We start from the raw sequence: 71,930 nt of genomic DNA, 5'->3' as shown, positions 1-71,930 counted from the left end.
CGCACGTATTGCCTCATTGGAAACCCCTCCAACACCAGACCATCAGTCTTTTGTTCTTTCTGTTTGTTGCAATCTCTCACAGCTACACAGGGGTGGCCACGTGGTTAACACTGCTGCCTCACAGCAGCAGGGACCCAGGTTCAGTTCCTGTCCTCGGGTCACTGTCTGTGTGGAGTCTGCGCGTTCTCCCCGTGTCTGCGTGGGTTTGCTCCGGTTTCCTCCCACACTCCAAAGATGTGCGCGTTAGGTCGATTGGCCACGCTAAATTGCCCCTGAGTGTCAGGGGGATGAGCAGGGTAAATGCATGGGATTATGGGGATAGGGCCTGAGTGGGATGGTGATCGGTACAGATCTGATGGGCCAAATGGCGTCCTCCTGCATTGTATGGATTCTATTCTATGAATTAGTCTTGGTTTTTCAATGCAGGGCTAAACTGGGTTCAAGGCAGTTCACAAGCATACATTTTGTTATTTACACGGCAAATGTTGGCTTTATCTGTACTGACTTATAAATCTCACTTTCCAGTCTGTTCTGAGTCACTTAATCAAACTAAGTATCCAGCCTAAACTCTGTCCACTCATGGGTCAATTCCAAAATCAATCTTGTGTAAACACAGATTTGCCTGTTATCAGACACAATCTTACAGTCAGCTTAATTTAAAACCCCCTCATCCATTATTTTACGTTTTCTGTAGATTAGTGCAGCTATGAAGTTTTTCTCTTCAAACACATTCTTAATCTTATTCCGATTCCTCTATCTGTCTTTGCACTTCCGCCACTTTCTCCTTCCCACTCGCTTTTCTTAGTTTTTCCATCGCTCATGAGTATCATTCTCCCTCTGATACTGTTTTTCCTTTTGCCCACAATCCCAGCCCACTCTGCTGCTGGCCTCTCCAGTGGGAATAGGCCCCATCCACAAATTTTGAGGGAATCCCGTTCGGGCACAGTGCAGAGTGCGGGAGACTCATTCTGAAAATCCTGCTAAAAAAACACCAGCGGGAGGTATATCCATCTTCAAGTGAACTTGGCACTTTTTTGAGGAGAATCCTGGCTCTTATCTGTGACACAAATCTTCTCAGAGTTCAGCTGTCCTTCAGTATTGTATTAAACTGGCAAATTGGGTCTTGTGCTCAGTTGTGCTACAATGGGCGTTGAACCCAGAGACTTCAGAATCAGAAAAGAGGATCAGGGTGTTTGGGCAGGTTGGCATGAACGTCAGGATGTCAACTGGCTTGAGGTAGGCCTCAGGCCCCCATCCTGGGAGGAAATCCCACCTTGGAGAGCTGCCAGCCACTCGCATAACCAGCAGCTCTCTGCTCTCAGCAGTGCCTATGAAGGCTGAGGGTGGTGATGGAGCCAGATTGGAAGGTCAGTGCACCGTTTTGTTGGGGCAAGGCCGATAGGCCCTGGTTGGGGTGGGTGCGAGGAGGGAGTGGGGGAGTTGAAGGGAGTTTTGAGCAGGGTAGAGTGGCAAGAGGTGAGGGCCAGCATGGAGGGGTGGGGGTGGGGGGGGGGGGGGCGCGGGGGATGCACGTGTGGGAAGACACAATGGGGGTCTGTAAAGGAGCCACCCCTCCACTCTTGACCGATCACCAGCCCAAGCAGCGAAACACAGCAGGGCTGGGAGAATTTTGATTTGATTTATTATTGTCACTTGTATTAGATTACAGTGAAAAGTAATGTTTCCTGCACGCTATACAGACAAAGCATACCGTTCATAGAGAAGTGAAGGAGGGGTTCAGAATGCAGTGGTACAGTCGTAGCTAAGGTGTAGAGAAAGATCAACTTAATGCAAGGTAGGTGCCTTCAAAAGTCTAATGGCAGCGGGGAAGAAGATGTTGTTGAGTCGGTTGGCACATGACCCCAGACTTTTGTATCTTTTCCCCGAGGAAGAGAAGATGTCTGGAGTAGGTGGGGTCCTTAATTATGCTGGTTGCTTTTCTGAGGCAGCTGGAAGTGTAGACCAAGTCGATGGATGGAGACTGGTTTGCGTGATGGACTGGTCTATGTTCACAACCCTTTGTACTTTTGAAGGCCTTGAGGTGACTATTATTTGGCTGCAAATAAGGGCCTCAATTGGTCCACAGGTGGGCAGACTTCTCCCTCGCCACTGGTTGAATTGAGACCAGGGCAGCGGTGTGTCAGGTGGGTAGACTGTAGAAACAGTGTTCATGGCACCCACAGTGCCTCACACATACATGCATCTGTGCGCCATCCTGGCTGTGAGAGGCCTTAAGATCCATCCTAGGAGCTGCCCTGCCGCAGCTGCAGCCCATAGCCATCGCATACACGGTTGGCCCGTTTGACGAGTAGTTGTGAGGGAACATACAGGATAATCTCGGATCAGTCCAAGCTTGGTATCGTTCTCTGGCTGGATTTTTACAACACAATGTCAAATACACTGAAAGTACTCTGACTGTTTGGCTATTGTATCTGCAGTACAATACACAATTACTAATATCAATGGAATAAAGAATTGAGCTCCAATCGTTTCTGTCATTGAGTCGCACAGCACAGAAAGAGGCAATTTAGCCAATTAAAGCAGTGCTGGCTCCGTAGAAGAATTATTCCCTCCTCCGCTCAATCCCCAGAGCTTTATATATTTCTTGAATTATTTATCCAACTCCTTCATGAATGTTTCTCTTGAATCTGCTTCCATCCAGACACTGATCTCCAGATTCTAACAACTGGCCGTGTGAAAGAATTCTCCTTTCTCTCTCCTCTGGCTGTTTTTGATGATTGGCCGCGGAGCTCCGGATGAGTTTAACGCAAACAAGTCAACTCACCGGGCAGAACTTTCCGGTCGCGCTCGCCCCCGAGGCCGGAAAATCCTGCCTGAGGTCAGTGGACCTTTGCAAGGCCCGTGTCCCAGCCGCTACAATTTCCCTGCCAGGTGGAGTGGGAAAATCCTGCCCATTGAAGCTCATTAGCAGTGTGCGAAGGTAACTTTAATCTAAATTCAACCGGGTGCGTTGGCACAACTGAGCTGATCCCTGGCTACTGCAAATGCCCACATTGGTCCACCTTCCAGCAACACTCACCAGATAGCAAGAACTAATGAAAATCTTAATTTGATTTTCCCATCTGCAGCCCATGAGACCGTGAAATATAGGAACAGAATTAGGCCATTCAGCCCATTGCGTCTGCTCCACCATTCAATTATGGCTGATACGATTCTCATTCCTATTCTCTCGCCTTCTCCCTGTAATCCCTGATCCCCTTATTGATCAAGAACCCATCTATCTCTGTCTTGAAGACACTCGATGACATGACCTCCCCAGCCCTCTGTGGCAATGAGTTCTACAGATGCACCGCCCTCTGGCTGAAGAGATTCCTCCTCATCTCTGTTTTAAAGGAGCGTCCCTGTTTTAAAGGAGCAGGTGTGAGGTTATCCGCTTTGGCAGGAATAATAGTAGGAGGGATCACTATTTAAAGGGCGAAAAGCTGCAGCATGCTTCGGTGCAGAGGGACCTGGGGGTCCTTGTGCATGAGTCGCAAAAACCCAGCCTGCAGGTGCAGCAGGTGATCAAGAAGGCGAATGGGATGCTGGCCTTTATAGCGAGGGGGACAGAATATAAAAGCAGGGAGGTCTTGCTGCAACTGTACAGGGTACTGGTGAGCCTGCAGCTGGAGTAGTGTGTGCAGTTTTGGTCGCCGCACTTGCGCAAGGATATTTTGGCCTTGGAGGGAGTGCAGAGGAAGTTCACTAGGCTGATACCGGAGCTGAGGGGGTTGGACTATGAAAACAGGCTGAATAGACTGGGTTTGTACTCGTTGGAATTTAGAAGGATGAGGGGGGATCTTATAGAGACGTATAAGATAATGAAAGGGATGGATAGGGTAGAGGTAGAGAGATTCTTCCTGCTCAGAAAGGATAGCAGGACTCGAGGGTACAGCCTCAAGATAAGGGGGGGGGGCAGTTTAGAACAGAGTTGAGGAGGAACTTCTTCACTCAAAGGGTGGTGAATCTCTGGAATTCTCTGCCCGTTGAAGTGGTGGAGGCTGCCTCGCTAAATATATTTAAGACACGGGTAGATAAGTTTTTGGTGGGCAAGGGGATTAAGGGTTATGGGGAGAAAGCAGGAAAGTGGAACTGAGCCACTTCAGATCAGCCGTGATCTTATTGAATGGCGGGGCAGGCTCGAAGGGCTAGATGGCCTACTCCTGCTACTATTTCTTATGTTCTTATGTCCCCTCACTCTGAGGTAGTGCCCTCGAGTTCCAGTGTCTCCCGCTAATGGGAACATCCTCTCCATGTCCACTCTATCCAGGCCTCTCAGTATTCTGTAAGTTTCGATTAGACCCCCCAGCCCCCTATCCTTCTATACTCCATCAAGAATCGACCTCTACCTCTTCTCGTATGGCAAATCCTCCATTCCTGGGATTATCCTTGTCCGTGAGCATGAAGGATAATTCCCAGTGGCAGCTGGAGCAATGTAATGAAATCAGCTAACTCATCATCAAGTCACCATTAACTGTGGGAAGATGCTCATTCTCATGACCCATTACCACTCTGGTGCCGTTCTACATTGTACCATCTGGGCAGTTGTTGATTAGTTTGCTCTGACTGGCAGCCTGGTCACGTTGCTCAAACATATTGTGCCATTCAGAGGAAGGACTCGGACAGGCATCTGCTGCTTTCCACAAGGATCCCCTCTGATCCTTACAACACGGTCAGGTGGAACTTTGGGAGAAGAGTGAGGGACGTGGGCTGAAGAGAACGGCAATCAAATTATTGAAATTAATGGGACACTCGACCATTCAGAACGGGTCAGGATGAGTCATTTCTTTTCGATTATATTTGCGAGCTGGATGTTCAGCCAATTCGGGGCGTTTTCAATCGGATTTTAGACAATGCCACAATTCTCCTAAGTACAGTATCTCGCACCACTGGCTTCATTTGAACCTTTCTTTGAACCTCGCTGTTCAATAGAATATTATTGGCAACCTACTTCTCCTCATTTGCAGCATTCAAGTTCCCATCACTCATTTTGGTTAGACAACAAGCTCCGAAATGATTCCCTTTGCCGTATTTCATTCAAACCAGACAAAGGGAGCCAGGGAAACGATAATAGGATGAAACACTTTGAAAGATCAAACTTGTTCCTGTCTTGTTAGTTATTCCCATTCGCCCCAGCATCACCGCTACATCCAGTGGATGTCATTTGTCTTGCGGGCTGCACCAATTAATGTGACCAAAACAAAAAAAAAGATTTTGATATTTTGTTAAAGTAATTAAAGTCATTAGTGCTCATTTAGTCACTGCGTATAGCTGACAGGAATCTGGGAAAGAATGACGGGGCTTCATCTGAGAAAATCTTTTAAGAGTGCACTGAGAGAGGCTTTCCTTAATTCTGGCCACTTCACACCTCCCACACCCTCAGGCTTTGCTGGAGACATCACAACAAAGACACGTTGAGCTGTAACACTTACTGAACGTCAATGTTAGGAAATGGCAGTGACACAGACATCACGCTGATGGTTTATTTGAACTCTGACCCGATCCACAGGTAATCATCATAGAAATGTGAGTTACAATCGTCCACCAAACCATAGATCTTCACAGAATCCCTGCAGTGCAGAAAGAGGCCATTCGGCCCATCGAGTCTGCACCAACCACAATCCCACCCAGGCTCCATCCCCATATCCCCACATATTTACCCGCTAATCTCCCTAACCTACATATCCCGGGACACTAAGGGGCAACTTAACACAGCCAATTAGCCTAACCCGCACATCTTTGGACTGTGGGAGGAAACCGGAGCACCCGGAGGAAACCCACGCAGACACGAGGAGAATGTGCAAACTCCACACAGACAGTGACCCGAGCCGGGAATCGAACCCAGGTCCCTGGAGCTGTGAAGCAGCAGTGTTAATCACTGTGCGACCATGCTGCCTATGTGCTAACATAATGTGTCGAATGATCAACCAAGATTGGCATTTAATGCCAACTTTACTGGTTTATACAATGCGATGAAACAGGATGAGTGAATTGCTGTTTGACTGGTATTAACCGAAAGGATGGAAAGCCAAGGATGTAAGGAGAGGGTTTGGAGAGGGTTAACTTGGGAATAGCTGCTTTGCCTTCATAAAGCGAGAGCCAGGGCACTGATGGCTAGCTTGTAAACTTGCACGCCCACATTGTACACAGAATTTGACGCTATGGATGGGATTTTCCCACTGCACTTGTCCCAAGACCAGAAATTCCTGCCCAAAGTCAATGGTTCTTTGCATGGTTCCCCAAATTTTCCATGCGTGGCTGGCGGAATGGGAAAATTACACCATTTGAATCAGATTTCACCTTTAGGCAATCAGTTTGTCTACTTAAAATTGGCCAATACCAATTTTAAGCGGGCTGATTGCAGGAGGGGTTTGACAGACAGTATCGGCAAGTTCACTTGCTGTAAGTTTCACCGGTCCTTTCAAAGCTCTGTCCATTCTATTCGGCAATTTCTAAATTAGTCAAACCAATCATAGGCAGGAACAGCCTAGAGGGACCCATTCCTGGGATGTTTAAAGGAATTATGAACTGCTTCCAGGTAAATCTTCCTATTTCACTGTGTGTTTCCTCCAGGTGTTCTGTTTTCCTCCCAAAGTCCGAAAGACGTGCTGGCCATGCTAAATTCTCCCTCAGTGTACCCGAACAGGCGCAGGAGTGTAGCAATTAATTTGGAAGGCGAACATGCTGCTTTTGAGCTTTCCTGGGAGTGTTGGTCGCTGGAACTAGCAATTATCACAGTGAGAATGATTTCTCGAGTCAGCAATGGCGTTTTATACAGGAGTTCTTGGGTGGCCCAGTGGTTAGCACTACTGCCTCACAGCACCAGGGTCCCAGGTTCGATTCCTGGCTTGGATCGCTGTCTGTGTGCAGTCTGCACCTTCTCCCTGCATCTGTGTGGGTTTCCTCCGGGTGCTCCGGTTTCCTCCCACAGTCTGAAAGACGTGCTGGTTAGGTGCACTGGCCATGCTAAATTCTCCCTCGGTGTACCCGAACAGGTGCCGTAGTGTGATGACGGGGGCATTTTCACACTAACTTCACTGCAGTGTTAATGTAAACCTACTTGTGACTAATAGATGAATAAATAAATGTCTGCTGCTTGGTCACATGGGGTTTGGTATTTGGTATTCATTCTGGCTGGCTGGAAGAGAATGTGTATGGGGAATCGCAGGGGTGGGTGTAGGGATGGATGTTGGCTGGAGTTCAGGGAGCTGCAGCTGCACAGAGAGAAGAGACAGCCCTCGGCAGCCTTACTCCGCTGTGTACGTGCGTGCTGGTGCCTGTCAAGGTCAGTGTGACCCTGGACACTTATACCCCAGAGTTATTCCAGGCTGCAGCAGGTAGCATCTGCAACATCAACCAATCAGCTGATCATTTCATTTCCCCGAATTCAGAGCAGGAGTAGGCCACTCGAGCCTGCTCCATCATTAAATAAAATCGTGGCTGATTTGATTGTAACCTCAACCCACACACATTCTCTTCTAGCCAGCCACAATGAATGAGCAAATACCTAACCCCATGTGACCAAACAGCAGGCATTTATATATTTATTAATCACAGGCTTACATTAGCTCTGCGATGGATGACACGGTGGTTAGCACTTCTGCCTCACAGCACCAGGAACCCCAGAGTATAAGTGTCCAGGGTTCAATTCCAGCCTTGGATCATTGTCTCCCTGTGGATTTCCTCTGGTTTCCTCCTGTCGTCCAAAGATGTGCGGGTTAGGTTAATTGGCCATGCCAAATTGCTCCTTAATGTCAGGGGATTAACAGGGTAAATGTGTAGGGAATAGGGCCTGGATGGGATTGTGGTCAGTGCAGAATTGATGGACCAAATGGCCTCCTTCTGCACTGGTGACTCTACGATTCCAGCCAACCCCCAAAAACCTTTCACCCCCTTGTGAATCAAAAATCTATCCAGCTTCACTTTCAAAATATTCAAAGGCTCTGCTTCCACTGCCTTTTGAGGAAATGAGTTGCAGAGACTCATAACCCCCCCAGGAGAAAACATTCTCCTTATCTTACCTTATCAAGTGACCCCCTTATTTTTAAAAAGGGACCCCTTGTTCCAGACTCTCCATCAGGAATAATCCATTCCATATCCACCTTGTCAATACCCGTTTGGATCTTAAAGGTTTTGGTGAAGCCACCTCCTCTAGATTCTGGTGGACACCAAACCTAACCTCTTCAACCTTTCCTCATAAGACAACCCACCCATTCCTTGAATTAGTCTAGTAAATCTTCCAACTGCTACTAACACAGTAAGATCTTTCGTTAAATAACGTGACCAATACTGTACAGAGTAATCCAGATGTGGTCACACCTGTACAACTGAAGCATAACCTTCCTACTTTTCTGATGAGTTCTGCTCATAACAAATGCCACAAAGAAAAAAGACGAGAGTTCTATTTTTTCCAGCGTTAAGGGCTTTCCTCTGGTGCGGGGGTATCTTCCCATTTCACTGTGGGTTTTCTCCGGGTGCTCCGGTTTCCTCCCACATTCAGAAAGACGTGTTGGTTAGGTGCATTGGCCATGCTAAATTCTCCCTCAGTGTACCCAAACAGGCACCGAACTGTGGCGACGAGGGGATTTTCACAGTAACTTCATTGCTGTGCCAATGTAAACCTACTTGTGACACTAATAAATAAACTTAAAAATGATGTGGCACAAATTCCCACAACGTCCCCTACAAGAAATTCTCCCTGCCCCTTCGGGACTTAGTCCTGGAACAAAAAATTCCACCTATTGAATTTGCTTCCACTGCCCTTTCAAGGTAACGTATTTCAGAACATAACAACAGGCATGGAAGAAAAAATTTTCTTCATCTCGCTGTGGATCTTTTTCCAAGTTATCTTAAATTTGTGTCAGGGCAATTTTGCCCTGATTTCTCTATTTAAACCTTCTAATTTGGAAGATCTCTATTACACCCTCCCTTAACCTTTCCTGCTATAAGTAGAACAATCTCAGGATTGCATTCTCTGCTGTTTCTTCCTAGTCCTATGACAGTGCTGGTATAACGCCAAAAGACCTAGAAGCAGAATTAAGCCACTTGGCCCATCGAGTCTACTCCGTTATTCAATCATGGCTGATATTTTTCTCTTCCCCATTCTTCTGTCTTTTCCTCATAACCCCTGACCCCATTATTAATCAAGATCCGATCTGTCTTTGTCTTGAGGACACTCAATGACCTGGCCTCCACAGCCTTCTGTGGCGAAGAGTTCCACCACTCTCGCCCTGAAGAAATTCCTCTTCATCTCTGTTTTAAAGGATCATCCCTTTAGCCTGAGGTTGTGCCCTCTGGTTCTAGTTTTTCCTACTAGTGGAAACATGCTCCTCACATCCACTCTATCCAGGCCTTGTGGGATCCTGTAAGTTTCAATAAGATTCCCCTCATTCTTCTAAACTCCAACGAGTACAGACCCAGGTCTGCCTTGTCCTATGAGGAACGGTCGAGGACACAGAGTCCTCGACCGTTCCTCACACGACAAGGTAAAATCATGAGGAGTCAAACCAAAGGACTGAATGGTGGGACAGGCCCCAGGGGCCAAACGGCCTACTCCTGTTCCCATTTCTCCTGGCCATCCATCGAGAAGCTGAGTGAAATGCCAACTGTTGCTTGCTGAGTGAGATTGACAAGATCCGTGCCTACGGAATGGTTCCGTGTCACCTCTTATTGAACAAAATCAATAGAGGGTTTATGAATCTACAGATCTCCTCGCTTGAAAAGTGATTCACGAATTAGCCAACCCAATAACAAATGCATAGACAGAGCCATTGTTTTGCATGGGAAGCCATTCACAAAGAATTTCCTGGTGGTTCGTCAGGAGAAAATAAAGCTACAAAAGAAACAGCAAAGCCCTCAATTCTAAGAAACGTGAGCGAGCTTCCTATTTATTCGATGGTGTTGTCCAGTTGGACTTGAACCACAATGAGGAAAAGCGGGGATAGTTTACCTTTTTGTGCCAACATTGAGTCAATGGTACATTTCTCTCCCCTGAGTCTGACTGATGGCACTCCCCACACCAGTATTTGAGATTATAATTCGATAACACTGAGTGTTTAGCATTGGTAACGTTAAGTGGGATATAATTGTGCCCTCAGGTGGGGACTCGCCCCCTTCAGTAAGCGCACCCTGCTCCCACCACTTCCCTCAGCAATGATGCCCCCGCCTGCCTAGACTTACAAACTTACCTTCACCGCGGTGTCTACTGCATCGCCACTATCTCGAACTGGCTGCAGTCTCGGAAGCGGCCATTGTATGCAATTGGCTGGCAGTTCTTGGATGGGGGCGCCTTAAGGGAGCAGTGCCCACTCGCAGCTGGCAGCGAACCGCCTGATGGGCGTTGAAGTGCCACGGGGCTTGTGGAAATGGCCACAGTGGGGTTGTACCTGACTTTCTGATAGTGGATCGGGTCACCACTGCAGATTGGATCCATTGCCTTTTCAGAAGAAATGTCAAATCAAGAGCGTCCGTGACTCCTCTAAGATTCCAACTACTCTCTCAAGGGGACAGGAAAGATTCAATCACTCTTTCTTTATTCATTTTACAGGGGTGTGAGCGTCAACGGCTGGGCCAGTATTTGTCGCCCAATCTATAGCTCTCTCAATTTCAGAGGGGACTGAAGACTCAAGCTGTGCGTCTGGACTCACAAGTAGGCCAGACTGGGTAAGGACGGCAGATTTCCTTCCCTAAAAGACATTAGTGAACCAGATGAGTTTTTCCGACAACTGACAATGATTGCGTAATCATCATCAGGCCTTTAATTCTAGATTTTTATTGAATTCGAATTTCACCATCTGCCTTGGTGGGATTCGAACCTGGGTTCCCGGAGCATTACCCTGGGTCTCTGGATTACTAATCCAGTGACAATACCAGTACGCCACCCTCTACATGAAAACATACATTGCTACACATATTCAGAAAACAACAGCTCAATCGAGTTTGAATTGTAGGATGTTTATTAGATAGAATTTCTGTGCTCCGATCTCTTGCTGTAAATGATGTATCCCGTTTATTCACTCGGATGGGTTCTTACGACAATCGACAATGGTTTCATGCAGACTTTTAATTCCAGATTTTTATTGGACTCAAATTACACCATCTGCTGAGGCAGGATTTGAACCCGGGCCCCTGGATCTTGTCCTGGGTCTCTGGATTACGGTTCCAGTGACAATACCAGTGCTGTCCACACAATGTTCCTGCGTGCAAATTGACTGTCATGTTTGCTTAGCAGAGGCTATCCTTCAGAAATAATTAATGAGCTGCTGAGTGCTTTAATTGTGTTCTAGCAATAATATTCCTTTCCCCTCTCTCTCTCTCTCTAGTTTATGTACCATTTCAAGCAGTGCAGAGTTGTGAGCTAATTAATTTGGCCTTGGGAATTCCATTTTCCCAGACTTCTGTGTGGTTTTTGTATTTTTTTGTTACATGTGGTTTATTTTCTCTTGTCTATTTTCAAATATAGTCGGATCTCTGTCAACCACTGGCAAATAGCTTCCCTCCAGTTTTGTGCTCAAGATCTGTGGGCTAGAATTTCCAAGGAGTGGCAATCAAATTTAAATTGACAATCCGCTGCTTTTTACTTCCTTAGTCTGAAGTTGCACCTTTTTTGCCCGACTGCCTGACTCTGGCCTAGTACAGTGTGCTCCCTCCAAGGACTCTTCAATGCAGTGCAATAGCACTGGGGCAAGCGAAAGGCTCATCTTCTTTTCATAGAATCATAGAATCCCTACAGTGCAGAAGGAGGCCATTCAGCCCATCAAGTCTGCACCAACCACAATCCCACCCAGGCCATATGCCATGCATTTACCCTAACAAGTCTCCCCTGACACTAAGGGCATGGCCAATCCACCTATTAGTGGACATTTTAATGAACCGCACATCTTGGAACTGTGGGAGGAAACTGGAGCACCTGGAGGAAACCCACGCAGACACGGGGAGAATGTGCAAACTCCACACAGACCCGAGGCCAGAATTGAATCCAGGTCTCTGGCGCCGTGAGGCAGCAGTGCTAACCACTGTGCCACCCTAATGGCATCAGTTGCCGTAAAACAAGAACATTTAAAGGCTCTAGACGCTTGCAAGAAGCCAGGGAGTATGTAAGTGTGCAAGATAGGTGGGTAGGGTGGGTGCATGGTTGAGCGTGGGGGCTTTTTTATTCATTCATGATACATAGGCATCGCTGGTTGGCCAGCTTTTATTGCCCTTGGATTCCGGTGGATCTAGAGTCCCATGTAGGTCAGACTAGGTAAGGACAGCAGATTTCCTTCCCTGAAGGATATTAGTGAACCAGATGGGTTTTTCTGACAATTGACAATGGTTTCATGGTCATCATTGATTCTTAATTCCAGATATTTTTTATTGAAGTCAAATTCCACGATCTGCCGTGGCAGGATTTGAACCCGGGACCCCAGAACATTAGCTGAGGTTCTGGATTAATAGTCTGGTGAGAACACCACTCGGCCATTGCCTCCCCATGGGTGACTGGGCTTGGTCAGGGGTTGGGGAGGATGGATCAGGAGGTGAGGACAATGGGTTGGGGATTGGGATTGGGGGAGGCCATTTTATGATCGCATTATCCATAAGGTGTGGGGTGTAGTAGTGATGATGAAGGGGTAGTTAGGGGTATAAGAGAGTAGTTGGTGATGTGAAGGGGTAATTGGGCAGCTAGATATCAAGTGGTTAGTCGGGGTAGTGGAGTGGTCAGGGAAGTTGGGGTAGTTGGGTGCTTAGGATGGTGTTCGGGATAGATGGGAGGGTGGGGGCTCGTCAGGGAAGTGGAGAGTGATTGGGGATGCCGAGAGTGGGATGTCATTCGGGGGCAGGATAATCAGGGTGTGGAGGGGAAATAGTTGAGGATCTCACTGGGAGGTATAGGTGGTGTATTCAGGTGGGGGAGGGGGCCATAGGGTGTCATGTAATTCAGTACGAAAGTTACCCAAGAGTTAAGTGGTTTTAATCCTTCTAACCTTCCCTAGGTAACTATTCTGCTCAGGGAATCGGAACCAAACCAAAGTCTGTGGTATAAATGAAAGTATTGGATGATCCCATGGGCAGGGAAGTTGTCCATTGACAGTTTGGACTTCCCGAGTATTTCCCATGCAGTCCCTGAGCGGGGACCTCGGAGGGATGGGGGGGTCTCCTCGTACATGTTCAGGAATATCTCCTGGGTAAGGTCCACCACCGCTACCTCCAGAGATCAGAGGTTGTGGGGCTGGTATTTAATGAAAGGACAACTTGTTGGTTGAACCAGTAGACTAGAACTCCCCACCACAGTCCAAATTAATACATCAACCTCAGTTACTGCTGAGTCAGTTCGAAAAGAAGGAACAAGGGGGAGGGGGGATAAATCTGGAAATCTTTTCTCCCAAAAGGATGTGGATCAACTGACATTTCCAAGACTAAGATGGGTTGACTTTTATTCTACTGAGCTATTGAGGGAGAAGGCATATCGGATGCTTATCTTTGTTGGTTAGGGGAATTGAGTACAAGAGGCAGGAGCTTTATAAAACCGTGGCTAGGCCGCACTTAGGAGATTTGCATTGAATTTGTATCACCACATTATGGGAAGGATGTGGAGGCTTTGGAGTGGGTGCAGAAGAGGTTTACCAGGATGCTGCCTGGATTAGAGAGTACGAGCTATAAGAAGAGGTTGGACAAACGAGGGTTGTTTTCGGAGACTGAGAGGAGACCTGATAGAAATCTACAAAATTATGAGAGACATCAATAGGGTTGAGAGTCAGAATCTTTTTCCCAGGGTTGGAATGTCTTACAACGAGAGGGAGAAAGTTCAAAGGAGTGTGAGAAGCAATTCTTTTACACAGAGAATGGTAGGTGTCTAGAACACGCTGGCGGGGTGATGTAATGGGGCATTTAAGGGGTTTTTAGATGAGCCCATGAATATGCAAGGAATAGAAGGATGTTGATCAAGGGCAGGCAGAAAGGATGAGTTTAATTTGGCATCGTGTTTGGCACAATATTGGAAGGCTTGTTCCTGCACTGTACTGTTCTATATTTCATGGGGCGTGGGTGTCGCTGGCAAGGCAAGCATTTGTTACCCATTCCTAGTTGTCTTCAAACTGAGCGGCATTTAAGAGTCAACCATATTGCTGTGGGTCTGGAGTCACATTTAGGTCAGACTGGATAAAGATGTCAGATTTCCTTCCTTAAAGGACATTAGTGAACCAGATGGATTTTTCCGACAATCGACAATGGTTTCATTGTCATCATTAGACCTTTAATTCTAGATTTTTATTGAATTCAAATTTCACCATCTGCCATGGTGGGATTCAAACCCAGCACCCCAGAGCATTACGCTAGGCCTCTGGATTACTAGTCCAGTGACAATACCACTACACCATCCCCGTCAAGTTTGAATAGTAGGGTGTTTATCTATAGGAGTTCCCTAAACCCCTGTTGTCAGTGATGTGTCCCATTCCTTCACTCAGATTACAGCTAGAGATTGGAATCCACCCCCACCACGGAAATGCCAATGGGTAAACTTTCACTTCATGCACTAATGTAAACGGGGTGACAGCAAGTCAATAGCCATGTTACAGCTCTCCATTTAGATTTCCACTGAAGTCCCATTGTACAATACTCTTGTCAATTCACTCACACCAATTCTACACTATCTCACAAAATCTAAATCCACCCCTCCCAGAGCATGTGTGTGTTTTGTTATTTAATGTTACCGGAAAATTATTAACGAATGGGTTTAAATATAGTGCCTGTCACATCCTCCAGACATCTCAGACCACATCACAGCCAGTGAACCTTTTTCAATTGCAGCGTGTGTCGTATTGTAAGGCAATGTAGCAGCCAATATGATCTATATTCAAATCCCCATCAGCACACTCATTGTCTCGCACACAGCTTGGAGAACAATGACCGGTTAATCTGTTTTTCATAGCATTAATCGGGAAATAAATGTTGGCTGAATAATGGGAAAATTTCCCCATGCTCGATATAATGCTGTGCTATATAATGTTGTATAGTGCTGCGCTCTGAAGTTCTGCATTACATAGTCATGCTGCATTACGTAGTCATGCGCTCTGTAGTCATGCGCTACATAGCACTGTATTAAGTAGTGCTGCATTTCGTAGCGCTGCGCTACATTGTGCTAGCACTATATCGCACAGCACTATATCGCAGACCTTTATATTGCATGAGAATACATTGGTATTGTTGCCATGGTCCTGATGAGTGCAGGGTGAAAAATTTTGACAGCCTATCTTTTTTCAGGAGTGCTCATATGCTTTATCCATATATTCAAACACCAAATTCTCCATTCACACCAGGATGATTGTCCAGTCCCAACCAAGTTGTACCCCTCCTCCCCCATGGGTTTCCCGCTGGGTTGGGGTGACATCAATGGGAATTCCTATTGATATTGGTGGAACCAAAGAATCCCACTGCTATCAAACAATGAGCCACCTCCCACTGGCATGAAACAGGCAGTGGGGGCAGCTGGAGAATCTCAGCCCACACTTTCTTTGAACCTCATTGACCTGTAGGGTGGAAGTCTACTTGTTAGCCTGCACTGCAACATGATGAACATATCCAAAGGAAACTTTTCAGGTACCCTGTCGATATCATTCAACAGCATTACTTTTCTAGCCATTTTACTGACTTTACACTAAATATAGCCTCAGTTCAGGCAATTGTCAAGTAAGCTTAGCATCTAAAAAATGATCAGAATGATCTGAAACCCAAAATGCAATCGACCCCACGAGTTTTGGATGAAGGACACTCAACATTTTGTTTATTTGTTAATGTCACAAGTACGCTTACATTAACATTACAATGAAGTTACCGTGAAAATCCAACATAAAGACCTGCATTTTATTTAGGCTTCTGCTGGTCCAGTTTATAAATATATCATTCCCTTTTTGGGTAAGACCAGAGGGAATTATTTTAGCTCACAATCTGTCTGGCCTCCCAGCAACGTGTGGGACAAGAGGCTTCCTGAGGAAAAGGAAGGAAGGAAAATAGATAAAAACTTAAACTTTCTATTGTCCACTAGATAAAGGGTATGACACATCAGCAATATCGTATTAAATGATCAAACAATTCGAGCCTCTTAGTCTCGGCCCTTTTGTACGGTCTTATCTATTCATTGTTGTATAAAAAATAGTACCGTAGTGAGTAACATAACAGGTCATGTCGAACAGAACACCGGGAACATTCCTGCACAAAAAGGCTAAGTTGTGAATAAACTCCAGAAGCTGTAACCCAGCCGCATTCTCTCTCTCGATTCAGACATGATACAGTAGTCCTGGGACATTTACTTCAATTGTTGTGCAATGAATGCGTGTGATGGATTGAGGCTTAAACCTACATTGTTCAGAGATACGGTGTTGCAGAATTCCCACAGAGGTACTTTACAAAGGGAGACGCAGAGTTTTCCCTGGGGATGAACATCTAATATGGGAGGTACAGTAGTAAAACCTCTTCACAGAATAGCAAGAATGGAAATCCTCCCAGCTCGCTCATTATCAGATGACAAGTGAGACTGTGTAAACCCGACCTGATTTGCTTTACACAAGCGGAGGCCCCTCAATTATGCAGCACAGAAAGATGAGTTGAAAACAATTATCAGGGAAGCCAGTGAGTGTTTTATTGCCAGCCTTTGATATTCAAAAATTGCAACATAATCCTGGAAACTGTACTTCTATCTATGTCAAACACCAACGTGCTGTAAAAGTGCAACTCCAGTACCGGGAACAGTACCAAGCAACGCAAAGGATTATAAGCGAATGGTCAAATCAACATCAGAACAAAAGAAAAATGAAACAGTCACTTAGAAATTGATCTTTTCGTAGGACAGATCTTACAAAGTGCGTTTCACTGTGGGGGTTTTGTGTCGATTGAAGATTTAGGTCAATTTCACTGCAGCATTTTGTGAAAGTTAATGGGGTGGGGGGGGCGGGAAATCGATGCTTGTATTTAAAAGACAATAGTAAGTGGAATTACAGAACAGGCCATTGTGTGATGGTCAGATAAAGAAAGGAATTACCTCAATGACGCTTGTTTTAAATGGAAAAGTGAAATTCTTTCAAAGCATTGTAGCAAAACAAATCCTTTCATCTTACAATAAAGCAGTGAGGCAAGATTTAAACCTCCAGTCTCCGAACTGCTCTCTCTCTCTGCTTTGATCGCAAACCTTTTCCATTCAATTAGTGCGCAAAGTGGAGATTTCTTTCCTTTTCTGTTCATTCCGCGATAGCAGCTAAAGAGCTCGGTTTAAGTGGTCACCCACCTCATTGTTGTTTCTGGGGCATAGCTGGCGCAGTCACGTCAATCTGAATAATAGTTACGGTGCTTCAGAAAGAAATGTTTCAAGATAAATGAGTACAATCAATGCTACATAATACGGATGGTTATTGGCTAATATCGAAAGAAGTTATTGTCGCAATTTCGCCAACCCACTGAGGAGACTGAAGAAGTCCATGGCCGTGATTCTCCCATCCTGCTGTGCTAATTATTTTTGGGAAAATTCCCCCCCCACATCCCTCACAAGTGTTGTATTCGTGGGGAAACTGGAGTAATTCATGTTGTTTTTTTCAGTGGGAGTTCACACTTGAATCTCCCATTCTGTGCACTGCAGAGGCCACCAGCAAGAATGTCATTAGATTTTGGGGGAAGGGCCCATTCCCACTCCAGAGGCTGAAACCAGAGGGATTCTGCACATGCACACTGGCCCCCCCAACTCTCAGCCTCCTGTTTGTTGGCCAACTCGATCGCTGGACAGCCCCGCAACCTCCACAACGCTGCCCCCCCCCAACCCCACCCCCTACAGCCCATTCATGGCCATTCCCCGGCCAACCTCAACCTCACCCCCATCCCGGACCGCCCATATCTCCGGCTGACTCCCCCGCAATACCAACCTCCACCCTCCCGCAAAGCAGACCCTTCCAGCCCCTATCACTGGCGTCCCTCCTGCCCCCATCGATTCCACTGGCAGAGTGGCAGTGGGACGCCCACCCCCTAGGCCCTGCGCACAGGCCCCACCCGCTTGGTACTGCCCAATGGACCGTTCCAAGGTAGGGTGGGGCCACCAGTTCCCCAAAAGTGGGGGGGGGGTTACTCGAAACCCCACTGGATTGAAATAGTCTAGCAAGGTGGGAGTGGCTAGTAGGCCCGGGAATTCAATCCTAGACCCACTAATCTCATTTAAATTGTAGGGAAATTCAGCGCTGGAGGCGTAAGCACGAACAGTCACGCTAACCCAGCGAATCAGCTGACGTGACAATATCTCGGCTCATCATGCTAAAAAATTGGCTCAACGAGGTGGGAATTGTGGCTTTTAAGTTACCTGGCATTCCACCAATTGAAATTCTCCATTAGCATGAATTTCTGTGTTATACAAATTCTTACTCCACCAACTGGAAACAATTAAGGTATTATCCAGAACCCTTACCACTATACTGCATTATTTTATATCTCAATTTATGTTTTAATGTACTGTTAAAGCATAGAAGTAAGGGCAATGTTGTTTTTAACTTCCTGAGTACTTGCATCGTTATGTATTTAAGAACATGAGAAATAGGAGCAGGAGTAGGCCATCTAGCCCCTTGGGCCTGCCCCGCCATTCAATAAGCTGACCTGAAAGTCATTCAGTTCCACTTACCCACCTGCTCCCGATAACCCTTAATTCCCTTATCGATCAGAAATCTATCTACCCGTGACAAACATATTCAACGAGGTAGCCTCCACCGCTTCAATAGGCAGAGAGTTCCAGAGATTCACCACCCTCTGAGAGAAGTTCCTCCTCAACTCAATTCTAAACTGGCTCCCCCTTCTTTACGAAAGGGTGAAGGTTGCTTTAAGAGCTGATCACATGATTTGATGGTGATTTCATTAGGGTGCGTGTTTATGCTGCCATTTTACTTTCAGCTTTGTATTCTGATGCAATGCAGAGAGCAGCTCTTCATTAAAACCAGTTGTGTGTTAGATTGAATCTACATGTGCAAACCAAGTCTTTTCTTTTTCTGTTAAAACACACACCCCCTAACATGGTGAGAACATTCCATTCGTGCCACAAGTATTGTACTGCAATTTCATCAGTAAATGTAACTCTCTGTTAACTGTCATTTTTGATTATTTGGCACCATCCATTCTCCATCCGTGCCAGATACTAAAGAGTTTACTGTCAAAAGTGGGTTTTTCTGTTGCATTGATATTGTCATTCAACATAAAAAAAGCAGCGTGAGGCAGCAGCGCTAACCACTGTGCCACCATGCTGACCACTAACAGCAATGTGGTAATGGCTGAATAGTCTTTTTAAGTGATGTTGGTTGAATGATTAAATATTGACCAGGGTATTGGAGATGAAATGGCGCAATACGACCACCTATATCCACTGTTTATCATTTCATCCAAAAGGTGGCATCTCGGACAGTGCAGCACTCCCTCAGTACTGCACGGGGTACTGGTTCTGATGCTGCGTTCCAGTTTCAAATGAAACCCAAACCCACATTCTTCCAACTTAAAGGTGAAAGTGCTCCCAACGGAGCCTCGGATGAAGAGAGTTTGGCCCATTTATGTCACCTAGCTGGTCTCAAGTTAATCCTTAGCTCCAAGTACCATACTTAATTCTACTGTACTTAAACATTAAAGTTGTGCACACGGATCTGACCCTGTCTCTTAGTTAGTTTTGAGTCCCTATCAGTAGCAATTTGCCATCAGCCAGCACCCCCGCACACCGAGTCTTCCACACAAGGTTATGAGTGTCGACATGTTGCTCTGAGCAGGAGCTAAAGGAGATCCAGCCCCTTAAATGGCTCAGTCCTCATTGGATGAGTGCCGTTCCTGCTGCCTGCTCGGAGTTAAAACCCACCCTGGGGCTTGATAAAATTATTCTTTCTCTTCAACAATGCTAGTTGTCTATCAGTCACAACCATATGATCCCCACAACAAACTCTGAAGACTTCCTATATTGTATTTTCAAATGAATGCAGGATGACAAAGGTGTGAGAGGGACACTGCTATCGTATCATTGAAGTATTGCGTTGACAACATAAACTGCGCCTGAACTCGGATTAAATTACAACTTTCAACTCATTTTCTCTCAGCTTATTCAAACTTGTAGACTACATGTGTTCCCATTCTATTTTTAGCTATCCCTCAGCTTCACTGTCCGTGTGTTATTGCAAAGATGCCATTTGCAAATTATTTTAAACACCTCATGACATACTGCAAAAAATGAGTCAACTGCATGATATTTTAACAGGATCCTCAATATATTAGAACAAAGAACAAACAAAATTACAGCACAGGAACAGGCCCTTTGGCCCTCCAAGCCTGCATCGACTTAACTAAAAACCTTCCAGGGACCATATCCCTCTATTCCCATCCTATTCATGTACTTATCAAGACGCCCCTGAAAAGTCACTACCATATCCACTTCCACTACCTCGTCCTGCAACGAGTTCCAGGCACCCACTCCTCTCTATGTAATAAAATCTGCCTCATACATCTCCTTAAAATCTTGCTCCCCGCACCTTAAACTTATGCCCCCTAGTAATTGACTCTTCCACCGTGGGAAAAAGCTTCTGACTATTCACTCTGTCCATGCCTCTCATGATCTTGTAGACTTCTATCAGGTCACCCCTCAACCTCCGTCGCTCCAGTGAGAACAAACCAAGTTTCTCCAACCTCTCCTGATAGCTAATGCCCTCCATACCAGGCAACATCCTGGTGAATCTTTTCTGTACTCTCTCCATAGCCTCCATATCTTTCTGCTAGTGTGGCAACCAGAATTGAATACTATATTCCAAGTGCGGCCTAACTAAATTTCTATAAAGCTGTAACGTGACTTGCCAATTTTTAAACTCAATACCCTGGCCAATGAAGGCAAGCATGCCGTATGTCTTCTTGACTACCTTCTCCACCTGCGTTGCCACTTTCAGTGACCTGTGTACCTGTACACCCAGATCCCTTTGCCTACTGATATTCTGAAGGGTTCTGCCATTTACTGTATATTTCCTTTCTGCATTAGATCTTCCAAAGTGCATTACTTCACATTTGTCTGGATTAAACTCCATCTGCCATCTCTCCGCCCAAGTCTCCAACTGATATATCTGCTGTATCCTCCGATGGTCCTCATCGCTATCCACAAATCCACCAACCTTATTGTCGCTCACAAACTTACTAATCAATCCAGTTACATTTTCCTCCAAATCATTTATATATATTACAAACAGCAAAGGTCCCTGCACTGATTCCTGAGAAACACCACTTGTCACAGCTCTCCATTCAGAAACGCACCCTTGCACTGCTACCCTCTGTCTTATTTGACTGCACCAGTTTTGTATCCACCTTGCCAGCTCACCTCTGATCCCGTGCAATTTCACCTTCTGCACCAGTCTGTCATGAGGGACCTTGTCAAAGTCCTAACTGAAACCCATATTGACAACATCCGCAGCACTACTCTCATCAATCATCTTCATCACTTCCTCTCAAAACTCAATCAAGTTCGTGAGACATGACCTCCCCTTCACAAAACCATATTGGCTCTTACTAATACGATCACTTATTTCCAAGGGGGAATAAAGCCTGTCTCGAAGAATCCTCTCCAATAATTTCCCTACCACTGATGTAAGGCTCACCGGCCTGTAATTACCTGGATTATTCTTGCTACCCTTCTTAAACAAAGGAACAACATTGGCTCTTCCAATCCTCTGGGACCTCCCCTGTAGCCAGTGAGGATACAAGGATTTCTCTCAAGACCCCAGCAATTTCCTCCCTTGACTCTTTCAGTATTCTGGGGTATATCCCATCAGGCTCTGGGGATTTGTTTACCTTAATGTTTCTCAAGAATCCCAATATCTCCTTCTTTTTGATCTCAACACGACTCAAATTATCTACACACCCTTCTCCAGACTCATGATCCACTAAAACATTCTCTTTGGTGAATACTGATGCAAAGTATTCATTTAATACCTCATACATATCAGACCTCACACATTTAATTATTCCAAAAGCAGTAAAGTACAATGTCAAGTACTTTTGTTTATCTGTGTGGTTAATAGGGAGTGCAGAGGTACGAGACTCCTACCACCACTCTGCCTCATTTACCTTCCATCCACCAACCTCGGGACAGAAAGAAAGTTTAAACTTTAGTCACAAGTAGGCTTACATTAACACTGTAATGAAGTTGCTTTGAAAATCCCCTAGTCGCCACATTCCAGTGCCTGTTTGGGTTCACTAAGGGAGAATTTATCATGGCCAATCCACCTAACCAGCATGCCTTTCAGACTGTGGAAGGAAACTGGATCACCCGGAGGAAATCCATGCAGTTTCTTCCCACAGTCTGAAAGACGTGCCGGATAGGTGGATTGGCCATGATAAATTCTCCCTCAGTGAACCCGAACAGGTGCCGGAGTGTGGTGACTAGGGGATTTTCACAGCAACTTCATTACACTGTTCATGTAAGCTTGCTTGTGGCACTAAGAAATAAACTTTAAACTTAACACGTTGCCCTCTAGCTTGAGACCAAAAGCGTTAGTGAATTAGCTCTTTTTATCCGTTGGTGAAATGTGGGCATTGCTGGCTGGACCAGCATTTGTTGCCCTCCCATAATTACCCTGAGTGGCTTGCCATGCTATTTCAGAGGGCTTTTAAGAGTCAACCACATTGCTGTGGGTCTGGAGCCACAGGTAGGCCAGACCAGGTAAGGATGGCAGAGTTCCTTCCCTAAAGGATACTCGTGGAACAGGTGGGTTTTACGACAGTCGACAATACTTTTTTTTAATTAGTGTCACAAGTAGGCTAACATTAACACTGCAATGAAGTTACTGTGAAAATCCCCTAGTCGGCACACTCTGGCACCTGTTTGGTTACATTGAGGGAGAATTTAGGCATGGCCAATGCACCTAACCAGCAGGTTTTTCTGTGTTTCTCCTGTTTTATGTATCAGTGACAATTTGTTGCTTATAATGTTATTTTTGTTCATCAACAAATCTTGATTGGGTGAGCGCATTATATTGGAAATGTTCTCACGTCTGTGCTTAACGTGAAGTCAAAATGACTAAACCCGTGGAAACCACGGCTATATGATCTTATCAGCATTTGCCACCTCTAGTGACGTCTGTTGTTCTGTGAATATCTGGTGTGTTTAAATAAAATAAAAAAAACACTAATTAATCATAACTAGACAAGTATTGACTTTGCACGTCACAAATCAATGTCTGGACACTTAGAGGTTAAAGTACCGAGTGCAGTGACTGCGGGCTAATCAAAGGGTGATAGCTCTATGTAAATAAGGGCAATAGGGGATCCTCAATACCAGCTCATTCCTCAGACACGCCAATTTTCCACTGCATTCACTTCACTTGAATCATCCCTTCAAAGTCCATTCGTAGCCAAGCGTTACAGAGAGCAGACATTCTTCAACTGTGTTTGGCTAAGCGGAATTTTTCCTGAATCAAATTGGAAGAGTTTTGTGCCTCTTCCGATGACTCAGTTGGAGAATGAACAAAATACAAGCAGACTTGCTGCTCTCTAATTTTCTCAGAGCCTCCCAAAGCAGATCATAGAATCCCTACTCGGCTATCAGTCTCTGCTCAGCGATTCTGCGCTGTCGTGTGTCGTGAAGGCCACCTTGGAGAACGCTTACCCGAGGATCAGAGGCCGAACGCCCATGACCGCTGAAGTGTTCCCCAACAGGAATTCATCCGTTGCCGTAGCGTCTGCACGGTCTCCCCAATGTACCATGCCTCGGGACGTCCTTTTCTGCAGCGTATCAGGTAGATAACATTGGCCGAGTTGCAAGAGTATGTACCGTGTACCTGGTGGATGGTGTTCTCACGTGAGATGATGGCATCCGTGTCAATGATCCGGCATGCCTTACAGAGGTTGTTGTGGCAGGGTTATGTGGTGTCACGGTCACTAATCTTCTGAAGGCTCTGTTGCTGCGGACAATGGTCTGTTTGAGGATGTGCGGTTGTTTGAAGGCAAGAAGTGGGGGTGTGGGGATGGCCCTGGCGAGATGTTCGTCTTCATCACTGATGTTGAAGGCTCCAAAGAAGATGTCGTAGCTTCTCCGCTCCAGGGAAGTACCGGACGTCAAAGGGTACTCTGTCCGCTGTGTCCTGTGTTTGTCTTCTGAAGTGGTTGGGGCGGTTTTTCGGTGTGGCGTATCGGAACATCATGACACACGACAACGCAACGACGCTGAGTAGAGACAGATCGCCAAGTTTGGCACACGTGAGGATGGCCTCAACCGGGATCTTAGGTTCATGTCACACCATCTGTAACCCCTATGACTTGCCTGGGCTTGCAACATCTCACTAACTGTCCTGTCTGGAGACAATTCACATCTCTTTAACTTGTGCTTAACCCTCTCTCCACCTTCATTGTCTGTACATTTAAGATTTGATTACCTGTAAAGACTCACATTCCAACCATTATTTTGCAAATTGAGTTTGTGTCTTTATATGCCCTGTTTGTGAACAGATCTCCCACTTACCTGATGAAAGGGCAGCGCCCTGAAAGCTTGTGGCTTTTGCTACCAAATAAACCTGTTGGACTTTGACCTAGTGTTGTGAGACTTCTTACTGTATTTACCCCAGTCCAACGCCGGCATCTCCACATCAAGGGTATCTTACCCCAGGCCTTCTCCCTCGTCCTATCCCCACAAGCCCATACATTTAACATGGCTCATCCCCTGAACCTTCACATCTTGGGACACTAAGGGAGACTTCAGCGTGGCCACTCCACCTAAATTGCATATCTTGGGACACCAAGGGGCAATCTAGCATGGCCAATCCACCTAACCAGCACGTAGGAGGAAACAGGAGCATCTGGAGAAAACCCATGCAGACTCGGGGACAACATGCAAGCTCCATTCAGTCACCTGAGGCTGGAATTGAGCCCAAGTCCCAGGCGCTATGAGGCAGCAGTGCTAACCATAGTACCACTGTACTGCCCCAGTGGAATAGAATCCCTGCAGTACAGAAGGAGGCCATTTGGCCCATCGAGTCTGTACCAAACAAAATCTCACCCTGGCCCTATTCCCGTAACCCTAATTTACGCTGCTAATCCTGCTGACATTATGGTCAATTTAGCTTGGCCAATCAATCCAATCTGCATATCTTTGGACTATGGGAGGAAATCCACGCAGACAAGGGGAAAATGTGCAAACTCCACATAGACAGTGACCCAAGGCTGGAATCTGACCCAGGACCTGCAGTGCTAACCACTGTGACACCCATTGAGTCGGTACGGACTCTCTGATAGAGTGTCTTACCCCAAGCCCTCTCCCCTGCCCCTTCTCTGTAATCCCATACATTTAGCATGGCCAATCCACCTAACCTGCACATCTTTGGATTGTGCGACTTTACAGCCAATGAAGCATCTCGGAAAATATGGCAACCATCTTGTAAACACCAAAGCCCCATGAACACCAAAGTAGCAATGAGAGCAGAGGATTTATTTTTAGTTGTTGACTTTGGGACAACTTTTGACCAGGACACTGGGGGAAACTCCCCTGTTCCTCTTCAATATAGCGCATGGATGCCTTTGCATTTATTTTACAAGATTGATGGGATATCACTTTAACATCTCTCTGACAAATGACGTCTCCAACCATGCGGCACTCCCTCCGTACAGCACTGGAGTGTCAGTGTAAATTTTGTACTCAATGGAATGAGAATGGATATGGGGAAGATTGTGGTAATATCACTGCATTAGCAATCCAGTGACCTACGTTAATGCCCTGGGGACATGGGTTTAAATCCCACCTTGGCAGCTGGTGGGATTTAAATTCATTAAATCTGGAATGTAAAACCAGTCTCAGTAATGGTGAGCATGAAACCATTGCTGTTGTTGAAACCCTTCTGGTTGACTAATGTCCTTGAGGGAAGGAAATCTGCTGTCCTTACCCGGTCTGGCCTACATGTGACTCCAGACCAACAGCAATGTGGTTGATGCTTAATTACCCTCTGAAATGAGCCAGCAAATCACTCAGTTCAAGGGCAGTGAGGGAGGGGCAACAAATGTTGGCTTTTGTAGCCATGCCCCTAGCCCAGCAAAGATTTTAAGAGTTATGTTCTGACTCAGAGAGCGACGCCAAGCATATAAGAGATTCCGACCTACAAGAGTCATCAGCCAATGACCCACTTACAATAAAAGTAGACTTTTTAATTGAAATAGAAAACTCCTTGCAAAAGATCAAATCCAGGGCAAAATCCATTCTATTGATTATATCTCCCGAGAGTATTTCTACAAATGTCATGCTGTGCAGGGCTGATCGTGGCTCTCTTAAGATCTTGTCAGGAGTAAATTACTGCCAACCTCACTTGTAAGGATAATTGTCATTGGTCATGCAGGTTACGACATGCATCCCACTGAAAAAACTCTTTAATTACCTACCTTTCATATAATGAACTGAACTTGTCTGGGCTTAAGTAATAAATGCTTGCAATTTGCAGACACTATCATCGCCCATTCCTCACGGCTAATATCTGGAAAAATTCTCTGCGCTGGCAAGCTGTCTGAAATAAGGGCTAACAGCATATTTTGTGAAAATAATTTTGGTCGAAAATAGATTACAACTGATGGATTCAGATTTCGTGAATAGGCCTTTTTGTGCATGACATAATCTCAATCCATTATCTTCACTTCAAGGACAAGCTTGTAAGCTTGTCACGAAGGCGCCAAACATTGACTATCGCACCTGGAGTAGCTGGCTGGTGAAAGCGGGAAATAGCAACGCCTTCTGTGGGCTGGCTTGCATCCCCATCATGGCCAGTGGCTACAGCAGCTTGGCAACAGGCACAAAGGCTCAAATCAATAACAGCGTCACTTGGCAGAGGCACGCGTGCCGCTTGTTGCAGAAACTGCCTATAAAGGACTGGCCTGTACAGCCAACAGCAAATAGAGGCACGCCACCTAAATGGATTGCCAGCCATATGTGGAAGGCGATGGCCTAGTGGTAATCTCGCTAGACTATTAATCCAGAAACTCAGTTAATGTTCTGGGGACCCGCGTTCGAATCTTGCCATGATGGAATTTGAATTCAATAAAAAATATCTGGAATTAAGAATCCACTGATGACCATGAAGTTACTGTCGATTGTCTGAAAAACCTATCTGGTTCACTAATGTCCTTTAGGGAAGGAAATCTGTCCGGCCTACCTGCAACTCCAGACCTAAAGGAACGTGGTTGACTCTCAACTGCCCTCAGCAACGAGGGATAGGCAATAAATGCTGGCCAACCAGCAGTGCCCACGTCCCAACAATTAATAAAAAAAACCTCATAGATGAAAGGATGCCAATTGTTTCCTCTGTTACACTAGTGGGGCAGCACAGTGGTTAGCTCTGCTGTCCCACAGCGCCAGGGACCTGGGTTCAATCGTGGCCTTGGGTCACTGTCTCTGCAGAGTTTGCACATACTCTCCGTGTGTGCATGGATTTCCTCGGGATGCTCCAGCTTCCACAGTCCAAAAGATGTACTTTGGCCACGCTAAATTCTCTCTCAGGGGTCGAGTGTGGCAATAGGGGATTTTTCACAGTAACTTCAGTGCAGTGTCAATGTAAGCCAGCTTGTGACACTAATAAATAAAATCTTTGATTACACTTCAAAAGCTTCAATTTCACTAGCCGTAGCGTTCATTGGGTCATCCTGAGGTCAAATACGATGCTATATAAATGCAATTTCTTTCTTTTTTTTTCCTTTTGCTTCTTTGTAACTCCCTCTAATTTGTTGAATAAACTGAAAAATGAGGATTTAATTCTTCGCACGTGCAGAAAGCTAAGTATGTGTGAATAAGAGCAGTTTAAAATTGTTAGCGCTTCTTAGAACGAGGAATCCATGTCTTACTAGTCGATAATAGATAGAAACTGTTGATTGCCCTGGAGAAGTTTGGATCAGTTCTGGGACTTAGTATAAGCTGCTTACTCCGTCCCCACCCCCCCCCCCCGTTTCCTCTTATCACCAAAGACTCAGCAAAGATTTATGGAGGACGCGAAATCCTATAGACTTATGGGCACAAGATGTAATCCACACATCAAGTGAACAACAGCTCTTGTCAACTGGTTCTAAGGATTGATCAGTGTTCAGGACTTGGGGAGGGAGGAATTGAAAAACGAAATAATAAAAATAAAAAGTCCACTCATGCAAACAAGATGGGGCAGTGGGAGGGGGTGTTCCATCCAGCCTGGTTTCTAACGCTTGTTTTCTCATTCACCGTTTTGGTAAACCCTTTGAAAGGAATGAATGCATTGTACGGAGCGGAAGATTTATTACTGAAGACAAGCCTTGTGGCTGGACATCAGCATGTTTCAGAACCTCACAATGCGGTTCTTTCCCAGTGTGTTGACAACTGTGGATGATTCAATATAAATGAAATAGATCGGAATGGAAGATATGCTTTTTATGTTTTTCCTACAATTAATTTTACTCCTCTACTCAAGGCAGTCGTGAAAGCAGTTCCACAGGAGTTGGTAGACCATTAGGACATTCAACTGAGGAACAGAGCCTAAATCAGCTGGTGTCCAGACATGTACACTTTTGGGTAGGAGTCACTAGATAGTGATCAAGTAGTGGAACACTATATATGTTACAGTCTCCGAACATGGTATAGAACTCCTGCCGCTGCCATAGTCTAATTCAACACTAACTAGGGACTTCTAAGCTTTCCAAGAGACAGTTTTCACATGGAATTAGATGATTTCTGAAACATTCTTTTTTTTAAAAGACATTTGAAGTTCTGATTTATATGCCCAGGTTTAATAGGGGTCAAAACTGTAAAAATCATTTCAACTTTAGGCATACAGAAAACGTTGATGGGATTAACTTTTAGGTCCCCTCATAGTAATTACATATTGGATGGAGCATTAAGCAAGAAATGATTGGAGGCAGTACCAAAAGGCATCTGCTAATTATAATTAAATCTCTACAGTGTCAAAAGTGGCCATTCAGCCAATCGAGCCTGCATTGACAATAATCCACCCTCTCCCTGTGACCCCGTGTATTTACCCTGTTAGTCCCTCAACAAAGTAACACCATGTTAAAGTCCAATAGGTTTATCACCTGATGAAGGAGCAGAGCCCTGAAAGCTAGTGGCGTTTGCTACCAAATAAACCTGTTGGACCTTAACCTGGTATTGTGAGACTTCTAACTGTGTTTCCCCCAGTCCAACGCCAGCATCTCCACATCACGACGTCCCTCGACGCTCAGGGGTAATTTAGCATGGTCAACCTACCTAACCCACACACCTTTGGAGTGTGGGAGGAAACCGGAGCAAACCCACGCAGACACAGGGAGAACGTGCAAACTCCAAACAGTCACTCGAAGCCAGAATTGAACCCAGGTCAATTGTGAGGCAGCAGTGCTAACCGCCGTGCCGCCCATATAGACTCGGCTTGGTATAGACTATACCAATCAAATTGGTAAGGGTGGCCTGGAAGATGAGTTTGCAGAATGCTTTCATGACAGTTGCTTGGCACAATACATTGCGGAATCAATTGGGATGAAACTATTTTCCACCTGGTGTTGTGCAATGGGCACGACTATTTAGTCATGTCATAGGAAAATATCCACCGGGAAAAATTGAATACAATTTAATTCCATACTCAGTGTACAAGTGACATATTTGAGTCCCAAACAAGAATCCTAAACTTAAACAGACCCAGTTCCATAGGTATGAGGGGACAGTTGCCTAGGACTGCTTGGTAAATAGACTAAATGTTATGACCATAATTAAACAGTGGAAAACATTGTAAAGGAGTATTTTAAAATGTTCAACAAAAATACATTCCTTTGAAAAATAAAAACTCATGAGAAAGATCCATCTGTGTCTTACTGAGGAGGTTAAGTGGTTGTGTTGGATTAGGAGGCTCATAATGTTGCAAAGAACAGTAGTAAGCCTGAGGATGTTTTATAAATGAGAAAAAGGTTGATAATAAGAGAACATAAGAACATAAGAAATCGGAGCAGGAGTAGGCCATCTAGCCCTTGGAGCCTGCCCCGCCATTCAATAAGATCACGGCTGATCTCAAGTGGCTCAGTTCCACTTTCCTGCTTTCTCCCCATAACCCTTAATTGCCCTGTCTATCAGAAACCTATCTACCCATGATTTAAATATATTCAGCGAGGTAGCCTCCACCACTTTAACGGGCAGAGAAAACTAGTGAGTAAACTAGTCAGTAATTTAAAAACAGATTGCAATCGTTTTTATAAGCAAGCCAAAAGGAGGAGAGTAGCTGAACTAAATTGGTCCCTCAGAGGAGAGTCAAGAGATATCATTGTGGGGAATGAGGAAATGGCAAGTACATTGATTAATGTTTTCTGACTCTTTTTACTGTAAAAAACATTAACTATGTGCTAAAAATTGAGCATAAACTAGGGGCTAATGAGAGTGAGGACATTACGATAATTAATAGCAGTTGGAAAACATGAGAGACAAAAGTCTGATGAATCACCAGGGTAAATCCTAGTGTTCTAAAAGATGTGCCTGCGCAAGTAGTGGTTTCCAAAATTCCTCAGATTCTTGACTGGTTCCAGCAGGCTAGAATTCAGCCAACATAGATCCTCTGCTCAAGAAAAGAGGGAGAGAGAAAATAGGGAACCAACATGTCTGTTAGCCGGACATCAGTCATTGAGAACACGCTGGAATTCATTATTAAGAAAATCTTAACAATGAACTCAGAAAATTATAGTATGATCAGGCAAAGTTAACAAAATTCAGCAAAGGGAAATCATATTTGATAAATCTATTAGATGTTGTGGGTGCGGGGTTGGGGGGATGTGACACACACAATAGATAAAGGAGAACCAGTAGATGGATTTCCAAAATTTGATAAAGTAGCATAAAAAAAGTTGATACAAAACATAAAAGCTCACAGTTTTAGGAGTAATATATCAACATGGATAGAGCATTGCTTAACAGACGGGAAGCAAAAAGGAGGGATAAATGGGACATTTTCAGGTTGACAGGTTATAACAAGTGTACAGCATGGTTGCACTGTGGTTAGTATTACCGGATCATTGACATGGATGCCACCACCTCACGTGAGAACATCATCCACCAGGTACACGATACATACTCTTGCAACTCGGCAATGTTGTCTAACTGATACGCTGCAGAAAAGGACGTCCCGAGGCATGGTACATTGGGGAGACGATGCAGATGCTACAACAATGGATGAATGAACACTGCTCGACAATCACCAGGCAGGAGCATTCTCTTCCTGTCGGGGAACACTTCAGCGGTCACGGGCATTCAGCTTCTGGTCTTCGGGTAAGCATTCTCCAAGGCGGCCTTCACGACACACGACAACACAGAATCGCTGTGTAGAAACTGATAGCCAAGTTCCGCACACATGAGGACGGCTTCAACTGGGATCTTGGGTTCATTTCACACTTTCTGCAGCCCCCACCACTTGCCTGGGCTTGCAAAATCTCACTAACTGTCCTTTCTGGAGACAATACACATCTCTTTAACCTGTGTTTAACCCTCTCTCCACTCACATTGTCTGTACCTTTAAGACTTGATTACCTGTAAAGACTCGCATTCCAGCCATTATTTTGTAAATTGAGTTTGTGTCTGTATATGCCCTGTTTGTGAACAGAACTCCCACTCACCTGATGAAGGAGCAGCACTGTGAAAGCTTGTGGCTTGTGCTACCAAATAAACCTGTTGGACTTTAACCTGGTGATGCAAGACTTCTTACTGTGCCTCACAGTGCCAGGGATCTGGGTTCAATTCTGGCCTCGGGTGACGTCCGTGTGTAGTTTATACATTCTCCTGTGTCTGCGTGGGTTTCCTCCAGGTGCTCTCATTACCTCCCACAGTCCAAAGATGTGCACTAAATTATCCCTTCGTGTCAGAGAGATTAGCAAGGTAAATATATGAAGTTACGGGTAAAGGGCCTGTGTGGGATTGTTGCCAGTGCAGGTTTGATGTGCCAAATGGCCTCCTTCTGCACAGTAGGGATTCTGTGAGTCTAGTGGAGTATTACAAGAGTCACTGCTAGGACCCCAGCTATTTGCAATCTATATTAATGACTTAGATGACAGAGTCAGAGAGTAATGTATCCAGATTTGCTGATGATAGAAACCTCTCTGCGTATATAAGCTGTGAGGAGAACACAGAGAAGAAGCAAAGAGTGAGTGAGCAATAAGGTGGCCAATAAATTAGAGTGTAGGGAATTGGGAGTTCATTCATATCGGTCAGAAGAATAGAAAAGCAGCTTATTCTTTAAAAGACGTGGAATTTGTAAACATTGATGTTCGGGGGGATTTACATGTACAAAATACACAAGAAGTTAGCATGCAGGTAGCATTTTGGATTTTAATGCGAGGGATTATGAATTCACTCGGAGTACACAGAGAGAAATCTTCGCCATAAATAGTTAGCAACCAGGACTTGTTGACCTACTTATAAAAGTGTTGAAATTTAATTATATAATTTAAGGTCATATTTGTTAGAAAAAAGGAAGATAGCCTATCGGCATCAAAAGGAGACTCCGAGGTCTATTTTCAACCAGAACTAATCAGAACTGATTAGCGCTGATCAATACTAGCAAAGATCACATTCTTTTCTGAATTAAACTTCCTCCCTGCAACTACAAAAGGTATTTATAGATTCAAAGATTTGATCAGCATTGGCTTATTGGAATCATGTTGTATCTAATCACTCTTGTCGTAAACATTTGTACGTTCATTCTGACAAGCTAATTCATGCTGTGCACATTTTCACAGTGCGGGCAATCTTTAACACTGTACATGTTCACTCTCCACTCTTACGTATGCATTTATAGATCATAGAACCCTACAGTGTAGAAAAAGGCCCTTTGGCCCATCGAGTGTGCACCGACCACAATCCCACCCAGGCCCTACCCCCATATCCCTACATATCTTACTCACTAATCCCTCTAACGTAAGCATCTCAGGACACTAAGGGGCAATTTTTAGCATGGCCAATCAACCTAACCCGCACATCTTTGGACTGTGGGAGGAAACCGGAGCACTCAGAGGAAACCCATGCAGACACGAGGAGAATGTGCAAACTCCACACAGACAGTGACCCGAGCCAGGAATCGAACCCAGGTCCCTGGGGCTGTGAAGCAGCAGTGCTACCGTGCCACCCTCACATTCAAGTTCACGTATTCCGAATATACTCATGTACTCACTTATACATACTCACCTGAAGTTCACTCACACAATGTGCACAAGCATACGCTCAATGTTCTGTCAACCTGTTGACTTTCATTATCGCACATTGACTATCTTTCACGTTCTCCCTCTGTCTATGCCATATGCAGCCATTATTATTGGACACACACAAGAGAGAGTTTTTAACTGGGTAGGCCAGGCTAAAGGTGAGCATCAAGTGTTTCCGATATTAGCAGCGTAAGGCCCAGGCGATCTCCTTGGTCTCACCAGTTGCCAACTGAAATGGATGGAGAGTGGCAGTTGCTGAGATAGCAGGAAGCCAACACCACAGCAAGATCAGTCAAAATCAGGATTGAAAGCAGGCAGGTGGGACACATTAACTTCCTCCCCATTCCCACCATCTCTCGCACTCTTTAACCCGGGGCGGTATTTTCTAGCCGTTCACGCCTGCAGTGAATGGAGATTTGACTGAGCTCCAAATTCTCACTTGCAACGGCAGAAGGAAAGTTCCAGCCCAGATCTATCTTCTCACTCATGCCCCATTATATAGGAATTGTCTTGAGATCTCTATCCAAAGCTGGGTCTGGCCCAAAGCATCACATGGCCACCACCGTGGGTGGGGCAAGGAAGCAGGTCCCCAATCCAGCCCAGGCAGGAATGGGGATTAAACCCTGCGCTGTTGGCACCATTCTGATCCACACCAGCCATCCGAGCTCATCAGCTTGAGTTGCTGTGGCAACAGGCACTTTTAGAATCATAGAATCCCTACAGTGCAGAAGGAGGCCATTCAGCCCATCCACTCTACACCGACCACAATCCCACCAAACTCTATCCCATAACCCCACGTATTTATCCTGCTAACCCCCGCTGATACTAAGGGGCAATTTACCATAGCCAATCCACCTAATCCACACATCTTTGGGCTGTGGGAGGAAACTGGAGCACCTGGAGGAAACCCACGCTGACATGGGGAGAACGTGCAGACTCCACCCAAGTGACCCAAGCTGGGAATCGAACCCGGGACCCTGGTGCTTTGAGGCAGCAGCGTTAACCACTGTGCTTCCATGCTGCCCCTTTACATTCACATCGCAGTCTGGAGTTACGGATAGTGAGGGTAGAGGCTCCCATTTTCATTCCATTACACCGGGAATCTCTCCCACTCTGACCACCTGCTATTGTCATATACTGGATAGATTTATAGGTTGATTGTTTGGCAACGTTATCAATGTAACTTCCACGACCATCACATCCTGGGGTGAGACTCAAAAGCAGAGCTTCTGGTTTGGAGGCGGGAAACGATCCATCCTGCTCCCATCCCCCTCCTCCTCCCAGCACTACTTGGAATGTGATCATCTAAAAGTCAAGGAAGAGGAGAGGGCCATTTAGCTCCTTCAACCTGCCCAATATGGTCATGGCTGTTTGTGACTCCATTCCACAAACCTATCTTTGACACATATCCCAACATACCTTTGGGTAAAAATAAATATCAAGCTCAGATTTAAAATTAACAATTGATCAGGTAGGACTTAAAGACTATGGTGGAACAGAGGGACCTTGGATTTCAAGCACATGGTTCTCTAAAGGTGGAGTCACATGTAGTGAGGAAGGCTTTTGGCATGCTGGCCTTCATCAGTCAGGGCATTGAGTATAGAAGTTGCATTGCAGCTGTACAGGATGTTAGTGAGGCCACATCTGGAGTATTGTGTTCAGTTTTGGTCACCTTTCTATAGGAGAGATGTTATTAAACTGGAGAGAGTGCAGAAGAGATTTACAATGATGTTGCCAGGACTCAAGAGACTGAGTTATAGGAAGAGATTGGACAGGCTAAGATTTTTTTCTTTAGACGGTGATCTTATAGAAGATTATAAGACCATGAGAGGCATGGATAGGGTGAATGCACTCAATCTTTTTATCAGGATTGGGGAAATAGAGAACTAGAGGGCATAGGTTTAGGTTAAGAGGGGCAAGAATAAATGGGAACCTAAGGAACAACTTTTTACACAGAGGGTGGTATGTATATGAAACGAGCTGCCGGAGGAAGTGGTTGAGGCAGGGACAACACGTAAAAGGCATTTGGGCACATGCATGGAAAGGAAAGATTAGCGATAGACAAACGGGACTGATGGTGGACAAGTCCCCAGGACCGGATGGAATGCATCCCAGGATTCTGAAGGAAATGGCAGAGGTGATAGTGGATGCCTTAGTGATTATGTACCAAAATTTGCTGGATTCCGGGGAAGCGCCAGAAGATTGGAAAACGGCTAATGTTATGCCACCGTTTAAAAAAGGTAGCAGACAAAAGGCAGGGAATTATAGACCGGTTAGTTTAACGTCTGTAGTTGGAAAAACGCTTGAATCCGTCATCAAAGAAGAAATAACGGGGCACCTGGAAAGGAATGGTTTGATAGAGCATACGCAGCACGGATTCGTTAAGGGGAAGTCGTGTTTTATGAATTTATTGGATTTCTATGAGGATGTGACTAGTGCGGTGGACAGAAGGGAACCAGTGGATGTGGTCTTTCTTGATTTTCAAAAGGCGTTTGATAAGGTGCCTCACAAAAGGTTGCTTCAGAAGGTTAGGGGGCATGGAGTTGGGGGTAAGGTGTTAGCGTGGATAGAGGACTGGTTGTCTAATAGGAGGCAGAGAGTTGGTATCAATGGGTGCCATTCTGATTGGCGGTTGGTGACTAGTGGAGTGCCCCAGGGATTGGTGCTGGGGCCTCAGCTATTTACCATTTATGTAGACGATCTGGAGGAGGGGGCTGGAGAAGGGTGTGGAAAGTCTCCTGAGGGATCTGGATAGGCTGAGCAAGTGGACGAGGACCTGGCAGATGGAGTACAATGTTAGCAAGTGTGAGGTTCTCCACTTTGGCAGAAATAATAGTAGGAGGGATTATTATTTAAAGGACGAAAAGCTGCAGCATGCTACGGTGCAGAGGGACCTGGGGGTCCTTGTGCACGAGTCGCAAAAACCCAGTCTGCAGGTGCAGCAGGTGATCAAGAAGGCGAATGGGATGCTGGCCTTTATAGCGAGGGGGATAGAATATAAAAGCAGGGAGGTCTTGCTGCAACTGTACAGGGTACTGGTGAGGCCGCAGCTGGAGTACTGTGTGCAGTTTTGGTCGCCGCACTTGCGCAAGGATATTTTGGCCTTGGAGGGAGTGCAGAGGAGGTTCACTAGGCTGATACCGGAGACGAGGGGGTTGGACTACGAAGAGAGACTAAATAGACTGGGTCTGTACTCGTTGGAGTTTAGAAGGATGAGGGGGGATCTTATAGAGACGTATAAGATAATGAAAGGGATGGATAGGGTAGAGGTAGAGAGATTCTTCGTGCTTAGAAAGGATAGCAGGACTAGAGGGCACAGCCTCAAGATAAGGGGGGGGGGAGCAGTTTAGATCGGAGTTGAGGAGGAACTTCTTCACTCAAAGGGTGGTGAATCTCTGGAATTCTCTGCCTGTTGAAGTGGTGGAGGCTACCTCGCTAAATATTTTTAAGTCACGGGTAGGTAGATTTCTGATAGACAAGGGAATTAAGGGTTATGGGGAGAAAACGGGAAAGTGGAACTGATCCACTTCAGATCAGCCATGATCTTATTGAATGGCAGGGCAGGCTCCAAGGGCCGGATGGCCTATCCCTGCTCTTATTTCTTACGTTCTTAGATTTTCAGAGTAACTGCATTGCAGTGTTAAGATAAGCCTAATTGTGACACTAATAAATAGAATCATAGAATCCCTACAGTGCAGAAGGAGGCCATTCGGCCCATCAAGTCTTCACCGACCACAATCCCACCCAGGCCCAATCCTGGTAACCCCACACATTTACCCTGCCAATCGCCCTGACACTAAGGGTCAAACCCACGCAGACACGGGGAGAACGTGCATATTCCACACAGACAGTGACCTCAGCCAGAATTGAACCCAGGTCCCTGGCACTGTGAGACAGCGGCGCTAACCACCGCGCCACCTAATGAAATGAAATGATCTCCTTTGGTTTGCATTGAGGGAGAGATTATCCGCAACATTTCACCAGATCCTCTGCGTCTTTCCCGCACTCTCATTGCGCTGATGCGCACTCAACCCTGTCGCCTTGCACTGGGACAACAGCGCTGTGAGAGAGCGAGGGGCGGGCTTTCAAGCAGCTGACATCAGCCAGGAAGGTTATAAAAGGAGCCGGGACTGAGTCAGGACGGTAGTGGTTGTGGAAAGGCAGAGAGAGAGAGAGAAAGAAAGTGAGACAGAGAGACAAACTGAGTGAGTGTGAGACAGAGACAGAGAGAAACAAACAGAGACAGACAAACACAGAGAGAGAGAGAAACAAACAGAGACAGACAGACAAACACAGAGAGAGAGGTGTGCAGAAATTTAGCAAGGCACAGACAGAGTGGGATCTCAGCAAGCAGGGAGACACACACACACACACACACAGGGAAATGCTGAGGCTGTGTGTGAGGAAAGTGTTGCTCTCGCTGCTGGGTGCTATGTTAACCTGTCTCCTGGTGTTGCTGCTGGATCAGGGGCAGGGACAGGAGCTGGTGCAGGGAGGGCTGGAGCTGCGGAGCCGCTCTCTGCAGAGCTGGGAGAGCCCCGGGGAGCCGGAGGAGAGGCTGCAGCCGCAGGGAGCCGCCAGCAGCCCGGAGCCGCCGGCCAGGAGCTTCAAGCAGTACTTCAGTGAGCTGAGCCGGGGCAAAGGCTCCGGCCACGGGCTGCCCTCCCCGCGGGAGCTGGAGCGCTCGCAGGCGGCGGCGGCCGCCGCCACCGCCACCGCCCCACCTTTCCGGGACGACATCGGCGCCGGGGACTTGTTCATCGCGGTGAAAACCACCAAGAAATTTCACCGGGCCAGGCTGGAGCTGCTGCTGGATACCTGGATCTCCCGCAACCGGGAACAGGTCAGTCAGATCCGCATCCAAAACTACAGCAACAGGGGGCAAAACTACAGGACTGTCCCAGCACCACTCCCCACCCCAGGAATCTGGGGAGGGGGGCTATGGGGGACAGGGGGTGGGCAAAAACTGCAGGGTGGGTAAGGAGATACAGGATGGGTAAGAGGGGGTGAGGGGTGGGCACAGGGGTGCAGGGTAAGTACAGGGGGTGCAGGGTGGGCAAAGGGGTGCAGGGTAAGTACAGGGGGTGTAGGGTGGCAGAGGAGGTGCAGGGCGGGTCTGGGGGTACAGGGTGGGCAAAGGGGTGCAGGGTAAGCACAGGGGGTGCGGGGTGGCAGAGGGGGTGCAGGGTGGGTCTGGGGGGTACAGGGTGAGTGGAGGGGCGCAGGGTGGACGAAGGGGTTCAGAGGGGATGCAGGTTGGGCGAGAGGATGCAGGGTGGATGAGGGGATGCAGGACGGGTGAGGGGGTGCAGAGGCGATGCAGGTTAGGGGAGGGGGTGCAGGGTAGCACATGGTGGGCACAATCCAGCCTTCAGCAGATTTGGGATGAAGTGGGCTTCGGTCAAGTTCACGGGCTGTTTAGCTCTGCTGCTGTTTGGAACATTGAAGTTGACTTTGGATAGAATTGGAAGGGTGTCGTGGGGCACTGCCCCTCTGCCAGGCTGATCTGCCCAAACTAACACACGGGCTAACTGTGCTGGAGCCAGGAAGGATGTGGAGACTATTCTGCAACCCGCCTCCCCTCCCTCCCTCCCTCCCTCCCTCCCTCCCTCCCCAGTCTGGCAGACCAAGAGGCTAAAGCACCTTTGGCCAGTCTCCTGCTGCAATGTGCTGGAACTGAAGCTCCCCTCTGCTGCTCCTGGGCTAACCCCCTTCTCCAGTTAACCCCCTTCTGTCTCCATTTCACCGTGCCCTGGTATCTCACTCCCTGCTTGTTTCTGTGTACTGGCTGCCAGGTGATTGCGAGCAGGCTGTGTTCTCAATGTCCTGTGTCCAGAACACACTTGTGCAGCAGCATCTTTGGAACCAGGAGCACGGACTACCACAGAGACCTTAAACTATTAAGACAGAACCTTTCTGACAAAGAATTATCCAGACTGGAGACATTGGCTCTCTTCTCTCTCCATAGATGCTGAGAGACCTGCTAAGATTTTCTATTTTTGAAGGTAGAACTATTGACTTATTGGCTTTCAAGAAGGATTAATATCGAAGTATGGGTTCATTGATAATATCTCCATGCTAAAGTTGTACTGGTTTGGCATAGTCGACTGAATTTATTTTGAGTACTGTTAATAAATGATGTATCTTGGGTATATGGAGAGGGGGGCAGCTTGCTGCTTTTTTGTTCTTTGTAATATGGGGTGAGTGGAAAGAGCACAGTATTTGCTGTTGCAGGACCTCTGGAGTCCTGAAGCGAGGACTTCCACGCTCTGTCAGCCCTAACCTGATTAATTAGAGGGTTTAACAGAAACCAGAGGCTTTAAACAACTCGCCTGAGCTGAATGCAGAATTAGGTTGGGAGCAGAGGGCATGAGTTTAAGTTCCCAGAGACCGGTGACAGAAACAACAATAGGGAAGACAGTGGAAGAATGTGTGAGGCAAAGGGGTCAGGAGCTCTTAACTTTCTAGGATTGAGGGTTTACTTGAGTGGGAGAGTGAAGAAAATCCCTTCATGTGTAGACATGGAATGTCCATGTGTTGTTTGTAAATGGCTGTTGGTTAAATGTTTTTATTAATTTGTTCTTTCCTAAATATTTTTTAAAAAATAAATACAATCTTTAAGCACAGAGAACCAGATCTTTCTGCAAAGGACAGTGAAAATATTTATCTGGCACTAAACCTCAGCCTTGTAAAGTCTCTCTCTCTCTCTCTCTCTCTCCCCCCGCCCCCCACCACTCTGTCTTTGTCTCTCGCTCCCCCTCGCTCTTCACCTTTTCTCTCTTCCTGTCTCTTTTCCCTCTCTCTCTCCATCTCTTTCTCCCTCTCTCTCCCTGTCTGTGTCTCTTCCTCTCTCCGTCTTTCTCTGTCTCTCTCTTTCCCTCTCCATCAGTCGTGCCCCCTCTCCCTACCTCTCTTTCTGTCTCCCCTTCTCTCCCCTCCCCTTCTCCCCTTCTCTCCCCTCCCCTTCTCCCCTTCTCTCCCCTCCCCTTCTCTCCCCTCCCCTTCTCTCCCCTCCCCTTCTCTCCCCTTCTCCCCTTCTCTCCCTTCTCCCCTTCTCTCCCCTTCTCCCCTTCTCTCCCCTTCTCCCCTTCTCTCCCCTTCTCCCCTTCTCTCCCCTTCTCCCTTCTCTCCCCTTCTCCCTTCTCTCCCCTTCTCCCCTTCTCTCCCCTCCCCTTCTCCCCTTCTCTCCCCTCCCCTTCTCCCCTTCTCTCCCCTCCCCTTCTCCCCTTCTCTCCCCTCCCCTTCTCCCCTTCTCTCCCCTCCCCTTCTCCCCTTCTCTCCCCTCCCCCTCTCCCTCCTCCTCCCCCTCTCCCCTCCTCCTCCCCCTCTCCCCTCCTCCTCCCCCCTCTCCCCTCCTCCTCCCCCCTCTCCCCTCCTCCTCCTCCCCTCTCCCCTCCTCCTCCCCCCTCTCCCCTCCTCCTCCCCCCTCTCCCCTCCTCCTCCCCCCTACCCTCCCCCCTCTCCTCTCCCTACCCTCCCCCCCCTCTCCTCTCCCCTACCCTCCCCCCCTCTCCTCTCCCCTACCCTCCCCCCTCTCCTCTCCCCTACCCTCCCCCCTCTCCTCTCCCCTACCCTCCCCCCCTCTCCTCTCCCCTACCCTCCCCCCCTCTCCTCTCCCCCCCTCTCCTCTCCCCTCCTGTCTGTCTCTGTCTCTGTCTCTCACACACCCACACCACCCTCTGTCTCACTCCTCCTCCCAGCCTCCTGGGAATTTGGAGAATTGGCCCATATAATGTGATTAGTGATGGTGCTCACTTTTTGACTTGAGCGCACTTGTCAAGATGTAAAACAGATTCTGGGATCTGACTGTCGCGCATTGAGCCAGCTCGTTCCAACAAATGAAAAAGGCGGTAGAATTTGAACAGTTCTGTGCCGTGGGAAGAAGCGATGGGACAATTGTTCCCTTTGAGCCAGGGGAGTGTATAAGAACATAAGAAATAGGAGCAGGAGTAGGCCATACAGCCCCTCGAGCCTGCCCCGCCATTCAATAAGATCACGGCTGATCTGTCGTGGCTCAGTTCCACATTCCCGCCCTCTCCCCATAACCCTTAATCCCCTCGCTTATCAAAAACCCATCAACCCGCGTCTTAAAAATATTTAGCGAGGTAGCCTCCACCACTTCAACGGGCAGAGAATTCCAGAGATTCACCACCCTTTGAGTGAAGAAGTTCCTCCTCAACTCCGTTCTAAACCGCCCCCCCTTTATCTTGAGGCTGTGCCCCTTAGTCCTACTGTCTTTTTTGAGCGGGAAGAGTCTCTCCACCTCTATCCTATCCATCCCATTCATCGTCTTATACGTCTCAATGAGATCTCCCCTCATTCTTCTAAACTCTAACGAGTACAAGCCTAGTTTATTCAGCCTCTCCTCATAGCTCAATCCCTTCAACTCCGGCATCAGCCTAGTAAACCTCCTCTGCACTCCCTCCAAGGCCAAAATATCCTTGCGTTAGTACGGCGCCCAAAACTGCACACAGTACTCCAGCTGTGGAGGGAATGGAGAGGAAACATTTAGAACACAGTTCTTGAAAGGTGACCAGGCTCCCAAAGGGAGGATGTCAGTGGCATGAGGACCCTTAGCTAGACTGGAGGGTGGTAATATAGAATCTCACAGTGCAGAAGAGGCCCTTCAGCCCATTGATTACAGGCTATGTGTACACTGCAACAGCAGATTTGGAATTTTGAAACCACCATATTGAAAACCATAAGTTTTTTTAAAGTTTATTTATTAGTGTCACAAGTAGGCTTACATTAACAGTGCAATGAAGTTGCTGTGAAAATCCCCTACTCCGGCACCTGTTTGGGTACACTGAGGGAGAATTTAGTGTGGCCGACGCACCTAACCAGCATCTTTCGGACTGTGGGAAGAAACCGGAGCACCCGGAGGAAACCCATGCAGACACGGGAAGAATGTGCAAACTCTGTACAGACAGTGACCCGAGACTGGAAATCGAATCCCGGTCCCTGGCGCTGTGAGGCAGCAGCGCTAACCACTGTGCCACCCCATATGGAACTCGGGTCAATATTTTGTACCTGGCTTCTGATAAGACCCTCTGAATTGTAGCCAGTAACACATTTAACATTTCCTGAGTGGCGTTTTGTGTACCTAAACAGCTGACACTGGTGGAAAGATGTGTTATATGGATCATTTTCTGTTGCTATCACTGAGACCGAGGGTAATTGAATAGAACTACTTGAAACTTGTATGGTAATCAGATTAGAAGATTGCATTTAGACTCATCCATCAACAGAAGCTCATTTAAATTGAATTACTAATAAGCATTTGGGTCGAATCTCTCACCTGGTAATAGGCCTCAGTTTGTAGCAAGCAGTGAGGTGACACTGTAAATGTTAATCCTGTATGATGTGAAGGGTGATTGCGTTCTTTAATGTCCCTAGATGTTTATACTCTGCCCCAGAATCTTCAATAAGACAAGGCTGTAAGGTCTGACAAGACAATCACCTTTTAAAGGATTTTATTTTAACATTTGCGATAGTGTGTCTGTGTTTTTTTTAAAAAAAACCCCTGGGTGTGATGCTTTGGGCTTTTTGTGAGCGGTTCAAGCCAGCATCCCCAGCCTGAGTGATCGAAACGCAGCTCTCACGCTGTCTCCTCGAGGGCTAACAATGCTCTTTTCTGAAGCTAGAGAAAGGCGCTCTGGCCTCTTGTCCTGGGCTTTCCATGGGAACGTAGGAGACGAAGCCGTGGATTTGGAAAGGAAAGAAGCGGAGGTCAGGTTGCCTGGCGATGGGAAGGAGTTCCCAGCTTTCTGATGCTGAGAGAGTGACAGTAAACGGTTACCTCCTCACAGCCAGATCAACATTGCCTGTGTGTGTGCTTAATGTCTACAGTTGTGGAAGATTTGGGTTATGTTAATACAGCTGCAAAAGAAACCTTTTAGCCACATTACGGGAGTATCGACAATATACATATGGCTATTTGACGTACCTGCACAACCATAGAATCCTAGAAACCCTACAGTGCAGAAAGAGGTCATTGATATTGATTTGATTTATTATTGTCACATGTATTGGGAAACAGTGAAAGATATTGCTTTTTGCGCACTATACAGACAAAGCATACCACACATAGAGTACATAGGGGAGAAGGAAAGGAGAGGGTGCAGAATAGTCTTACTCTAACAGTCTTAGCTAAGGTGCAGAGAAAGATCAGTTTAATATAAGAGGGGTCCATTTAAAAGTCTGATGGCAGCAGGGAAAAAGCTGTTCTTGAGTCAGTTGGTACGTGACCTCAGACTTTTGTATCTTTTTCCTGTATATGCCATGGGGATCAAATATTTTGTAATTATACGGTGAGAGCATAATGACAACCGTTGTGATATATAGTGACGGTAATAGTGTATATGAACCCCATGTGTCATATGACTGTCCCATGAAGTGTGAGCCTGGCCTCTAAACACAGTCAGGAAACACTCCATTAATTTGGTCAATATTTTATCACTGGGTAAACTGCTTGTCAAACGGAGATGAGCTTCAAAAGTCAAAAAAGGTGTGGTGGCAAATTCTGGCTGCCACTTAGGAAGAAAATGTCAATCTCTGATGGGGACACAGGACAGCATTAAATTCGGAAGACCATTCTCCCAGACTAGACTTTGTACTCCCCTGAGCACCAAGGTTAAATGGTGATCGAATGAAGTTACTTAGAAGCGCTTGATTGGGTAGATTGAGAGCGCGTGCACGTGTGTGTGCGTGTGTGTGTATTCTAACTCCTCCGATGAATGAGGCATAACCTTCACATTATAGCAAGCCATTCCATAAACACTTGCCAGGAAGCAATGTGTCCCACCCCTGCTAAAAGCCAGCTGAGACAAAGTCAGTTGAAAATCTTAGAGCTGAGATAGATAAGTAAAGCTGATGAGGGACGTGGAACAGAAATGGGTACATCGTTTAAGTTGTAAGTTTATTTATTATTGTCACAAATAGGCCGATATTAATACTGCAATGAAGTTACTGTGAAAATTCCCTAGTCGTCACACTCCGGCGCCTGTTCGGGTACACCGAGGGAGAATTTAGCACGGCCAATGCACCGAACCCGCTCATCTTTTGGACTGCGGGAGGAAACCGAAGCACCCGGAGGAAACTCCCGCGGAGAACGTGCAATCTCCACACGGGCAGTGGCCCAAGTTGGGAATCCAACCCAAGTCCCTGGCGCTGTGAGGCGGCAGTGCTACCCATTGAGTTGCAGGTGAAGCAGGACGCAACTGCAGAGTGAAATCAGACTCGGGAAGGCTGAGGGGCTTACTCCTGTTGCTAACTCTGCATTGGAGGATCGTTGTCTTGGACAGACATACGAAGGAGCCTATAAATCCCAAGGCTGACTGCTGCACGGTCTTTTAGTATTGCCTGCAGTGTCCCCCTGATCCATTTGTAATGTAAACTGCAGAGAATCCCAGAGTAGTGAGCAACATGCATGTTGAGAATGCGCCTCCAGTGCGACGTTAACCTTTGGGGCTGTTTGGAAAGTTCTCGCAGCTGTCACCTGTCTTAGTCCCACGTGTGTGATCTGTGCACTGTCCGCAGCTGAGTGACTGCTGTATTGTTTCTTTTGACTTCTATTCAGATTTTTTTCCCCTTCATTTTTAAATATAGTGGTATTGGGTTCAGAAAGGAAGTCACTAGGCATTGGTCCAAGTTATTTTTAGCCACATTTTTGCATTTAAAAAAAAGCAATCCAATTTCTTCCCTTTTTGTTTTAATCAAATGCAGCAATCAAGAATGTTTGATTATTATTATTCTGCTGACCAGCTAGATGTCGAATTGAAATAGATGAGCTGTGTTTACAAAACCCAGCCGTGAACATGTGTACTGACTGTGTATTTTTTTTTGGGGGGGGGGTGGTGGGGGATAGTCCTGGAAGAGGAGACGCCTCTCTTGAGTCTTGCGTGAAGCATCTGTCATTTGTTCCTTTGCCCTATCCATCAAGCCAAATAAATTCCTCCTCCCCCCGCCCCACACCCAGAGGTGGTCTGGTCTGTATGTCTCTCAGGAGGGGTGGGATCTGTGGCCTTTTGCTGAGCCCTCCCTCTTCCCCCTCAGCAAGCAGACTCAATGGTGGCTTTTAATCGCAGAAGGGGCTGCCTGTTGTCTGCACTGAATGCACGAACTGCAGTGGATAATTTTAGTTAAACTAACAGACAAGGCTTTTAAATTGCTGGGCTCAAAACAGCTGGTGGGGATGGCAGGGGACAAAGATTTGGGAGGGTAAAGGGAGGGGCAATGGAAATAAGGGGTAGGAGTCCAGGAGGCCCAATTGCCAAGCGTGTAATGTGGAAGTGATTCACTTTCTCAACGGGTATTTTACCAATTTGTGCACCTTTTTCTTTATCCTTTCACGGGTCGCGGGCATCGCTGGCAAGGCCAGCGTTTATTGCCCTTCCCGAACCGCCCTTTGCAAAGGTGGCGGTGAGCTACCTTCTCGAACCGCTGCAATCGCTGAGGTGTAGGTACACCCAGAGTGCTGTTAGAGAGGCTGTTGCAGGATTTTGACCCAGCGCCAGTGAAGGAATGGCGACATATCTCCAGGTCAGGTTGGTGTGTGGCTAGGAGGGGAACTTGCGTGTGTTTCAAAGCGTCTACTGCCCGTGTCCTGGGTTTGCAAGATGATGTCGAAGGAGCTTTGGTAAATGGCTGCAGTGCATCTTATAGACGTTACGCGCTGCTCCCGTTATATAAAGGTGGCGGAGGAAGTGAATGTTGATCGAGTGGGCTGCTTTGTCCTGGGAGGTGTCAAGCTTCTGGAGTGTTGTTGGAGCTGCGCTCATCCAGGCAAGGGGAGAGTATTCCATCACACTTTGTGGCTTCTGCCTTGTAGATGGTGGATAGGTTTTGGAGAATCAGGAAGTGAGTTACTTGCTGCAGAACTCTTAGCCTCTGACCTGCTCTGGCAGCCACAGTATTTATATGGCTAGTCCAGTTCAGTTTCTGGTTAGCGCTAACCCCCAGGGTGTTGATAAGGGGAATCCAGCTTTGGTAATGCTGTTGAATACCAAGGGAGATAGTAATATTCCCTCTTGTTGAAAATGGTGTATAGGAATGTAAAGGTGATTTGACAAGTAGAAGTGGAGAGGATGACAGCTCTGGTGGGGCAATTAGAATGAGAGGTCATAGTTTGAGGATAAGAGATAGCAGATTTAAAATTACATCTCTCAAAGGGTTGTGAATCTGTGGAATTCACTACCCCAGAGTTTGGTGGGACATTGAGTCAATTTGAGGAGGAGATAGACAGATTTTTAATTAGCAATGGGTTGAAGAGTTGTGGAGAGTGGGTAGGAAGGTGTAGATGAGGCTGAGCTGAGATCAGCCCTGATCGTATTGAAGCAGGCTCGAGGGCTTAATTTTGCCGACTCGTGCTCCGAGTTACTGTGTTCAGAACTAGGATGATAAGAGCATACGAACTCTGAGCAGGAGTAGGCAACTTAGCCCCTCGGACCTGCTTCGCCATTCAATACAACGATCTCATCTGAGCCTCACCTACCCGACCCGCTCCCCGTAACCCTTCAACCCATTGCTAATTAAAACTCTGTTTATCTCCTCCTTAAAGATACTCAATGACTCTCCTGTAGGAGGGGAGTGAGAAAGGTGAAGATTTAGGGAGGGGTTCAAGAGCTTAAAAGTCTCGCTGGCTAAAGGCACTGTGGCCCATTGTGGGAACGCACAGAACTCGAGTTGGGAGGGATGCGGTTTTCTGGGAAGGTTGTCAGATGGGAAGAGGTTAGGTTGACGGGAGTTGCATATCAGTTTGCTGATGCTGAATGTTTGCAACGGTTACAGGTAAAAGATTTTTTTTTGGAAAGGTAGTGTGTTATTCTAAACTGCTCTGACGTTGTACCAAATATGGGTTTGTTTAAATTTGAACCTGCAGCTTTGTGTTGCTATTTGCATTCCTGCCCTAGTGCCTTTCTCAATGTCTGCCGAGTCGTTGGGCCACTCTGTTCTGTTTACTGTGTACAGTATAAACACTGAACTAGGTGTCTCAGCATCCGAGGTGCACCTCGGGCCAGATCAAGCTGGTTGCGACCGGTTAATGCCGGCAGCTTCCCTTCCTTTGAGCGAGCGAGGAGGAGAACGAGCCTCTCGGACGTTTACCTCCGTGGGACCGGGAACGCGCGCAGCATGTGGCAACGTTGACTGACTGCTGCTTGAGAGAGCGCGGCAGCATCTGGAGCCTCCCTTCTCCGGCTATCAATTCACCTGTCAGGGGCTGGGAGGAGCGGCTTTGCAATCGGCTCCCGGCTCAGCGTGTGCTGCACTGGGTTGGGATCATCTCAGCTTTCAACAGGCACGCTCCCTGCCCCTGAGGCACCTTGGAAGTGTGAGCAAGTTGGGAACGGCACAGGCTGAAAGACGCCAATGCTTTCACATCATCTTTAAGAACAGATGCTTCAAATTCTTGGGGAAACCTGTTTAAAAAGGTATCCTCAAACCCTGAAGGCCGCACCTTTCAGTGACTTTGTTTTAAGAAAGGTGGGGGGTTGGGGAACCGGAAAGAAGTGTCCACGCTTGAAGACTTGTCACATTTTTCTCACGAGTCGCGACAGATTTTATTCTATATTTGAAAATAAAGCCCGTCCAATTATTTTACATCTGGCCCGCGATAGGATAGGTATTAGTTGTGTTGGACATCTGTTGTATTCGCGGGCATGGTACTTTGGCAGTGCCACCCCATCGTGGTGACAATGTGAAGGACTGGCGAGCAATTCTCATGCACCGTGGACGGCACTGTGGTTAGCACTGTTGCCTCAGTGCCACGGATCTGGGTTCAATTCCAGCCTCAGGTGACACTCTCTGTGGAGTTTGCATGTTCTCCCCGTGTCTGCTTTGGTTTCCTATGGGTGCTTCAGTTTCCTTCCATAGTCTGAAAGATGCGCGGGTTAGATGAATTGGTCCTGCTAAATTGCCCTTTACTTATTTCTTTGATTTGATTTATTATTGTCATACGTATTGGTATACAATGAAAAGTACCGTTTCTTGCACTGTACAGGCAAAGCATCCCGTTCATAGAGTATTTAGGGGAGAAGAAAAGGATAGAGTGCAGAATATAGTGTTATAGCTAGGATGTAGAGAAAGGTCAACTTAATAGAAGGTTCAAAAGGCTGTAGCAACAGGGAAGAGGCTGTTCTTGACTCAGTTGGTACACGATCTCAAACTTGTGTATCTTTGTGTCCGTAGATGTGTAGGTTAGGTGGATTGACCATGGGAAATGTGTGTGGGGTTACGGGGATAGGGTAGGATAAGATACCTGGATAAGACACGATGCCAAAGAGTTGTAAAGACTCAATGGGCTGAATGCCGCCTTCTGCACTGTAGGGTTCTGTGATCTCAAGTGTATTCAGACTGTGACCATTCCTGGCTCTGACTATAAGGCTACTGCTAATGTTGGCAAGAGTGTGGGAGCATTCTAACAGATTTTAAGATGGTTATTTTAATTTTGGAATTATACATTGTCTGCTGGACTTGACTGCCATTGGCATTCTGTTCTTGATATACAATCTGTCACACTAAGTAAGAATGAAAGGGATGATGTGCAAATTGGCCCAGTCAAAAAAAGAGATCTAAACACAGCTTCAAATATTAATGCGTGCCTCCTTGTCAGCGATGTGTTGATTTAAACTAAAATTTTGAGTACAACTTTTATTTAATATTACCGTGCTTCCTATGTTCCCTTCTCGGCCTTGTGCTATTGAGCTTATCCACGGAAAATGACTTCCTGTCTTTCTCTCAGCCCTGGCTGGCTTCATTGTTCCTGGTTCCTCCAGTGAGGTTTCCTGTGTTGGTTGGAATGAATGCTGAGAGAAAACAATGAGTAATTCCCAGTTGGAAGAGAAGAATAGAGTACAGGACAACAATAGGACCGCAAAACAATGAATGTTTGGTTCAGAGCAAGGTATCTTGTAAATAGATTTATTCAAGATAAAAGTCCCATTCTTCAGAAGGAGCTGGGTTTCTGCAAGTGTGCTAATCCCGAGGAAAAGTTGTCTGTTGGACATTCTTGTAGTCTGCAGGAATGAATAAATCCCCTCAATGGAAACGGAGGCCATTCAATCCATCAAATCTACACTGACTCTCTGAAAGAACATCTTATCCTGGCCCCCCGCCTTATCCCTGTAACCCCACGCATTTACTATGGCTAATCAATCTAACTTACACATCTTGGGACACTCAGAGGCAATTTAGAATGGCCAATTCACCTAACCTTTACACCTTTGGATACTATGGGGCAAGTTAGCATGAACAATCAACCTAACCTGCACATTTTTGGAGTGTGAATGGAAACCGGAGCGCCTGGAGGAAACCCACGCAGACACGGGGAGAATGTGCAAACTCCACACAGACAGTGACTCGAGGCTGGAATTGATCCCGGGGACCTGTCACTGCGAGGCAGTAGTACTTGCCACTGTGCCACCCATTGCTGTAGGTCTGAAGTCACATGTAGTAAGGACGGCAGATTTCCTTCCCAAAGGACATGAGCGAGCCAGAAACAATCTATTAATGTGAGCGCAATTATTACATCACTGCCTGAAACAGAGTATTCAGTGTGACAACAGTTAATGAGGTGTGCAAACCACATAGTTTAAACTGAATGTGGATTTATTAATTCCCTTGACACTGGTATTGCTTTTATTGTTGGCAAAATTGCTTAACACCTGGAAATGAAGGCTCAGTCCCCCAGCTGACTCCTATTCTAAATGCCCAGATGTACAAAACACAAAGTTAATGCATAAGGCCTGAACATTCCAATTCTCTTCCTGCCCTTAGTGATGCAGACTTTCGTCTGTTTCCATAGCTAATAATTCCCAGAACACGTCGCTAGTCTGTCGCCGGGTGGCTTATAGTTTGAGGGGTGCCACTCCACGTCAAGTGTGGCCGACCAGGAGTCTCTCCCGCTCTTAGCACCAGCCATTGGAAGGATTTGCAGGGTCACACTCAGCCTGTTTGGCCGCATTATGAACACATCTTCCTTGACCATCAAGTCCGAGGGTGGGATTCGAACCCTTAGCTTCTGGTTCAGAGGCTGAAATGCTCACCCACTGTGTCACAAGATCTCCTGTAGTGTGAACACGTAGGAGCAGAGTACAATCCCCCGTAGTTAATCTATGGTTGAGTTCATTGTGGTCAGATCGTAGAGGGGTTATAGAGGTTTACAGCATGGAAACAGGCCCTTCGGCCCAACTTGTCCACGCTGCCTCATTTTTAAACCCCTAAGCCAGCCCCAATTGCCTGCATTTGGCCCATATCCCTCTTTGCCCATCTTATCCACGTAACTGTCGAAATGCTTTATAAAAGACAAAATTGTACCTGCCTCGACCGGTACCTCTGGCAGCTTGTTCCAGACACTCACCACCCTCTGTGTGAAAAAATTTCCTCTCTGGACCCTTTTGTATCTCTCCCCTCTCACCTTAAACCTATGCCCTCTAGTTTTAGACTCCCCGACCTTTGGGAAAAGATATTGACTATCAAGCCGATCTATGCCCCTCATTGTTTAATAGACCTCTAAGATCACCCCTCAGCCTCCTACATTCCAAGGGAAAAAGTCCCAGTCTCTCCAGTCTCTCCTTTATAACTCAAACCATCAAGTCCCGGTAGCATCCTCGCAAATCTTTTCTGCACTCTTTCTAGTTTAATAATATCCTTTCTATAATCCCGCCATGGCAGAGAGTGGTATTTGAATTCAATTGGAAAAAATCTGGAATTAAGAATCTACTAATGACTATGAAAGTGTTGTCGATTGTCAGAAAGACCACGTGGTTCACTAATGTCCTTTAGCGAAGGAAATCCGTCGTCCTTACCTGGTCTAGCCAACACGTGACTCCAGAGCCACAGCAATACGGTTAACTCTCAACTGTCCTCGGGCAATTAGAACCATAGAACGCTACAGTGCAGAAAGAGGCCCTTCGGCCCATCGAGTCTGCACCGAACACAATCCCACCCAGGCCCTACCCCCACATATTATACCCACTAATCCCTCTAACCTATGCATCCCTGGACACCGAGGGGCAATTTCTCAGCACGGCCAATCAACCTAACCCGCACACCTTTGGACCGTGGGAGGAAACCGGAGTACCCGGAGGAAACCCACGCAGACACGAGGAGAATGTGCAAACTCCACACAGACAGTGACCCGAGCCACGAATCAAACCCGGGACTCTGGAGCTGTGAAGCAGCAGTGCTAACCGCTGTGCCGCTCCATTAGGGATGGGCTGGCTAGCTGGTGATGCCTCAGTCCCACAAATGAATAACAAAATAGTGTGACCAGAACTGTACACGGTATTCCAATGAGGCCTTACCAATGTCTTAAAGATCATTTTGAGAGTTAACCATTCCCTTGGAATGGGTACTTGAGCAGGGGATTGGCTGGGTCTCCTGGTATCAAATTGTCCCGCATGTCTGAGGGCAGGGTGAAAAATGGAAATGAGCTGTTCTGTCCCTGGCATGCTCCCAGCAGTGCTGGTGAAGGTTCGGCAGGAAGAAGGGCAGGAGCGTAGGATAAATGCAGGGTTTGGCAAGCAGCTCCAAAAGGGGCTGTCGCTACAAGCGCTGCCGGCCTTGCGTTTCCTATCTGGCATCCCTCTTAGGAGGCGGCCTGGCCGGTTGCTGCTTTCAGAGTGCGAGCTCTCCTGCATACGAGAGGTTGGCAGCAAATCCAGCTGCATTCCCTCTTTAGCACGTTGTGAGAGGGAGGGTGAGAAGTGACGGCCATTGACACGGCTCTGAACATATGGATGGAATCTTAATAAAAGAGCTTAGAGCATCGCTTTCCTCATTGGGAACCGGATGCTATTGCCTTTCAATTTTTTTTGTAATAGCTTTCCCTGCGAGCAAAACTGTTTTTGGTGCTGAAAGATGCAGAGAGGTCAGTTTTGCTAGAACGCCCCAACATAAAGACGCATTTGTTTTCTGAAATTTTCAAAAATGTTAAGTTAAAAAATGTAAAGTACAGTAGCACAGTGGTTAGCACTGCTGCTTCACAGCTCCAGGGACCTGTCAGTCTGTGTGGAGTTTGCACATTCTCCCCGTGTCTGCATGGGTTTCCTCCCACAGTCCAAAGATGTACGGGTTAAGTTGATTGGCTGTGCTAAATTGACCATAGATGCACAGATTAGAGGATTAGTGGGCAAAATATGTATGGATATGGCGGTAGGGCCTGGGTGGGATTATGGTCGGTGCAGACTCAATGGGCCAAATGGCCTCTTTCTGTACTGTAGGGTTTCTATGATTAAACCCAAATCTTGCCCACTCCACACCTCTGTGATTGTGATGTGGATAATCCCTGTGACAATCCAACCAAGCTAATTGATGTTCGCAAGAACTAGCACTGATGTAGTGGGAGACAAAGATGTGGTCCCCTGGAAATTTGGAGCTATCCTATAATGAACCGATATTGATGGTTCTTCCTGCATCCATTGGCTGGCTATTCCACTGGGGAGTGCATCATAGGTTTAATCAATTCCCTCGTTTGGTCCTGTGCTCAAAGAACGGCTCTGTGGCACAGTGGTTAGCACCGCTGCCTCATAGCGCCAGGGACATGAGTTCGATTCCCAGCTTGGGTCACTGTACGGGTCTGCACATTCTCCCTGTATCTAAGTGGGTTTCCTCCGGGTTCTCCAGTTTCCTCCCAGAGTCCAAAGATAAGCAGGTTAGGTGGATTGGCCATGCTAAATTGCCTCTTTGTGTCATGTGCACTAACTAGGGTCAATGCATGGGGTTTTGGGATAGGGCCTGGGTGGGATTGTGGTTGGTACAGACTCAATGGGCTGAATGGCCTCCTTCTACGTAACCTACAACCTGCAGCAGGAATTGCGGGATAGCAATCGGGGACCGTGGCCTTCACCTCCCTCTTCCCAAATGCAGGAATGCTGAGGTCAATTGGTTGCAATGTATCAATCCCTTACCTCCTCCCAAATCACCCCATATCGTTCACAGTTGGATAGACTTGCCATCAAACCATGATCAGTACAACTCAGTACCACGCAACACCACTGGGGAGCTCTGCGTTAATATTTGTTGCAAAATCGGCAAGCCTCATGTTTGGCATCATTTCAGGTGGCTGACAGGATTCTTGAAGATCCACGCCTGCCTTTGGGATCGCTTGCCCAGTCCCACTTGGATGACCTGAGCCTCTCACAGCCCCCACTGCTTTAATATCTTTCCCGATGCTGGATTCTGCAGGGTTAAATGTGCACCAAGTCAGTTGGTCTGCAGGGAGGGGTCGGTGTGGGTATAGTGACGATGCCCTTCATGGTCAAACAGCTTGCCAACTTTCCACCCATCTTGGCTTGCACAGGAGGAATGGCCAATTGATGGGAACTGTTGGCACCTGTTAAACAAGTTACCACGTTCTGGGGGAAGTGAGCTCAAAGGTGAAATTTGGAAGGAAAATTGCTAAAATTTGATCAAACACAAACAAGTATCCTGGTGTGTTCTAAGCACTGATGGACCGTAGCTTTGTATGAAAAGAATTACCATTGTTATCCAGCAATGAGAATATTTGTGCATGACCAGCACCTGATGAATTATTCTGATAAGAGGATTTAAAAGAGATGGAATTTTAGACACTGAAAGCATCATGGGGTATGGGAAGAGAGCTGGATGTTGGCGTTTGAGACAAACCATGATCACATTGAATGGCAGGCAGGTGCGACGGGCTGAATGGCCTACTTTTCCTATTTTCTATGTGATGTCTGGTGGAATACGAAGGCTTTTCCGTAAAAAGCCTTCGCGTAAAGTTGGTAACAAATCTGTGGTGTGTGCTGTTCAGGTGCACGGTGGCACAGGGGTTAGCATTGCTGCCTCAGCGCCAGGGTTCAGTTCTGGCTTGGGTGACTGGGTGGAGTCTGCACATCCTCCCTGTGTCTGCGTGGGTTTTCTCCCATACTCCAGAGATGCATGGGTAAGGTTGATTGGCCATGCTGAATTGCCCCTTACTGTCGGAGGGGGGGCTAGCAGGATTATGGGAATAGGGCTTGGGGATGGGGTGCGGGGGGGGGGGGGGGTGTAGATTGTTGTTGATGTAGGCTTGATGGGCTAATTGTTCTGTGATTCGCAATAGAAGGATCTGCATCAACCCCAAAGGTGCACTTCAGTGGGTCATTCATGTGCGTAAGCTGCTCAAAAATGTGGACAACGCTTTGTCCCAAATTCCACCAGCTCTCCCGTGAAATAAAGCACAGTGAGTCTTGCCAAGTTACAGACGACAGCAGAATGTGTTGCCGCACACGAAAGCTGGTAATGAAACTTACAGGTGGCCAGAAGGCGTCCCTTTAACTTAAAAGAGTGAGCTCGGTCCCCTCCCTCGCTCCCTCCACCCCCCCCCCCCCCCCCACCCCAGCACCACCTTTGTTTAAATCGCTCAGCTGTATGCTAATCAGTTAAAACATGTTTTTACTTTCCCTTGCTGACGACTTAATTCAAGCTCGGAATCCTTGCCATTGTGAGGAGAGTTTTAAAGCGGGTTGGGGAGCGGTATGCCTTGAATACACAGGGACTTGTGTGGCACTGGAGCAGAAGTTATTCTGTTTCCCCTTTGCAAACCAACCCCCCCCTCCCCTTTTGTCAGTTCCTTTCTCTCTCTCTCTATCCCTCTGCATTGTTCTGGTATCTGAAGTCGACAGATGGTTATGCAGTGCGTGCCTCCTTTAGCCCACCCCCTGCTCTTAAATATTTGTTTTTTCTGCTGGGAGTTGAGTCCTCAGCTGTCTTAACTTGCCGACTCCTCTATATACACACACACACACACACACGCACCCTCCTCCCGCACACCACAACCCACTCTGCCCTGAGTGCAAACACAATGGCAGCCTCTCTGAACTGCTCACCAGCTGCCTGCAGTTAGCTGTTCAAACAGGCAGGTAAGTGGCGCGAATGCACTTTGGCACCAGCTCAGAGACACACACACACACACACACACTCAGAGGTTAGCTCCTGCTCCCATGCAACCGGCCCAAAGTGACTCACTGCAGCCGTGTCAGTGTAGAAACATGTCTGTAAAAGAGGTCTGGCCTAAAGATAAAGCAAGCCAAGTGGCGTAAGACTGGCAGCAGTGCCAAGAGGTGTTCATAGAATGCAGAAGGAGGCCCATGGAATCTGCACTGACCATAATCCCACCCGAGCCCTAACCTCTTTACCCCACTTATTTAACCTGCTCGTCGCTAAGGGGCAACTTAACATGGCCAACCGAACAAACTCTCACATCTTTGGAGTGTGGGAGGAAACTGGAGCACCCAGAGGAAACCCACGCAGACGCGGGGAGAACGTGCAGACTTCACACAGACAGCGGCCCAAGCCGGGAATCGAACCCGGCACCCTAGGGCGCTGTGAGGCAGCGGCGCTAAGCGCTGTGCCGGCCAGGAGGCTTCGTCAGAGTTGGCGTGAAGTCCGCTCCACAGCGCCTGAGGTGTTATCCTGTCCCACCCACAGCGTATCGCTTCCTAAATGAAGGAAAGTGGTCGTAGGGAAGAGAAGCCCAAGGGACGTTGAAAGAAGAGTTGTCGCGATGCTGGAGTCGCACTCGTACCGCAGAGTATCGTGCCTTTTAAAGTTTTCGAATGAACAAAGCCGAGTTGCATTCGAAGAGAAAAATAATTCTTCAGTGAGCTGCTGGATTGCTACTTGCAGTCACTTGATGGTTAACACGCTGGCACTTTGAGGCACTGGCTATTGGTGAATGGTTATGCTTCTTGGTGACAGGCTATGTTACAATGGTCCTTATGTTAAGGGATCCCAGGGGTCACCCCTCCTCTTTGTCCTCGGTTACTTGTAGAGCTGGGATGCTGTGGAGCTCTGGACAGGTTGCTATGGAGAGGCAGCGGCTAAACACAGAGAGCGACACAACAGATCTTTATGTGGGGAGGTTTGCTTCTCATTGCTTCCCATTTCTTTCCCCAACCCCCCTGACCCTCCCCTCATCACCATCACCCCCACCCCCACCCCCTTTCCACATTTTGAGCTTGTTTGACTTGTTTAAGCTCTGTTTGGAATAAATTTAGCATTATTCCGAGTCACTGCAAGCTCTGGTGACACTGGGTAGTCTGGGAATAAAAATCAAGGCTGACAAAGCAGGTGGGGTAGTGCTGGTGGGAGAGGGTAAACTGAGCAGGTGGATTTGGGCAGAGGCTTGCCCTTGGGGGGAAGTGCGGGGGAGGATCAGCTAACAAGAATTTGAATCACTTTACACAAGTTATTCTCAGCAAGAAGAACCCCAAAACGAACAACCCATGAATTTCTACGCAATTGTGTCCGTAAAGTAATGACGGCTACTTTTTGTGTTAGGTAAGAACAGAAGAAATAGGAACAGGAGTAGGCCATCTAGCCCTTCGAGCCTGCCCCGCCATTCAATAAGATCACGGCTGATCTGAAGTGGCTCAGTTCCACTTTCCCGCTTTCTCCCCATAACCCTTAATTCCCCTGCCTACCAAAAACCTATCCACCCGCGTCTTAAATATAGTTAGCGAGGTAGCCTCCACCACTTCAACGGGCAGAGAATTCCAGAGATTCACCACCCTTTGAGTGAAGAAGTTCCTCCTCAACTCCTTTCTAAACTGCTCCCCCCTTATCTTGAGGCTGTGCCGTCTCGTCCCTCTAGTCTCGTGTTGTATGGAATCACTTCATAGAACACTACAGGCCCTTCGGCCCTCAGTGTTGTGCTGAGCTATGTCTGAACCCAAGATCAAGCTATCCCACTGAGAAATAAAGTCTGTACACAGCCACATCCACAAATTTTCTATTTCTGCATCCCTTCCAGTAATACTTCGCCGTCGCAACATCACAGATCCTTAGAAATAGCAGCCTGGCTCTTAGTGGACTGGTTTGAAGTTCATGTTCCCTCATTTTGTTTTCCAGACGTATATTTTCACTGATGGAGAGGACGAGGAACTAAAGAAAAAGACAGGTGAGCCGTGGGAACTCTCTCTGGGGTCGCACGGGGTCCTTGCTGTTACACCCGCCCCTCTATCTGGAAGGGAACTCTCGTCTCATAACCACTAATGATGAGATGCCCCAGCATTTCGGACAGCCGTCTGTTCACTGAGATCAATTAGCCAAAAAAAAAAGGAACATGGGTATCCTTCTGCTGTCAGGAGTAATCTCTCATTCAGTGAGGCTGCAAAGCGTTAGAGAGTTGAAGGGGATTGATTTTATCCCACAAACAAGCCCACCATTCTGGTTGTGAGTGATTATTCAATTGTGGCAAATGTATTGACTAATTAGTTCCAGGAGTAAACTAAAACTGTGGTCAGATGAAGCAGTTTGGTTTCTAGTGTGATTGCTGTTTGATTAAAAATGTGGATTTGTTACAACAGAGACCCCCCCCCCCCCCCTGCCCCATGTGGGGAGTTGATTTGAGTAAAGATGGGGTGCCTTCAGGCCATTGTCTGAGCACCATGGGTGGTATAGTGGCACAGTGGTTAGTACGGCGGCTTCACAGCGCCAGGGCCTGGGTTCCATTCTGATTTGGGTGACTGTGCAGAGCTCATGAGTTCTCCCCACGTCTGGGTGGGTTTCCTCCAGGTGCCCCGGTTTCCTCCCGCGGTCCAAAGGTGTGCACGTTAGATGGATTGGCCATGCTAAGTTGTGCCTTAGTGTACAAAGATTTGCGGGTTTGGTGGATTGGCCATCCTAAATTGACCCCGAGTGTCCAAAGATGTGTAGGTTAGGCGGATTAACTATGCTAAATTGTCCTTAGTGTACAAAGATGTGTAGGTTAGGTGGGTTGGCCATGTTAAATTGCCCCTCAGTGTCCAAAAATGTACATGTTAAGTAGATTGGCCATGATAAATTGTGCCTTAGTGTACAAAGATGTGTAGGTTAGGTGGATTGGCCATGCTAAGTTGTGCCTTAATGTCTAAAGATGTGTAGGTTAGGTGGATTGGCCATGCTAAATTGTGCCTTAATGTCTAAAGATGTGTAGGTTAGGTGGATTGGCTATGCCGAATTGTGCCTCAGTGTACAAAGATTTGCGGGTTAGGTTGATTGGGCATGTTAAATTGCCCCTCAGTGTCCAAAAATGTGCGTGTTAGGTGGATTGGCCACGCTAAATTGTGCCTTAGTGTCAGGGGGATTGGCAGGGTAAATATGTGAGGTTATGGGGATAGGGCCTGGGTGGGCTGAATGGCCACCTCCTGCACTGCAGGGATCCCGTGAACCTTTTGAGTGCCCCCCCCCCCCCCCCTGTATTTTTGAAGTCCCAAAGTGATGATTATGATGGATAGTTGTCAGCGTCTCATAACTCGGGGCCCTATTCAACTCAAACTTTCCCACTGTCTACCACCTGTCGCGTGGGATGCCGTTGAATAAAATTGATTGAGAAGAAGAAGGAGGAAAAAAAAAGGCTGGTTGCCATGGGGATTGTGGCTGCCCTGACTCCAGACTGAGCAGGAACATGTAAGTTCCGAGCACTGACTCACATCCCCCCCTACCCACCCCCGGCTGCTTGCTGCAAAACTGCAGCTGTCTGCAAATTTGTTTGTGTTGTTACCAAACGCTGCAACTTAAATGGTTCTAAGCTGCTTCACCCGTGGGTCAGTCTGCACAGACCCGGTGAAAGAAAGGAGAAGTGGGGGGGTGGGAGGGGAGAGGATAGAAAGAAACTTTGTTTGTTAACTGGAGTTTTGGCTCTGCTGTGTGGTGAGGCCATCCCAAAATCTCACTTCCTTTTCCAGCACGCGTTAGAAGGCCGGATTCTCGTTCATCCGAGCGGGAAAATGTGTTGGCTCCAGGATTCCTGAACTTGTCGTTCAACGAGCGTGACGCCCGCTGCTGTCACGTGCTTGTGTCCATCTGTAGCCTTTGCCCAGTGTCCCCCCCCCGTGTAAAGCCTTAGGGGTGGCACAGTGGTTAGCACCGCTGCCTCACAGCGCCAGGGACTTGGGTTCGATTCCCGGTTGAGGGGGGATCACTGTCTGTGTGCAGTTTGCACGTTCTCCCCGTGGGTTTCCTCCGGGTGCTCCGGTTTTCCGCCACAGTCCAAAGTAGTTAGGTGCGTCAGTCCGGCAAAATTGTGCCTTAGTTTACAAAAAAGGTGTGCGGGTTAGGCGGATTGGCCGTGTTAAATTACCCCTTAGCGTCAGAGGGACTGGCAGGGTAAATGTTGGGGGTTACGGGGATAGGGTCAGGGTAGGATTGTGTCCGATGCAGGGCTCGATGGGCCAAATGGCCTCCTGCAGCACGGTAGGGATTCGGTGTCATCGCTAATGTGAGTTTCCTTTCCCCACTAGCAGGCCACACGGTCAACACTAACTGCTCAGCTGCCCACAGCCGACAAGCTCTGTCCTGCAAGATGGCGGTGGAATACGACAAGTTTATTGAATCAGGAAAAAAGTAAGTAACGGAGGGGGAAAGGCACGAGAGCAGTGGCTCCTCGAGTGCTCTTATAGAGAACTGCATCACATGCTATACTGATTTGATTTATTATTGTCACATTAAAGTTTTAAGTTTAGTGTTACAATAAGCTGACATTAACACTGCAATGAAGTTACTGTGAAAATCCCCCAGTCGCCACACTGTTCGGGTACACTGAGGGAGAACTTAGCACGGCCAATGCACCTAACCGGCACATCTTTCGGACGGAGAGAGGAAACCCACGCAGACATGGGGAGAGTGTACAGTTATTCATCCACACCAACAGTGACTCGAGTCAATTGAACCCGGAATCCCTGGAACTGTGCCACCGCGCGTGTGTTGGGATACAGTGAAAAGTATTGTTTCTCGCGCGCTACATAGGCAAAACATATCGTTGATAAAAAACATAGAGGAATAGGAAAAGGATACAATGCAGGAGATAGTGTTGCAGCCACGGGTAGGGTGAAGGGAAAGATTAGCTTAATATAGGATAGGACACTTCAAAAGTCTGATGACAACAGGGAAGAAGCTGTTTTAGCACAGGTCGGTAAGCGTTTTCAGACTTTTGTATCTTTTTCCCGACGGAAGAAGGTGGAAGCGAGTATGTCCGGGTTAGCGTGGGGTCTGGGTGACGCTGACTGCTTTCCCGAGGCAGCAGGAAGTGTGGATGGAATCAGCGGGTGGGAGGCTGGTTTGTTTGACGGACTGGGCTACTCTCGCAGCCTGTTGTAGTTTCTAGTGGTCTTGGTCAGGAGCAGGAGCCATACCAAGCTATGATACAAATGGAAACAAATGCTTTCTATGGTGCATCTGTGAAAGTTGGAGCGGAAATGCTGAATTTGCTTATCCTTTTGAGAAATTGGTAACAGGTATTCAGAATTTGTCCAGACCCTTCAAGGTTTTGACTGCCTCTATCAAATTTTTTGGATGTTTTTAAGGCAAGGATAGATACATTTTTGAACAGTAAAGGAATTAAGGGTTATGGTGAGCGGGCGGGCAAGTGGAGCTGAGTCCACAAAAAGATCAGCCGTGATCTTATTGAATGGTTCGAGGGTCCAGATGAACTACTCGTTCTTATCAAATCGCCTCTCAATCTTGTTTTCCCTGACTCTAAGTTCTCCAATCTAACTGCATAACTGAAGTTCCTCATCCCTGGAACGATTCTTGTGGATCTTTTCGACACTTCCTACAATGCCGTTGCGTCCTTCCAAAAGTGATATGAATTTAGAGGAAGAGCCAGAATTCAGCCTCAGGACCCCTGCCCTAAGGGTGGCACAGTGGTTAGCACTGCTGTCTCACAGCGCCAGGGACCTGAGTTCAATTCCCGGCTTGGGTCACTGTCTGTGTGGAAGTTGGCACGTTCTCCCTGTGTCTGCCTGGGTTTCTTCTGGGTACTCTGGTTTCCTCCCACAGATGTGCACATTGGGTGGATTGGCCATGCTAAATTGCTACCTTGTGGCCAAAGATGTGTCGGTTAGGGGGATTAGTGGGGTAAATACATGGAGTTGTGGGGATAGGGCCTGGGTAAGATGCTTCGCCAGTGAATCAGTGCGGACCTGATGAGCCTCATCTTGCACTGTAGGGATTCTAAGGAGAGAGAGAAAATGATCTCAGCCAGGATTCTGGCTACTCCCTATTGTGCACTGACTCCATTACATGGAAGGAATTTGAGTGAGAGCAGGTTCAGGCGATGCTACGGTGGGGGGGGTGACCCTGGGCCGAGAATATATCTCTGCGTTCCTGGGGTTATGTGAAGAATAGCTAAGGGGCAAAGCACTAGGGAGCTGAGGTGACCTAAAGAGCACCTTGGAGAAAAGGGGGTTGAAGGGGAAGGAAGTAAATGCAGCAAAGCAGTGGTGTAGAATGGAATGAAATCTGAACCCAGTCAAGCTCTCAGTTAAGCTATCATAAAACTGCAACATTCCTGAAGCTATTTGATAGTTTGGTTCGAGGGCTGCTGTAATCTGGTGGGAATATGCTTCACGTAAATGTTTTATTTTCAATATTGAGGTTGGTCTCCCTTCCTCCTTCCCTGATTTCTCCCCACCCCAGCCGCCTCTACCCAACAGAGCGTAATGACATGCTATGGATACATACGCTTCTATGGATACCACTAGCCTACGTGCCCATTCTTTTCACATAAGCCTTTGTGTGTACGCAAGAGATTGGGATATTCAACCGTGAAGGTATCACAGCCAGGATGGATCCCACTCTTAAGCTTATTTATTTATAATTTAAAGATTAAAAGCTTATTTATTAGCGTCACAAGTGGGCTTACGTTCACACTGCAATGCAGTTACCGTGAAAATCCCCTAGTCGCCACACTGGCGCCTGTTCGGGTACACTGAGGGAGAATTTAGCACGGCCGGTGCACCTGACCAGCACGTCTTTCGGACTTTGTGAGGAAACCGGAGCACCCGGAGGAAACCCACGCAGACACGGGGAGGATGTGCAAACGCCACACAGTGACTCAAGCTGGGAATCGAACCCGGATCGCTGGTGCTGTGAAGCAGCAGTGCTAACCACTGTGCCACCATGCCATCTTCTGAGCCGTTCCTCACTCTTAACCTTCGCAATCTCAGGGAGGGACTCGCGTTTGCTGCCAGCCGCGGGTCACTGTCTGTGCGGAGCTTGCACTTTCTCCCCGTGCCTGCGTGGGTTTCCTCCGGGTGCTCCGGTTTCCTCCCACATTCCAAAGATGTGCGGGTTAGGTTGATCGGCCGTACTAAATTGCCCCTTAGTGTCAGGGGATTCGTGGGATAAATACGCGACGTTACTTGTATAGGGCCTGGGTGGGATTGTGGTTGGTGCAGACTCAATGGGCTGAATGGCCTCTGTCTGCACTGGAGGGAATCGATGATTCTGAGGTGAGAGAGGTGGAGAATGAGATTAAGAAGGAGTTGTTTGAAAGAGGGCGAGAGAATAAAAATAAGGGAGAGCACATGAGAGAGAGAGAGAGAGAGAGGCAGATGGAGTGAAGAGAGGAGCGTGGAGATCATTTGACCAGTTAATGTTGGGATCTCTGGAACTGATGTTACCATTCTACCTTTACAGATGGTTTTGTCATGTGGATGATGATAATTATGTGAATACCCGCACCCTGGTGAAGCTGTTGGCACAGTACCCACACACCCAGGACATTTACATTGGGAAACCAAGTCTGGACCGACCCATCGAAGCCACGGAAAGGATCAGCGATAATAAAATGGTAGGTGTGGAGACACTGATGCAAGACATGATGGAGTGAATCGATCGTTAGTGGAGATTGGCACGGATGGCTGTTTAACAGAATTTCCCAAGTGGGCAGAGCAATAGTTAACCTTCAGCTGTTTAAAAAGAAAGGCTTGCATTACTTTCTCAGGACACCCCAGACTTTTTTGTACAGCCAGCAAATCTCTTTCTGAAATGTGGCCCCTGTTGTAATGTATAAAATGGGGCAGCCTGTTTGTGCACTGCAAGATCCCACAGTGCGACAATGGCCAGGTATTGATGGAGACCAGTCCACCCAGGCGAACTCCCTACTCCTCTTTGAAACAGTGCCATGGAATCTTCTACCCCCACCTAAGCGGACACCTCTGACAATGCAGCACTGTCTCAGTACTGCACAGAGAGGGGATACTAGCCAAGGTTTCTGGAGTCCAGTCACTGGAGGAACAATCTAGAAGCTTCTATCTCTGAGCCGAGGGTGCCACCAACTAAATCGTGGTTAAGGCAGAGAATAAATCTTCAGGGAAGGGGTTTGGCATCCTGGGTCACCCTGTCCCTGGAAATTGGAGAAACTAACTTGGGTATCTTGCTACATCTTTGTGCCAGTGCCATTGTGTTTCTTGGAGTTGATTGGGAAGTGAGAGCGTTGAAAGAGGATGGTAATTTGTTTAACATTGTTCTTCTCTCGCAGCGCCCAGTACATTTCTGGTTTGCGACTGGTGGGGCTGGATTCTGTATCAGCCGAGGACTGGCGCTGAAGATGAGTCCCTGGGCAAGGTACGGGCACACACGCCTTGAGTATTTGCACGTTGTCTGCAGTAGCTGTTTTCTGACTGGGACTTTTTTGAATAATAAACCAATTTTCCCACATTTAGTCAAACGAGTGACACACATTTATTCCTTTCCCAACCAGCCAAGTGAGAAATCGATTTCAAGCTTGACGCAATCCTGCTTGCATACATTTTAAACGTTCAAATGAAATATTTAATACCACTTTGCCACCACATCCCTATGCCTGATACAGTTGTGACTGTCTCTGGATTAGTAATCCCCAGGGTAATGTTCTGGGGACCTGGATCCAAGTTCCACTATGGTCTAAAAATCTGGTATTAAAAGTCTATTGTCAATTGTAGGAAAAACCCATCTGGTTCACTATTGCCTTTGAGGAAAGGAAATCTGCCATCCTTAGCTGGTCTGGCCTACAGATCCACAGCAATTACTGGGGCCATTTCAGAGAGCAGTTAAAAGACTGGGGTGGCACAGTGGGGCGACACAGTTGTTAGCACGGCTGCCTCATCGTGTCAGGGATCCCGGTTCCATTCCAGCCTTGGGTGACTGTGTGGAGTTTGCAATTATAAGAAGATAAGAACATAAGAAATAGGAGCAGGAGTAGGCCATCTAGCCCTTCGAGCCTGCCCCGCCATTCAATAAGATCACAGCTGATCTGTCGTGGCTCAGTTCCACATTCCCGCCCTCTCCCCATAACCCTTAATCCCCTCTCTTATCAAAAACCCATCAACCCGCGTCTTAAAAATATTTAGCGAGGCAGCCTCCACCACTTCAACGGGCAGAGAATTCCAGAGATTCACCACCCTTTGAGTGAAGAAGTTCCTCCTCAACTCCGTTCTAAACCGCTCCCCCCCTTTATCTTGAGGCTGTGCCCCCTAGTCCTACTGTCTTTTATGAGCGGGAAGAGTCTCTCCACCTCTACCCTATCCATCCCATTCCTCATCTTATACGTCTCAATGAGATCTCCCCTCATTCTTCTAAACTCTAACAAGTACAAGCCTAGTTTATTCAGCCTCTCCTCATAGCTCAACCCCCTCAACTCCGGTATCAGCCTAGTAAACCTCCTCTGCACTCCCTCCAAGGCCAAAATATCTTTGCGCAGGTGCGGCGCCCAAAACTGCACACAGTACTCCAGCTGCGGCCTCACCAATGCCCTATACAGCTGCAGCAAGACCTCCCTACTTTTATCCCCGTGTCTACGTGGGTTCCCTCTGAGAGCTCCGGGGGGGGGGGAGGGGGGCGGTGGGCAGCATGACGGCACAGCGTTAGCACCAGTGCCTCACAGTGACAGGGACCTGGGTTTGATTCCCGGCTTGGGTGATTGTGCAAACTCCACGTAGGCATTCTCCCCACGTCTCGGGTTTCGTCCGGGTTCTCCGGTTTCCCCGGACAGTGCAAAAATATACTCGTTGGGCTGATTGGCCATGCTAAATTAACCGTAGTGTCAGGAAGATTAGCAGGATAAATACATGGGGTTACAGAGATAGGGTGGGATTGTCATCAGCGCTGGCTCGATGGGCCAAGTGGCCTCCTGCACTGTAGGGATTTTATGACTCTTAACTGCCCTCTGAAATGGGCTTATTTGTAGGGTAATTAAGCCCGAAAGGCTGGCCTCACCAGCGACACCCACATCCAAAGAAGTAAAAAATAAGATTGTCTGTATAAATCTGCATAGCTAATCTTAATTGATGAGGGTTTGTTGGGCATTTGAATTTTTTGTTACGAGCCTCCCCAGCTGGGGTGAGCTGCCTTGAACCGAGCACCAATTTCTGCTTCCTCCATTGCTCCACAGCGGAGGGCACTTCATGAACACTGCGGAGAAAATCCGCCTTCCCGACGACTGCACCATCGGCTACATCATCGAGGCCATTCTGGGAGTGAGACTGATCCGGAGTAACCTGTTCCACTCGCACTTGGAGAACCTGCAGCAAGTCATGAGAGCAGACATTCCCAACCAGGTAAGCAGCGGACATGGCAGCCAATCCAACAGTATTTTAGTAATAGATCGTGCCGGTTCCTCAGGAAGAAATGTCACACCGTTAAGAATCGAACCGCTCTGTATTTCAGGTGACGTTGAGCTACGGCACATTTGAAAACAAAAGGAACGCCATTAACCTGAAGGGAGGTTTCTCCATCGAGGAGGATCCCTCTCGGTAAGTGTGAGATTCCATCGCCGTGCGTGAATCCAGCGGCCTAGTTCATATGGGCGGCACAGTGGTTAGCACTGCTGCTTCACAGCTCCAGGGTCCTGGGTTCGATTCCCGGCTCGGGTCACCGTCTGTGAGGAGAGTGCACATTCTCCTCGTGTCTGCGTGGGTTTCCTCCGGGTACTCGGGTTTCCTCCCACAGTCCAAAGATGTGCTGGTTGGGTTGATTGGCCACGCTGAGAAATTGCCCCTTAGTGTCCAGGGATGCGTAGGTTCGAGGGATTAGTGGGTGAAATATGTGGGGATACGGGGATAGGGCCTGGGTGGGATTATGGTCAGTGCAGACTCAATGGGCCGAAGGGCCTCTTTGCGCACTGTAGGGTTTTATGAGTCGACGATTCTATAAAGCACGTGCTTTGTTACTGATGTGCTCCAAACATAGCATTCGGTGCAAAAGTAGCCCATTCAGCTCCTCAAACCTGCTCTGCCTTAGGATCGTGGCTGCCCATGGGCTCTATTGGAGCTAAAGGGGTCAAGGGACACTGGAGAAAGGAGGCAATTTAATGATCAAAATGAATGGCGGAGCAGACTCGAAGGGCCGAATGGCCTACTCCTGCTTCTCGTTTTTGTGATCTGTTTACGTTTCGAATTCCACATTCCCGTCTACCTCCCTTGCCTAACAAGAACCTTGGGTGAGATTCCCCGGCCTCTGTGCGCCTCCCGCCGGCAGGAGGTGGCGTGTCGTTTGCTGGCGGCGGGATTCTCTGGTCCCGCCTCTGCCAGTGGGAATTTCCATTGATATCACCCCAAGCCGGAGGGAAACCCATGGGCTCCCGGCGGGACCGGAGAATCCCGCCGGCGTGAGCGGCCGGACGATTCCAGCCCTCGTCTACCTCTGCCTTAAAAATATTCAACGGCCCTCCCTTTGGAGGCAGAGAGTTCCAAAGTCACACAACCCTCGTCGCCAATAAAACCTCTAACCCCATTCCGATCGCTGCTGAGAATCTCATTTCTGCTGTTATAAAGTGTGCAGAAACTAATTCTTATAAAGGCGGTTTCCTCTTTGTAGTTAACTTGCTGGAGAACCACTGAAGAGACAAATACCAATTGCATTAAGCAAGCATCTTGTGGTGTATAAAGAGCTATCTGCGTTCTGTTGTATACTTAAGGCAGTTTCTTTACTTACGTTTTGTGCTTTGATGATATTGGTCAATGTCGGAAGGGGTGGGCGAGGGTTGCTGGCGAGTCAAAGCCCTTTTTGGAAAAGCTTGCAAGCCAGAATCACAAATTGAAGAGATTAGGGCAGAGGGCCCATGATTTTCTAGCCGTTAACAGAAATGATCAAGATTTGTGGGCAGTGCCCTCAGTAGGACTGTTTCCATAGACATCAGCTGGAAGGTGGATGGGGCAGAAGGGGGGGGTGAGGGGGCAGATTACATGCCTTCAGTAAGCCAAGCAGCGGAACACTAATCCATGCAAGTGGCTGCACTTAATGAGTTCAACACAACCAAGGGCGGCACAGTGGTTAGCACTGCTGCGTCACAGCGCCAGGGAGCCAAGGTTCAATTCCCAGCACTGTGCCGAGTCTGCACGTTCTCCCCATGTCTGTATGGGTTTCCTCCAGGTGCTGCGGTTCCCTCCCACAATCCGTACGACGTGCTGGTCGGATGGATTGGCCCTGCTAAATTCTCCCTCGAGTGTGGCGATTTTTGCACTGAAACTTCATTGCAGTGCTAATGTAAGCCAATTTGTGACACTAATAAGTGAACTTAGAATCAACTTTAATCCGGGGTGTTATTAAAGTTGGAACCATTTGCAACTCCAATCGCTCCTGTATCAGAAGTCTCGGAAGAACCCAGCCTGCCAGGTGTCACCCGAGCTATTCCGAACAAATGTGTACCTGGAAAGAACCCAAATACCTGTGCTGTGATAAGAACCTTGGCTTGTTTAATTGAACAAACAATTGAGTTTGATAACTCTGGCGTGGCAGTAATTCTGTCTGCAGTTCATTGTCCAGAGGCAGTGATAGATTTGTTCAGCAGTACAGGGTGATAAATGAAATAAGTTTAAACTGTAAATCTTACACCCCACAAAGCTCTGCATTATATTCAGATCTTTCCACTCAATATCAGTCACTAACTTGAAGTGGAAACAATTGTAATTGCAAGTCATTTTAACTGTAAGTTACAAGAGGTGACACAGTGGTTAGCACTGTTGCCTCACAGCACCAGGGACCTGGGTTCGATTTCCGGCTTGGGTCTGCGCAGAGTCTGCACATTCTCCCCACGTCTGCGTGGGTTTTCTCCGGGCGTTGCGGTTTCCTCCCACAGTCCGAAAGACGCGCCGGTTAGATGCATCGGCCGTGCTAAATTCTCCCTCGGTGTCCCCAAACAGGTGCCGGAGTGTGGCGACGAGGGGAATTTCACAGTAACTTCGTTGCAGCGTTAATGTAGAACATAGAAATAGAACGTAAAACATAAAAAAACCACAGCACAAACAGGCCCTTCGGCCCACAAGTTGCGCCAATCATACCTCTACCTACTAGGCTAACCCTCGATCTCCAAAAAGACCTGATCGAATCTGCCTCCTCCACCACCGCCGGCAGGCGATTCCACTCACCCACCACAGTAAATGTAAATTTGGGGCGGCACGGTAGCACAGCGGTTAGCGCTGCTGTTTCACAGCTCCAGGGTCCCGGGTTCGATTCCCGGCTCGGGTCACCGTCTGTGTGGAGTTTGCACGGACTCCTCGCGTCTGCGTGGGTTTCCTCCGGGTGCTCCGGTTTCCTCCCACAGTCGAAAGACGTGCGGGTTAGGTTGATCGGCCACGCTGAAAAATTGCCCTTTAGTGTCTAGGGATGCGTAGGTTAGAGAGATTAGTGGGTCTGATACGTAGGGATATGGGGGTAGGGCCTGGGTGGGATTGTGTTCGTTGCAGACTCGATGGGCTGAAGGGTCTCTTTCTGCACTGAAGGGTTCTATGATCGTAAATGTAAATTTACTTTTAAATTTAAACTTAGAGTAAATGTAAGCCTTAACTTGTGACTAATAAGCTTCAGCTTTAAGAGTTGTCTCATGTACCATTAAACTCAGTTTGTCTCATGTACCATTCAACTAATCGATTGTTGTCTTGTTTTCTCTAGGTTTCGCTCAATCCATTGCCTCCTGTATCCCGATACCCTGTGGTGTCCTCGCAACGTTACTTACTAACCTCCAACCTCGTCCCACGTAACCCCGGTAATCTGTAGGGGCTGTGGAGACCACTGTATATTTGGCTGTGAAGCTTTTTTTTGGTTGTTGTAGCAGTGTTAATGCACACTGCCAGATGTTAGTGCTGCTGTGCGGCCCAAATTTATCAATCGTCTTTAGTGTCTCTCTCTCTCTCTCTCTCTCCTGTTTGGTACGGAACAGAGCCACGCTCTGCGTCTGAGCAGGACGGGAAGCTATCAGACATCACAGATTGTGTGAGTGCGCGTACGTGTGTTGTGTAATTAATTTTCCCCGAGTGTGAAATTGCAAGTGTTGCCGATGTATCGGCTCATCTTTAGGAATGTAAACGACTCCTCCCAGAGCCGACCTTAAACATTCACTGCTTTTCACGGTGACACTTAAAAAGCCAGACATCAGCAGCGAGTTCTGCTCGCCCTGCTGAGGAAGGCTGCTCTGAGTTGGAGCCACTCTTTTCTAGGCAATATTTCAAAGATTCCATTTCAGCGGATGCTAAAACATGGGGCTGAAGAACGTTGAATAATTTCCAGTCAAATCTGGATTTTGTCTCAAGACCGCCCGAGGTGGGATTAAAAGATAATTTGAGATTTCCTGAAAGGATTCCTCTTAGTTTACCATCTGCCTTCAGCGGAGGGTGTCACTGGTGAAGCTCGTGTTCAAGGCTGGCTGTTGGAGGCTCTTAGACGCAGCCTCTGATTATTCCTGAGGTCTGTCTCTACATGAAAGCACTTTTCTTCCCTTGCTGTTAGAATCCTATGAATTAATGGCGTGTAAAAGGGTTGGCCACTCGTGCAACTCTTTCGGAATTAATTTGGAAAGTGTGCTGCACTAACAGTGAATGGAAGACTGACTGAAAATGCTGTTTGATTAATTCTATTAATCGTAATGTTTGGTATTGCGAAATATCACTCCATTGCAAAATATCACTGCATTGCAAAATGACTTCAAAGTGGTGTTACACACTGTAATTTTTTTAATAGAAGTCATAAGGCCACTTATTTGCAAATCTTTTTGTATCCTGTGAGAAATAACTGAGCCTAGTTGAAGAGGCTTTTTTGGTTTTTAAAAAGAAATCATTGAATCGTTGTCACTTCTTAAAAACTACTTGACTTTTGCCCTGTTTTTAACTCATCCTCTCCAATCATTTGTGTGGATCACATGGGTTACCTGAGGCCACTGTCTAAAATGGTAAAGTATTTACTCTGGGGGCGCATCATTGAAGCCCTACAGTGCAGGAGGCCATTTGGCCCATCAAGCCTACACCAGCAACAATCCCACCCAGGCCCTATCCCCTTGTCTTTGCCCCGCCAATTCCCCTGACACTAAGGGGCAACTTAGTATGGCCGATTAACTTAACCCGCACGTCTTTGGAGCGTGGGAGGGGACCGGAGCACCCGGAGGAAACCCACGCAGACACGGGGAGAACGTGCAAACTCCACACAGACAGCGAGCCAAGTCTGGAATCGAACCTGTGTCCCTGGCACCGAGAGGCAGCAGTGCTAACCACTGTGCCACCTACTTACGCCCATGTATTTTTATATTGATACTTGATTCCAGGCTAGAGAAGAAGAAATTCCCCATCTTACTCTGAGGCCGTTACGAGTGTAGCCTGCCGCCTCCTCATAAGAAATAGGAGCAGGAGTAGGCCATCTAGCCCCTCGAGCCTGCCCCTCCATTCAAAAAGATCATGGCTGATCTGAAGTGGATCCGTTCCACTTTGCCGCTTTCTCCCCATGACCCTTAATTCCCCTGTCTATCAAAAATCTATCTACCCGTGACTTAAATATATTCAGCGAGGTAGCCTTCACCACTTTAAAGGGCAGAGAATTCCAGAGATTCACCACCCTTTGAGTGAAGAAGTTCCTCCTCAATCCAAACTGCTCCCTTACCCCCCCACTCACACCCGCAACCTTATTTTGAGGCGGTGCCATCTAGTTCTGGTTTCCTTTCTAAGTGGAAAGAATCTCTCTACCTCTACCCGATCTAGCCCCTTCATTATCTTTTAAGTCTCTATAAGATCACCCCCCCCATCCTTCTAAACTCTAACAAGTACAGACCCCAGTCTTCTCACTGAGAGAAGTTTACTCAGCGCAAGCTAGACATCAAACCTGTTTTCCACTGAGCACATTTAATATTTTCTTGACGACATCTTTTAACGTGAAACTGCATCATTTTTTCCGAACCCTTTCTTTCACGCCCCGTCAGAGTTGCGCAAATCCTCGCTGCTCGATTTCCGAATAAAGGGTTAAGAATGATCCCATTGTGTGTGTAGCACTTGGAGCAGCAGGTATCAGTCATGTTATGCTCTGAGACAGTGACCCATACTGGGTTATTTGTATTGTATATAATTATCTGGACAGTATTTACTGTTCGTTCGTGTTGCTGTATATTTGAAATGATTGCTTAATATTCAGAAAGCTTTCTGATCTGTAAAAACGCAATGTTTGAACGCTTAGATTTAATTGCTTATTTATATTCCAGTATCTGGAAACAAATGACTGTAAATATAATCGCTGATACTCAGGGATGGCACCTGAATGGTTACAGTGAAAGCTGATGAGGACCCATCCTTTCCTTTCTAATAAAGGACTTCATTGCTTGAAAAAAAATGAAATCGTATTGACTCATTTGTTATGCTCCTGGGGACACACTCTGCAGCAGCTAAAGCTTTCAGTATAATGTCAGAACTGCAGTAACATTGTTGTGTACGCCTGCAATAAAAATAATATTCTTTCAGTGCAGAAGGAGGCCACTCAGCCCATCAAATCTGTGCCGACTCTTATCCCCATAACCACATGCATTTATGCCGCTAATCCCCCTAACCTATAAAAATATCTTGTGACACTAATGGGCAATTTAGCACCTAACCTGCACGTGTTTGAAGCGTGGGAGGAAACAGGAGCATCCAGAGGAAACCCACGCAGACACAGGGAGAACGTACAAACTCAACACGTCCGGTCACTGGAGGCTGGAATTGAACCCGGGTCCCTGACGCAGTGATAACCACCGTTTGCTGTTGTCTTCTTCAGGTGTGGGCTGACCA

The 71,930-nt window shown here is 47.2% G+C and overlaps 1 protein-coding gene across 2 annotated transcripts; it reads left to right on the top strand.

Annotated features, from left to right (window-relative positions):
• The first annotated feature begins 37,320 nt into the window (after positions 1-37,320).
• On the top strand, positions 37,321-70,616 carry lfng (LFNG O-fucosylpeptide 3-beta-N-acetylglucosaminyltransferase). 2 transcript variants are annotated; one of them, XM_080206307.1, is made up of 8 exons: positions 37,321-38,011; positions 57,022-57,070; positions 59,397-59,496; positions 62,572-62,725; positions 63,416-63,501; positions 65,306-65,471; positions 65,581-65,666; positions 68,803-70,616. In XM_080206307.1, the coding sequence occupies exons 1-8, from the start codon at positions 37,553-37,555 to the stop codon at positions 68,867-68,869; spliced, it is 1,167 nt and encodes a 388-aa protein (XP_080062433.1). In that variant the 5' UTR covers positions 37,321-37,552; the 3' UTR covers positions 68,870-70,616. The 2 variants fall into 2 exon arrangements, with proteins under 2 accessions (XP_080062433.1, XP_080062432.1); XM_080206306.1 differs by having other exon boundaries at positions 59,394-59,496.
• Positions 70,617-71,930: the final 1,314 nt, after the last annotated feature.

This window comes from Carcharhinus amblyrhynchos, chromosome 18 (assembly GCF_965287045.1).
Source record: "Carcharhinus amblyrhynchos chromosome 18, sCarAmb.v2.hapA, whole genome shotgun sequence".
Lineage (NCBI taxonomy): Eukaryota > Metazoa > Chordata > Chondrichthyes > Carcharhiniformes > Carcharhinidae > Carcharhinus > Carcharhinus amblyrhynchos.
The sequence above is the reverse complement of the archived record's forward strand: the minus strand, read 5'-3'. Positions and strand labels throughout refer to the sequence as shown.

What these genes read in the sequence shown, in the direction of transcription:
- lfng (XM_080206306.1), top strand. Translation starts at nt 37,553, where the DNA reads ATGCTGAGGCTGTGTGTGAGGAAAGTGTTGCTCTCGCTGCTGGGTGCT. An exon ending in GGATCAGCGATAATAAAATG is followed by an intron (nt 62,726 to 63,415) that starts GTAGGTGTGGAG and finishes CTTCTCTCGCAG; the next exon opens with CGCCCAGTACATTTCTGGTT. An exon ending in ATCGAGGAGGATCCCTCTCG is followed by an intron (nt 65,667 to 68,802) that starts GTAAGTGTGAGA and finishes TGTTTTCTCTAG; the next exon opens with GTTTCGCTCAATCCATTGCC.